Source organism: Gorilla gorilla, chromosome 12 (genome assembly GCF_029281585.2).
Source record: "Gorilla gorilla gorilla isolate KB3781 chromosome 12, NHGRI_mGorGor1-v2.1_pri, whole genome shotgun sequence".
In the NCBI taxonomy this organism is placed as follows: Eukaryota; Metazoa; Chordata; class Mammalia; order Primates; family Hominidae; genus Gorilla; species Gorilla gorilla.
The window spans coordinates 42,662,320-42,724,509 of NC_073236.2; the positions used below are offsets into that span (position 1 = coordinate 42,662,320).

A 62,190-nucleotide genomic window follows, 5' to 3' on the forward strand; every position below is an offset into this window, starting at 1 on the left:
GGTAAGGCTTGCCTATGGATGACTATAGCAGAAACCCCAACAACAATGGCTTGACCAATAACATTTATTACAGGACATAAAAATATCTGATACAGTGATCAAAGACACAAGTAAGGAGCCAGGCTCTTTCCATCTTTCAATCAGGTCAACTGTGCCCTGACCGTTGCCTGCCTCGGGAGCAAGAAGGAGCTGGACCTGGAAGAGCAGCCATGATGGACTGTGGCCTGCAGCTCATGGGGTGTACTATTGTAGGCATCTGAGCACCCCAATTTGTAGGGCAGTTGGGAAAGGGAGCTTTTGGCTTTCCAGCCTCCACAGCAGGAGGCTAGTTAGAGTGGGGATATCTAAATGCCAGTTAGAATGGGGATTGCAGAGGGGATTGAGGGAGTCAACCCAAAGAATCTGTCACACTCAGGAGAAGACTCGTTTTCCGCATCGTTTCCCTCCCTGAAGCCCCGAGCATGCAGTGGCCAGTTGCTTGAATGAGGAAGATATGAAAAGAAATACTGAGTGGTAAAAAGGCAGATAATGCTCATACAATATTATCCCACCTCATGGGTTGAAGAACACTGTCTGGGTAGGCGGCCCAGAGAGAGCTCACAAACTGTGTGTGGGTCCACCACAGAACCGGACTGGGAGTAAGACACCAAGACCCCCAATTCCAACCCCTGCCACTCACTCATGGGCAGCATGACCTACACCAAGGGCCTGTATTTTTCCATTCCGACCCTGGCTTGGCCTAAGAGACCCAACAGGCACTTGGTGAATACATGCCAAGCTAATGAAGCTCCCATGTTTGTGAATGGAAGAGGCTGGGCCAGAACACTGCAGGGCCTTGCTTCCCTGACACAAATGACTCCAGGAGGCCTGGTCGCCGAGCAGAACCACAGAGGACCAGCCATTCTGTAAAAACTGTGTGCTACTCAGCTCCTTAAGGGGCTCCAGAAGGGTCAGTTCCAGGCTTGGTTCAACTGCAGAGATCCAAGGTGCCCTCCAACCCCTTGAGCTCCACGTTCATGCTGGCTGCTACCTGGTGTGGCAGAAAGTCTGACCTGCTAAGCCCATCTCTTTATGTGTAAAATGAAGACAATAATGCCTACCTCACAGGGCTGTGTGAAGATGAGAGATGATGGATGCCTGCCCAGCCAGGCCTTTTAAGCCTGCAGTATTGGCTCTTCTCACAGAAGACCCTGGGGACTTGGACTGGACCAAGAACAGAATCCAAATCAGTGCTGACTGCTAGAGATGTGAAAGGGAACATTCGTTCACACCTGGGTAAATCTACCTCCAGAAGCTTCTCCGGAAGTTGGTTTTTTATGGGGAAGGGTTGGTGGTAGGCAGGGTTGGCTGAGAATGCTCCCCAGGCTGGCATGGCTGATTGGTACCAAACTGTGGGAATCACCTACTGACCTCAATTCAGCCTAAAACTGTGGATGTTGATGTGCCCTGATGTGGGGTAGCATTTTCATCTTTTACCTACAATGATAGCATTTGCAAATAGATTGACCCTTTTAGGCTCTTTGAGTACATTTAAGACTATGTGCTTCTATATAGGCATCTATACCAAAGTATAAAAGAGCATTTTTAATCAACACTCAGCGTAGAGCAACTAAAAATGATGTGTTTGCCAAAAATAAATAAAATAAAATAAAGTCCATCTCTGGCAACATTCTTGAAGTCAAAGTCCTGTGTGTTTGAGCAGACCATACCTGAAGTTTTGGTGCATTCTGTGAGCTGCCTTGTAAGGTGAGAGGAAGGCAAACTACAGCTTGTCCAGAGGAGGGGGCTGGTGTGGCCACCAGCCACAAAAAGAAAACTCCTCCACAAAGCCAAGTTGAAAAAAATAGGACTGTTTTGCCTGGAAAAAAAAAAAACAGAAAAAGACAATCTTCAAATATTTGGAGAGAGCTTTCATGTATAAGAATGAGCCTTATTTTATGTACATCAAGAAGGAAAGCTACACCTGTAATCCCAGCACTATGGGAGGCCAAGGTGGGCAGATCACTTGAGGTCAGGAGTTCGTGACCAGCCTGGCAAACATGGTGAAACCCCGTCTCTACTAAAAATACAAAAATTAGCTGGTCATGGTGGTGTGCGCCTGTAATCCCAGCTACTAGGGAGGCTAAGGCTGGAGAATCACTTGAGCCTGGGAAGCGGAGGTTGCAGTGAGCTGAGATCACATCACTGCACTCCAGCCTGGGCAACAGAGCAAGACTCTATCTCAAAAAAAAAAAAAAAAAAAGAAGGAAAACTAGTGCCAATCATAGAGCTACAAGAAGACAGGTTTTTACTCCAGTGGGAGACGGAAGTGCAGCCCTGAGGGGAAGCAGGATCCACAAGCTAGCAGTATTCACGACTTTAGGATGAGAGCCTGTTGAAGATATCATATCCCACTGCCTTGTGGAGTTGTGGTGCCAACTAAGGAGACCATTGTCTCAGACCCCTCTGCCAGCTACCTCTCAGGTGCCAACTCAGCCACACTGCTCAGGGTCATTGACTAATTGTTCACCAGAGCTGCCTTGCAATAGACTGTAGAGCACAAGATCCAGCGGAGCCTCTCCTTGGGTACCTTGCCTGGCTTCTCTTCTCCCACCCTGGGGCTTCTCTGTTGCCCCTGAAGCATGAGATATCCCAGCAAAATTCAGTGCACAACCATGCTCAGCCCAGAGGTAAGAGGAGGAAATAAAGGAGGATTAATAACCCATGGCAAAAGCCACTTACCAATCAATCAGAGGCTGAAGCTGGCAAACAAATTCTTTTCCCTTCCTCACTCTCCCTCCACCCAATCAGTCTGTCCTGAGACTTAGTCACTCATGCTCTGGGAGGATGGTCCCTGTATTAGTTTCCTGTAGCTGCTGTAACAAATTACCACTAACTTGGTGGTTAAAAACAATAGAAATGTATTACCTTATGGTTCTGGAGGCTAGAAGTGTGAAATCAGTATCACTGGGCTCACAGCAAGGCATTGGCAAGGGGTGTGCTCCCTCCAGAGGCTCTAGGGGAGAATTCCTTCCTTGCCTACTCTGGCCTCTGGTGGCTGTGGCTTGGCTTATGACCACATCACTCAGATCTCTGTCTCCTTGATCACACTACCCTCTCCTCTTCTGTGTATGAAACCTGCCTTTGCGTCCTTCTTGCAAGGACATTTGTGTTGGGCTGCACCATTCACCCAGAAAACTCAGGGTAATTTTGCATCTCAAGATCCTAAATGGCATCTGCAAAGTCTTTGCCATATAAGGTAACATTCACAGGTTCCAGGGATTAGGATGTGGATATTTCTTTGGGAGCCAATGTTTAGCTTACCACAGCCCCAGGTGATGGAGCAGTCAGCTACGTGTCATTTGATGACAGCTACGTGTCATCAAATACATCAATAACACACCCTTGTATTTGCTCCTTGCATTTCAGCCACACTACCCTTTCTTCCAAACTCCTACTACTCTGGGATGGAACTCTCCATGAAAGAGGCAGCACGTGAGATTTTCCTCAAGCTCTACTTTCTGGGAAACCCAGGGTAAAATACTTAAGCCATTAAGAACACTGCACACAGTAATGATAGTCACAGTAATAGTGGTAATACAGTATAGTTTTCAAAGAGGTTTAACTTTCTTCCACAGTATTGCTTAATCATTAAAAAACAGACTTACACACAGAGAGAATGGAGCCCTTCTATTGCAGTGGAATTTAACACTTTGTTGAAAAATCTATTTCCCCTCTACAAAACATTGCCAACGTGGTGACAATTTTTTCAGTAGAATACCTGCTAAATGAATAGAATTAGAAAAAGAAGTGTATTCCACAGCAAATGGAAGAAAATTCACTCTTTTAGAGGAAAGTTAAATAAATTAATGTTGACAACTTCCTTACTGACAAAATGTCTTATCTGTAGCAACATTAAGTCCTTCTATGAATATGCCTTTTGTATGATGAAACAAATTATATTTCTTACAACAGCAGTGTCCTGGGTCCTAGGAATATCTGAGAAGTAGCATACTTCATGGATGAATCACAGAATTGATACTATCACCTCCAAATTCAGTCAGCAAGGCTGTGACTGCCTTTTGTGGGGGAAACGAGGAGAGTAAAGCAGAACTTTCTACTGCACCTCTCAGAGGTCTTTGCAGGTGACAACTGTATAATGGAAGATTCTGGAAGGTTTTTTTTCATTAGGCAGCTTCACTGGCACCTTTGTTTTAGAGAATCATATGACTTTAAGGTTCACCAATAAATCTGATGAGAACAAGTGATATGGTTTAGCTATGTCCCCACCATAGCCCATTGTAGTTCCCATAATCCCCACGTTTCCTAGGAGAGACACATGGTGGGAGGCAACTCAATCATGGGAGCAGTTACTCTCATGCTGTTCTCATGATAGTGAGTGAGTTCTCATGAGATCTGATGGTTTTATAAGGGGCTTTTCCAGCCTTTGCTTAGCACTTGTCTCTCCTGCCACCATGTGAAGAAGGACATGCCTGCTTCACTTTCCACCATGATTGTGAGTTTCCTGAGGTCTCCCCAGCCATGCAGAACTGTGAGTCAATTAAAACTCTTTTCTTTATAAATTACCAAGTCTCGAGTATCTCTTCATAGCAGCGTAAGAACGAACTCATACAACAAGTATCCAGTGACACTGAATGAAAGGAAAATATTGGCAAACTTCCCCTACTAAAAGGGCAAATATCAAAATCAGAAACTTTTAAGTACTTCTCTTACTATGACAAGGCAAATCCAATATTTTGGCGGAAGCTGCTTCCTCTAGGCATCATCTCATCTCAAAAATTACAAGACACATAATTGAATAACTATAATCTGAATGAAGAGCTGTATTGAACAGCATGGTAAAATAAGCCTATATCTGGCACACCCATGTTTAATATATGTCACTTAGCTGGGTAATTCATATTTGAAATTTCTTTGATATGGATTCACTTGGACTTTATGTACAAAATCTTAGCTTTCGCATCTCCCAAGCCTGGATCATTTTCATCTTTTAGTTGCTAGTACAATCTGCTATCAACATTTCAGTATCGCTCATTCTCTTTCCTTTCATGGTATGTGCACTCAAGAGACATGCATATGCACACAATGTAAAACAAGATGTCAGGCAACATTTTGTAGAACAATAGGATTACTCTCCCTCTCCAAGTTCATATACTTTCTCTTTCTCCATAGCACAAATAAAAGCCAACTCCTTGGACAGCACAGAATAAAACAGAAGAAGAATCTATGGACTTTTGGCGGATTCCAGCCACAGGAGTCTAAGAACAAAACAACTGAAGAGTTACAACTCATCTTTAAACAGTCATCACTCCCTGGAAAATTTCAGCTCTTTTTCTAGCTCATACAGGGCTCTTAAATTATGTTAAATAGCAGATGAATGAGTGAACCAATGAACTAAAGGACTGAACATTTCCAAAACTATAGAAAGACACATGATGTAAAGAAGCATTATGGTATACCGGAAAGAGTAGTGACTTAAAGCCAGGAGAAGTAACTGCCAGCTGTTCTACTGGCTTACTATATGATCTTGGGCATGCTACCTAAATCTCATTTCCTCGCATGCCAAATAGGGATGATAATTTATTCTAAAGTTTTATAGATAGCATCTATACCACAAATATAGTACCTATATGGTTTAGAAAACAATTGGATTCACATTCTCTCACTTGATCCTCCCAACCACCAAATGGTGGGAAAGGATGTTCATCATTTGTCCTGGAAGCAGAAGTCCACAATGTTGACCATAATGCCTTGATGTAGTTAATAAAGGTGCACTCCAAGCTAGGAGTTCCAGCTATGTGTACACCTTCTTCTCCAGAGAGCAGGCAGAGAAAAAGATGGCTATAATCAGTGATTTACCCCTGAGACAATGGCAGAATCTTATCTCTAACCATGACTTCTTACCTTAAATCATTCTTGCTGCTTGCCATCCATATACCTGCTCTGAATACTCATAAAATTAACTCACAGCCAAAGGCCCAGAGCATTTCTTCAAATGAGTACTACATAAAAATACCTACAAATTTATGTATCAGTATGGAGTAGGTATTGAGTAAATGAACAATGAACTGGATGGAGAACATCAGGAATTGGCAAACTTTTCCTGTCAAGAGCCAGAGAGTAAATATCTTAGGCTTTGTCGGCCATATGGTCTCTTCCACAACTGCTCCATGTTGTGGCGCGAAAGCAGCCATGGATAATACAGAAACAAATGAGTGTGTCTGTGAGCCAATAAAACTTTATTTACAAAAGCAGGCGACAAGTCAGACCTAGCCTGATTGGGCCTTGTTTTCCAACCCTTAGACTGCATCCACTTTGAGAAAAGTCTTGTCAAAAGCATCATTTTAGCACTTTCTTTTAGAGGCAGGGTCCTGACAACTCTTGATTAACACACACATCCAGTCACTTTGTCTCTCTTCCTCCGTTGTCCTTTGATAAACACCAACTGGCAGAGGGGACATGGAGCATTTTTCCTTCAATTGCAGTGATTCTGAAAGACAAAGCCGGGGCAGAGATTAAAACCAGACCCGAGGTCTTTGTGCCATGCTCGGCATATCAAGTGCCCCTCTTCAAATTGTACTGAGCTAGCGGTATACCTTAATAAAGAAAATAGAACTATTCTTTCACTTAATAGTCTTTTAGTGAGGGTATGGGGGCCAGGTTTACGAAAGCCCTTATAAAATACTGGCTGAAAGGAAATAATGCTCCTTGGCACCACAGAATCTTTTTCATGTGAAGCTACATGATCACTTTTCATTTTGTTTCTCAAGCACTCCATGGCACCCATCCATGTATTAGGCTAATAACTGCATGAATCTAGTTAAAAGGAGCCAAGCAATTATTTTAATTAGAAGAGAACAAAAATAATGTTCCTGGCTTCTGTTTTAAGGGGCAAGAAGGAAGTTGTCAGGGTTCAAAAAGATCCCACAAAATATTTTTGTGAAAGGAAAAATAATTAAGGCCAAATTTAGAATGTACTTGCAATAAATGGGCCAAATAAAATGAATGGCATCACTGTGCAGCTAGAACCCATTCATAGATAAGAGCCCCAGAAAGTCCGTTTCTACGTGATACCATTTTGAGGGTATAGCCAATTTTACAAAGTGAAAGTGAATGTCTAGCAGAGATTTAATGATCCTTGTGAAACTCTCACATGATTTCCTAAAGAGAGTCTGTGTGAACTCTTTTATTAATAAGAGACGGGGGAAGGATATTGGTCAATTTGCTTTTTGGGCAGGATTTTTTTTTTCATTTACATTCTTAAATTGCTCAAATTTGTTTCTCTGGAAAAATCTATCTTCACAGCAAATCCTTGTTGCTAATCCATTCTATAAAAAGCGGATTCCACCATAAGAGGATTTTAATCAGCTAGACTGAACTCAGTTGTACAGGAAGAGATTGTATCTACAGATCTTCCTGAGCCTTTGCCTTCCTGCCTCCTTCCTGCCTCCCTTCTGGTCATGGCATTTTGACCATTTTATTCCATCTCAGGCTTCCATAAAGAAATGAAATGAAACTCAAAATAGTCAACTAGTCACCATTCTTCCTTCTGTTTGGATCTATCATTGTTTATTGTGCACCTGTTATCTACCAGCAAACAGGAAGTTATGGTTGTACATAGGTGACTAAAGCCCAGACCTTGCCTGCAAAGAGCTTACGGTCCAGTCTGACAGACAGACACATGGGCAGAAAGGAGAGCCAAGCAGCCCAGCTGGGTGGAGGGCAAGGTTACCTAGCCTGAGCTGGCTGTTAAAGAATGGATTATCCAGAAGGATATGGATAGTCTATTCCAGGGAGAAAGGTCAGCACAGGCAAAGGCACAGGCACAGAGAACCACAGGGAGCACACATAGTTGCAACCAGAAGATAGAGCTGCAGGAATGTAAAGCCAAAGACTAGAGTGAGACAGGAGAGCAGACTGAAGAGGTGAGCAAGAGCCAGGTGCTACGGTCTGAATGCTGGTATCCTTCCAAAACTCACGCTGGAACCAAATACCTGACGGGATCGTATTAAGAGGTAGGGCCTTTGGGAGGTGATTCAGTCATGGGGGCTCCACCATAATGAGTAGGACTGGTGCCCTTATAAAAGAAGATCCAGGGGGCTTCCTTGCCCCTTCCACCATGTAAGAATGCAGCAACAAGGTGCCATCTATGAAGCCCTACCAGACACCAAATCTGCTGATGCCTGGATCTTGGACTCCCCATCCTCCAGAACTACCAGTGATATATTTCTATTGTTTATAAATTACTCAGTCTAAGATATTTTGTTAAGCAACCTGAATGGACTAAGACACCAGATCATGCAAGAACCTGCACCACATTGATAAACCTGGACTTCATCTTGCAGAGCAATACAGAAATCACCTGGTTTTCAGCAAAGGACTAATGTGGTTAACTTTCTATTTCAGAGTCAGCATCTGCATGGCTGAGAAGAAGATAAATGGAGAATAGTATCCCATAGACGCCATTGCCCAGGCAAGAGGTGACAAGGCCTTGAACTGGGACAATACTAAGTAGGAAAGGAGAGCTGGGATGAGGAATGATATGCATGCTACTAAAGGATATTTTAAAAATAAAAATTAAAAAGTCTTTGGAGCAGTGACAGATAAGGTCAAAAGTCAGAGATTAAATTGGCCTAGAAGATTCTTGGCAGGGATCAGATATTTTATCTGAACACTTGTCATATGTCCAAAAAGGTTTCTCAACTGATGAGCCTTGATTATGGGTTCCAGGATTGAGATGCAGTAACAAATTTCAGCCTTGGGCACATGAACATACTGCTGAGTGCCATATGGAAACTCCTAGAAGATAGTCTAATTCCTATTTACTTTCCCATGCAAAACTCACACAAAACCAGCTTCCTGCTAAAAATCTAAGTTAAAATACACAGAAACATAGAAAGACAGAAAACTGTAGTGAGTCCTTCTCAGGATAAACTACATATATGTTTAATTACTATGTGATATTAGACTCATTTATGTTTTAATTTCTAAAAGACTATATACTTCTCAACTTGTTTTATGAGCCAGTGGAACGTTGATAACACATTTGAGAAAGACATTACAATAAAAGAAAGTTACAGGTAAATTTCATTCATAAACATTTCTATAAAAATTATTTTTGAAAATATGACCCAAGTACATGCAGCAATATGTAAGACAAATATTACATCACACCCAAGTTGAGTTTAATCCAGAAATGCAAGATTGGTTTAACATTCGAAAACCCATTGAATAACTCACCATGCTAACAGAATAACGGAAAAAAGTAATATGATCATTCTATAAAGTGGGTGCTTAATTTATGACAAAAGTGTCCCTGCAGAGCATTGGAGAAAGGAAGTCTTTTCCATTCATCATGAAGGGTAAGTAGATATCATGGAGTAAAGAATCAAACTTGATCCCAACCTCACACCACATACAAAAATCAATGCCATGTGGATTGTAGGTCCAATTGTGAAAGGTGAAACAACACAACTTACAAAAGATAATATGAAAGGATATTATTATGGCCTTGAAATAAGCAAAGTTCTCCTAAATAGGACACAGAAAGCATTAACCACAAAGGAAAATAGACTATATTAACATTAACATTAAAATCAGCTGGGCACAGTGACTCATGCTTGTAATCCTAGCACTTTGGGAGGCTGAGTTAGGAGGATCACTTGAGTCCAGGAGCTCAAAACCAGCCTGGGCAAGATGGCAAAACCCTGTATCTACAACAACAACAACAAAAATACAAAAATTAGATAGGCATGGTGGCACATGCCTGTAGTCCCAGCTACTAAGGAGGCTGAGGTGAGAGAATCACTTGAGCCCTGGGGGTTGAGGCTGCAATGAGCCATGATCAAGCCACTGCACTCCAGCCTGAGCAACAGTGCAAGACTCCTATCTCAAAAAGCAAAACAAAACAAAAGAAAAAGTTAATATTTTCTATTCATCCAAAGACACCACAAAGAGAATGAAAAGTCAAGCTCAGGGTGGTACATATTTTTAACATATATAACCAAAAAGCTATATGCAGAATATATATCTCCTACAAATCAATAAGATGAAAAGTCCAATAGAAAAATGGACTTAATATGACCACTTACAAAAGAGAATATCCAAATAGCCACTACACATGAAAAAGATGCTCAGTGTACTAATAATCCAAGGAAATGGAATTAAAACCACAATGAGACTCTATACATACCACCAGAATGACCAAAATCAAGAAGACTGAGAATGCCAAGTGCTAGCAGGGATGCAGAGCATCACCCACTGCTGGTAAGAGTGGAAACTGACACAATCTCTTTGGAAAACTGTTTGGCATTATTTATTAAAGTTGAGCATAGTCATGTTCTACAATTTGGTAACTTCCCCTTTAGTCTATATATAGACTAAACATAATGCATATACACAAGCATCGAAGACATGCACAAGAAACTTTCCAGCTGCACTCTCTGAAAATAGCCTAAAACTCAAAACAATTCAAATGTTCATCAAGGGTAAAATGGATAAACTACCGGGCATGGTGGTGCACTCCTGTAATCCTAGCACTTTGGGAGGCCAAAGCAGGCAGATCACTTGAGTCCAGGAGTTTGAAACCAGCCTGGGCAACATGGCGAAACCCTGTCTCTACAAAATGAAAAAAAAAATACAAAAATACAAAAATTAGCCGGGCATGGTGGCATGGGCCTGTAGTCCCAGCTACTCTGGGTCCGAGGATCACTTGAGCCTAGGAGGTCAAGGCTACAGTGAGCCAAGATCATGCCACTGCACTCCAGCCTAGGTGACACAGGGAGACCCTGTCTCAAAAAAAAAATGATAAATTGTGCTATATTACTGATACAAGGATACAAGGGAAGAAAATATAACAAAGAAAACATACTATTAGTATACCCAACTACATAGACACAAAAATAATGTTGAGAGAATGAAGACAGACAAAAGAACACCTATCCATGTTTAATGTTCTTATCACAATAAAGATGAAATTTAAAAAAGAATACCTACCATATGATTCCATTTACATGAAGTTCAAAAAAGCAAAACAAATGTATGGTGTCAGAAGTCAGGCCAGTGGTTACCTTTGAGGGAAAGGGGCCTTCAGGAGCATTGTTCGCATTCTCCTTCTTGTCCTGGGAGGCAGTTAGAGGATGTGGTCACTCCAGAATAATTTATTGAGTCACATATTTCTGCTATTTGCAGTTTTCCATATGTGGAACCCCAATAAAGCTTCCATTTAAAAGTTTCAAATGTTGATTTCCATTTTCCTTGAAATAAATAAAGGGAACAAGAAAATATTATAGAATATCTTCATTAAAATCAATCAATTTTAATTTGCTAACCAAGCTGGCTCTTACCTGTGTTCACGTTGCTCCCCTGATGTCAGCTACAGAGCAGGAAACAGGAAAAACCACGCATATGATTTTCAGGCAGCTGGAGGAAGAGGAAGAGAATGGGCCTTCCCTGTGAGGAAGAATGAATGAAACTGGGACCCTCTGCAATTTAGCTAAGAGGTGAGTAATGCATAGAGAGGAAAAAGAAAAAAAGAGAGATAGAGAGCTGAAGGTCCAATGTATGAAATAATGACAAAAATAACAGGCCTGCTGGAGGCTCATATATTTCTAGCCTTATATAAAATGGGATTAAAACATAACAAATTTAGACTGGCTACGAGAAATGCTTTTTTATGAAATGTATAATTAACCTGTAGCCAATGGTTTAGTAAAATCCAACTCCTCCCATCCTCCAAAAAAAATAGCTATTTATAGCAGCCAAACCAACAACATTGACAAGTATTGTATTACAAAGACTCCCCTGCTTCCAGGCAAAAACTGATCACCAGCTGGGGTCAGGAAGAAAATTTTCCCTTTGGTGTAGTATTTCATGGCTCTGTTATCTAATATTGAACAACTCTCCCGGGCTGAGTAGCATTTGCACCTCCATTCACGGCACCTGGCTCTGGGATCCAGGATGGAATATTGAAATAGGCTATTGTTTTAATCCCCGGATGGCAACACCTGTATGCCTGTATTTAGGCAACACTTTGTGTTTCCAAAAAGTAAACACAATGAATATAATCAAAATTGTTCCTAACACTACTGTTTTTATATCAACAATCTATAAATATATGGAAGAACTCAATATATGTGAGAAATAAACAGAAGGCATGCCTACATTGAGGTAATTCAAAAGATGGTTCTATAATTTACCAGCTTGAATTTCAATTGTTGCATTTTTAGGTATGAAACATTATGAAAAAAAGAGATATTATTCATCAAAGTGATTGTCCTGTGCACTTGTATACCTTATATAATTTATTTTTTTCGGGGCTTTTTACTTGAAAGAAATCACTAGCTAATGACATTTCAGACTTTAGAAATTTTTTCTGATAGCACATTGGAATTCCCCCAGGGACAGAATTGTGAATAAGTGGATTTTTTTAAAGATCATTAACAGATATTACAAACCAATTCAAACTGAGCATTTTCTTTGCAAATTACCTTTAACTTTTAAAGCCAATGGGGGGGGGGGAAAAAAAAGACAGTGAGTGATTTAATTTACTTAACCTGTCTACAAATTGCAGCTTTGCACTCCATCGGCGATTGCATTTTCAACCAAACAAGAAAAAAAGAAAAAAGGTCTCTAACTATCTCTAATAGAGATATTTTTCTAAATTATCATACCCGATGAGTGATACTTCAAAAGAAAGTAATGTTTATTATTTTTTTTCATTTAGCAAGTTGCCCTGGAATTGAGAATGTTTATTCTATTGCTATGTTTAAAGTAAAAACACAGCCCTACAGTGTCTATATCTGTTGCTTAATTAAAACTCTCCAGCAATTAGCAGGTTTATCATCTCCAGAGCAAATGGATGGTGGTGGTGGAGCTTTGGTGGTGGATTGTGAGTTTTTTGAGGGGAGGGGAGTGCTCTTTTATTTAATGATCAAACCACAGTTTCTGGGCTAAAGAGCTAATATTTGGGGTGAGAATCACCTTTATTCCTTGCATACATCAGGCCTGATTCTTATTGGCATCAACACCCCGTTGTGTATGTTTTCCATTCAGAGAGTTTCCATGGACTTCAAAGGGAGTTGCCTGCAAAGATGGGATATGTGGGAGTCCTGACAGGCCCCAGAACAGGCCCAGAGCTGGAAGAAACCATGCCAAGAGTACCTCACATTGGAGCCCCCCCAAAAACCATGTCACAAAATTAAAGGGTCTCCCCTGCCTATGCCATCCCACAGCACATGTGGGAAACATCCTCAGGCTTGCCAAGCACAGCTCTGACTCTGCAGGGTACTAACATATACATATTTGATGAGTAGAGCTCCATTTATAAGAAAGTATGTTAATAAGAATATTCTTTGAGAATGGTGTCCAGTGCAGACTTCAAAAGGGTCATTGTTTGAGGTACCAGAGGTTTCCTTTTTCCCCTTTTAAAGTGCGAAGTCAACTTACTATACACCAAACAAAATAATTGCACATCCCTTTGGATGTCCCATCAACAACAAATGGGTAGGAGTCTATTCTGAAGAATGTTCTATTTTTGGAGTGATTAATTGAATTATTAAGAGTAAAGGGGCAGAGAAACTAATATTTCTTGAGTGTTTCTTATGTGCCAGGTATTTTAATTCCTCTCTTTTAATCCTCACCAATATATTATGATGTAGATGGTATTATCCCCCATTTAAAAGGTGATAAAAATGGGCTTTAGTGAGATCATGAAAACTATCCACTCCAAAGTCCCATGACAGCAAGTGGAAAGCATGTGGAACCCAGCCCTCCCCATCTCCAAATCCCATGTTTGTCTCTTTACATCACACTAACTCCTCATTGTCTGCTGATTTCAAATGCCAAGTTCACATCTTACGGCAACTGCCATTTTTCTAAATGGCTGGAACTCACAGACTGTGGGTTCTTTCCATTCAAGCTCAGACAAGAGTTACTGTATTCCAAATGCTGATGATTAAGTTGCAAAAGCATCGTTTTGCTCCAAAGAATTACCAGTGGAATCCTGTCAGGAAACATAGAATGGAAGCTGGTTGAAGATCTACACTAGCTATTCTGAATGTCACACGTGTGCCCAAATGCTGACACGCCTAAATGAGTCTCACATGATAAGCGGTGATCCTAGTGATCACAGTAGACTCCCTTGGAAACAGGTCTAAGGAGGAGGCTGGGCCAGGGCTTCAGGATGGCAGAGGACCAAGATGCTCATTGGTAGAAAGGTAGCATATCCAGAATCATTACAACCACAAATATTTAAGTGTAGGGACGGGGGAGACAGCCAGAACTTCCATTGATCTTTTTGGTCCCTGCCCCAACCGCAGGACTTCAGAGTCCTAATGAAGTTTAGGATGTGGACACCCAGTGGGCACAGAGTGGGATTAGAGAGGTGGAGTCTCCCATTCACCTGATGAGCAGACACCAACCAAGGGCTTGACCTGTGTGGAAGTGGTAAGAGGAGTGGGGATGGTCTGTCAGGGCCACCCCTAAGCTCCTTCCTGCTCACCACAGACTCCTCCAGCAAAGGCCTCTGAGGCCACAGGTAGAAGCCCAAGCAATTCTGAATGTGGCCACCATTTGCCTTGGGCTCACGGAAAGCTCACCAGAACACAGGCACACGTTCCAGAGACCTTGCCAAGTCTTTTCCATTCTCCCAGGCTCCGCATCCTTATTTTCAAAGTGGAGACAACATGAATACCTGCTCAGTCTAGTGTGTCTGGTGATGACAAAGGGGACGGATTGGTTCGTGAAAGCACTTCATGAGGTCCAGGCAGTGGGAGGGCATCTCAAGCTGCTTCCCTCTAGCTGCAGGCACGTGGCTAAACACCAGACCCCATTCTCCCCACTGTAGCTTGGTCTTGCAGCGAAAACAAATCTAAATGGAAGTGACTTTTTATATAATAGAAATCGAAACCAAAGTTTAAAAATAAAATAAAATGGAATGTCTCTGAGCATGCAACATCCATCTACTGTATTTGTTTTTTGCTCATTCAGCACATTTCTATTAGGCGCTGAGTGGAGGCAGAGGCGCTCCATCACTGGATTTCTGAGCACACTACTTAGCCTTTGCACTTGGGAGAAAGTCCAACTCCTGAACAGGAAGCCATCCTCTCACACCCCACCCTGACCCAGCAGCCCAGCTCATGGCTCTGCAGATGAACAGGACACGCGCCAGGCCCACCTCCTGGGCCTCCTTCATCCCGCTATTCACTGTCAGCCTCTCTGCTTCATCCTCGACTTGCCTGAAATGTCCTCTGCTCAGAAAGACCTGTCAGAGAGCACCTCTGGTCCAAAGCGGTCCTAGCCCTGATCTTCACCCTCATGCCTAGTGGGTTTCCTGCGGAGCCATCATTGCCACGTGTGGCGATACTCTGTTGGTCTGGGATCTCCTGTACCATCTGTCTCCCCAGCTTGACTGTGACCTTCAGAAGAGCAGAGGTCACCTCAGCCTTGTTTCTGCACTTCAAGCCCCGGCACAGTGCCTGGCCCATGAAGGACACAGGAAACAGGGTTTTGCCTCAAAGCAGCTCACCTAATATAAAGCAACACAAAACCCCACGCAGTCAGGGCTTTGTTTCACCTGCTGCAATGGCAGCCCTTGAACTGAAGGAGAAGAAAAGTTTTTCTCTCCTCTACCAAGCTCAAATTCTTTTTTTTTTTTTTTTTTTTTTTTTTGAGACAGAGTCTCAATCTGTCACCCAGACTGAAGTGCAGTGGCGCGATCTTGGCTCATTGCAACCTCTGCCTCCTGGGTTCAAATGATTCTCCTGCCTCAGCCTCCAAAGGAGCTGGGATTACATGCACAAACCGCCAAGCTCAGCTGATTTTTGTATTTTTAGTAGAGGTAGGGTTTCGCCATGTTGGCCAGCCTGGTCTCAAACTCCTGACCTCAGGTGATCCATCGGCCTCAGCCTCCCAAAGTGCTGGGATTACAGGCGTGAGCCACTGCTCCTGGTCCCAAGCTCAAATTATTTCCCCTGCACTTAGTCTGTGCCTCCTCCCTGCGAGGTGGCCACCCTCACCTGATCTGGCAAGAAGAACTGTGTTTGCTCCCAGCCCACAGAAATGTCCCACCTGTTGGTCAGGGTCCTTCCTGTCAAGGAGGTACGGCTTCCCCTTGTCACCTAAGTGTCCCCTTATCTAAATGTAAGATGGTGATAAGCCTGGTGCCCTGAGAGGTGACTGTCAGGTGGTCCCCCTAGGACTCCCCTGCCAGAGTTAGCCTGGGCTCCAGTGACGGCCCAGAAATTTAGCTCCCTTTCCCTCGTGAATTCCCCACCCTGTGTGCTGCAGAGTGGATGATGGCAAGCAACACTCACAGCATAGTTTATATTCGTTTGAATTTTTCTTTATTTTCAAACTAGAGAATATGTACTTACTGTAACAAGCAAAACAATACTTAAAAAGGTGAATAAAAGCAAATATAATTATTTCTTCCTATCCCACTTCATTACCACTATCTCAAGAATACCAAGGGCATGCATGCATATGCCTATATCCATGTATAATACATAAAGAATAAGCCAGGCACGGTGGCTCATGCCTGCAATCCCAGCACTTTGGGAGGCCAAGGCGGGCGGATCACCTGAAGTCAGGAGTTTGAGACCAGCCTGGCCAACATGGTGAAACCCCGTCTCTACTAAAAATATAAAAATTAGCCGGGCGTGGTGGTGCGCGTGCCTGTAATCCCAGCTACTCCGGAGGCTGAGGAGGAAAATCGCTTGAATCTGGGAGGCAGAGGTTGCAGTGAGTTGAGATCATGCCCTTGCACTCCAGCCGGGGTGACAGAGCGAGACTCCACCTCAAAAAAATAAAAAAGTAAAATAAAATATATCTCTAATATATAGCATATATATTATATATACTACACATACCTTATATATCATTTTACATAAGTGGGATCATATACATGCTGGGGGAATTTTAGTGCCGTATTTTGTCTTTATTTAATTATCTATTTTGCATGCGTTTTGCAGGTGTGGTTCCTCCAGGGACTCATTGGAAAGCGCGGACGTCCTGTGGCCATGGGACCACACTTGTCTTCAGTGGCACTGTTTCCCTGTTTGTTCTTGAACACGCCTGCTGCCTTGGTTACACTGGCCTACTGGTGAGTCTTCAGAGAAGTAGCACTGCTGTTTTTTTCTTTTCTCCGTTGGTGGTTTTGGGACATCTGAGATGTCTCCTACTCCCACTCAGTCTCTTTTATTTTCTGCAGTTCCTCTGGCTTGTCTTGTTCCCTGCTCTTTCTAATTGGCTCTCATTTCCAGCTGCCAGCCCCTGCATTGCTTCTGACCTTGTCTATTTCCAGAGACCTTCCCAAAGTCACAAATCTCTTGACAAAAGGCTCCTTTCCCTTTCTGTATAGGTGCCTCTCCCTATCCCTCCTCAAACAAATCTTACCCAAGCCTTCACCCAGTACTCAGCTCATTTGTCAGTAGAGACCATTCTTCCTGACCCTTCCCCTACCAGGTCACACATTTGATCAATACATTTGTGTATTGCTTTGTAGATTTCAAACACATTCAAATAGATTACTTCAACAAATTCTTACAACAGCCCTATGAAACAGAAAGGGGTAAGTATATTGCCTCCCAAAATATATAGGTCTTAAAGGACATTAACTGACAATTTGCAAAGAAGACATTAAAATGACCAGACTTTTTAAAAACTCAGTTTCACTATTAGTGAAAGAAATACAAAGTATAAGAACACTGATATACTTTTTGCCTATGAAATTAGCAAATATTTAAAAAAATGATAATACTCACTGTTCGGCAAAGGAGGATAGTGGTGGTACACTAGATTTTTGCAAATAGGAGTGAAAATTGGTGGCACCTCTTTGATTAATACCTTAACAATATATATTAAATTAGAAAACCATGGAGTCAGGCAATTCCTCTTACAGAAATTTATCCCAAGGAAATAAACAAAGCTATGTAGAACATTTTAGCTACAAGTATATTTTAATATGCAACTGATTAAGTTGAAGTCCAGTCATGCAATGAAATGCTCTAAAAAATGTTTTAATGATAACGTGGAAGAATATATAATATGTAAAGTATTTTGATATAATGAATAAAAACATTATACAATGATACATACTGTCAAGAGTTCCATATATATATGACAGATATATATATATATATATATATATATATATATATATATATATATATATATGGGTATCTATATTAAGCACTCCAAAACAGCAAGGAAGGTTATCTCTAAGAGATGGTGTTACAGGTGATTTTTATTTTCTAAATTTTGTTCTTCTCTACTTTCTAAATTATTTTCAATAATCACGTATGCTTTTGTAAAAAGAAAAACAAGAAAATTATAACATTAAAAAAATTATCCTTGTTTAAATGGAACCAGTTCTACATTTGAGTGAGTGGAATGAATCCACTCACTCATTCATTCAACAAATATTTTTTTAACTCCTACTATACACAAAGCACTCTGCTAGATGAAAGGGATATAGTAATCAAAATTTAAAAAAAATTTTACAAAAAGAACTGGTGTCTGCCCTGGAGAAGGGGTTCTTGGTAACTGGGAGAAAGCCAGTGGAGCTCATTAGACATTACTGTTCCCTAAATCCAAGAAACGGCCTCAGAGGATATCAGTGCATCCAGTCATGCTTGAGTGAGACTTGGCATTGGAACTGGACCTGAAAAAGTGGTTTCTGAGAGAGGGCTGGGAGTGGAAAATGGAGAGAATACATGAGAACGAGAATCACCCTCACTCTGAATGCTCCCAGCTACTGGGTCTCCTGGCGGCTTGAGACAAATGGTTGGAGTGGCCCGGCAATGGCAGAAATGGTCCCACGGGTTGCATAACTTCAGATGTTAATCAGAAAGCCCAAAATGATTCCTATTTTAAATAAGTGACTAGCGAAAATTCAACAAAATTCTACTAAAGTGTCCCTCTGAGTCTGCATTTTGAATAAGCATTCAGCCTCCTACTGTTATTAGTTGGCACTCCCCTTTAACTGGTAGGATTGGAACCTCCCACACACGTCAATCAATTTTCCCAGCAAGGAAGCCACCCCCAGGAAGTGTGGCACTTGGCACAGTCTGCAAGAAGTCCTTACAGCCTCTAGGGTACCATTTTGTTACCCCATAGGATCGTTGTCATATTCCAAATTAACTCAAGTCATCTGCTTTGAGTTGTTTTTCCCATAAATGGTGAAAAATTTTGTTGATTCTTTCCCAAAAGGCCATTTGTGACCAGTGGCCATTTGGAGACCTGACTGGGGCTTGGAGGGGGACCACAATGAATGAAGCAGCCCTCTTGGGGACTGAACCCATGACCTCATTAGCACAAGGTTCTAATCAACAGAGCCACCAGGCACATACCTCATTTAAGACACTGAGGCAGTAATTTGCTAAATGTTAATTCTTAGATTAACTACAGATGAGTAGAGTTCCTAGGGGGAAAAATGAGAGAGATTTGTTCATTCTTGAAAGGAAATTTAGGTCATCAGTTTTTGATCCCTTTGGTTAGTTTTATGGTACAGTTCCAGAATCCTAAGATGATGTCCATCAGGGTCTATGCCCCATGATTTTTTTTAAATCAATATCTTGGTCAGGAGACTTTCAAAGAAAATGCAAATCGTGTCACTTCTGCACTCTTAAAACACCACACGATGATTTTCGATAGATACCTCTACAGTTTCTATTTCTCATGCACAACACAGGTGGCAAAATAAAGAAATGAGATTCATATCTGAGTCAGAGATGGTCCTCCCAGAGCAGGAAGGGCTGGACCCCATTACCACCACCCCTCAAAATCCTAAGTCCTGTGGATGAAAGGTCCCCCTCCATGGGGAAGGGGAGCCCCAACCTCCAGACCTTTCTCAAGGCATGCAGGAACCCAACCCACTCGCCTTCTTACCTTATCCCCCAGGCAGTCCCTGAGGAGCCAGTTTTACAAACAGCAAATATGGTTTGGAACAAAGTTTTGACACTGACTTGGTATCCTGTGCTCATATTACGTTTGTATGAATATTCCACCGACTTTTCAACTCCAAAGAAAAGTTTCCGCTCCAAGGTTACATTCAACATTCAGACTATTTCAACTTCAGTTGCTCCCACCCCGACAGCGATCTTTGAAACTGATATGGCCCTGAAAGAAGCTAGAATAACTTTGTAAAAATGTTAATAATAATGGGCTAGGTTCCCAGTCTTTGTAATCTTGTGGAAGAACCTCTGTGAGAAAGCACCCTGGGAATTGAATTGAGTGTGTGCCCACACTAGCTTGTCCATGGAAAGCCTGCTTGAAATGCAGGGTTGTTTTGCAGGAGCATTTCTACCAAGTGGAGCAGAATGGGAATGTAGCCTTGCATTTGTCACCTTTCATCCCAGGAGCTTTAAGACCACAATGAAATACCCAGGCTGCTGCCTGTTGATGGAGAGGTCCCCTACATTTGGTGGCAAGACCCAGCCACACATGTCAGGAGTATACCATTCTGCCACTGCCAGTTAGGGTCCTGTGGAAAAGCTAGGTATCCTCTCTGAGCTGTCAATTTCCTCACCTGCAAAATGATGGTAATTGTAGTTACTACAAAATAGGGTTGCTGTCTCCACACAAAATAATGGACATGAAATCCTTTAGCTTATTGCCTGGAACATAGCACTTACAAAGCACTCATTAAAACTATTTCTGTTGCTACTTTCTGCCTCCTGAGAAAAACATAGCCATCTCAGTGTAATGGGTGGCATTCCAAATATCCCTTTCTTTATAAATCCAAAATGAAAATTAAATAGGTACCACAAAGAATTTTCTAACCGTAAGCTGAACACAAGCAAGCTTTAATAGTATGCGCTGATAGGAGTAGCTAAGAGGGAGCAACCTAAAATGAAAATAGATAGCTAGCCCTCATTTCTAAATAATGCCTCTAAAAATGTTTTCTTATGAAATGCATTGTAAAATGGCATAAGGAACTTTCCAAACTCGCATGACCAAAATATATGATCTTAAAATCACAATGCTCTACAACACAACAAATTTTTAGCCAACCTAGATTCGCAGGAATTTCAAATTCTGAATGGATTAAAAAAAAATCTCCACTAATTCAAATAATCAAACCAAGTACATTTTTATCTAAAAATACAATCTGAGGCAACTCCATTTTATAACCAAGAAACACTCATAGCATTTAGTAAGCTACAATGTTGCAACTTCTATTCAAGTTGAAGTTGACAGTTAGGAGCTAGATAAATAGAAACTAAACTTCTGAATAGTTACCTATCTTGTAGTTACGGGCTCAATTACTACTTCAATCTCCAGCGGGGACAGCTATTAGTTCGATAAAATAAATACTTTTAATTTCCTCTATGCATTTCCTCAAACCATGCCAATGCACTTATCTATGGCTCACTTAAAGAGTTTGGTTAAGCAGCCTCCACTTACTTAAAAGACAATGTTTGATTTTCCTATGAAATGGAGAAATGGACGTGAGTGCTCGTTGTTTTAATGCACTGAGCCCCTAATCAATTCCAGTTCTGATTCATCAGAAAAGTTGTCCTCTTGAGGGTTTGGGGGGCTTTTTTGGTCACTAAATATTGTCTTTCATTTTGAGATATTTATTCCTTGCCAGAAAATGATACTGTATTTTCCCCTAATGATGAAGGATGAAAGATGGAGCAAATTCCATTTGGTGATTATTGAACCACAGAGAAGTAAACTGACTCAGAAAACAAATCCCCAAAAGAAAAATAAATGTATTATGTGAGGTAGGAGCATGGGATTCTTGGCAAATATTCAATTGGAGCCAGGATTGGTAATTTAATAGCATCCTTGTCTCATTAATATTTGAAGGGGGAAGGGTAAAGCTCTCGGGCTTTTAGCCATGAGCCAGAATCTCCCTATTCTTCACCTCTCCACCGCTACCCCAGCCTGCATGGATGTTAAAGATGCAAATGCCTGGGATGCCTTGCTAAGAGTTGTTAAAAATGCACAGACCATAAGCAGGGGTCCAAGATGCCATCGCTCTTCACATAAACCAAAGGAAATAACACAACCTTAACTTCTGCAGCTCAATGGGCAACGCAAATAACCTACAAGCCTACTCTGAACACTGTTCCCAGAGGCCTGGAGCATCAGACCCAAATCAGAGCAGACAGAGGAGTTCATGAAGTGACATCTCCCAAAGATGATTCTGCCAAATCATGCCAATTTGGTAAATGCGTCACTCTACTTTCAACTGGTCCTTCTAGCTTCCCCTTGCTGATTGGCAGAGTTTGGCAGGAAAAAAAAAAAAAAAAAAAAAAAAAAAAAAAAAAAAAAGCCCTTCCTTTGGAAATCCTGGCCACATCTGTGCACTACAAAGGGACACCCCCAAGTGGTATAGATAGGAAAGGGCTTAGAAGTCAGCGCTGTAGTAACACACAGCCCCTTTCTAGGACTGCATGTTATGAAGTGTAGCATTTTTGAGCTTTGGTTCTCTTTCAAGTTAAAAGAGGAGAGAAGGATACTGAAAAACGAAAAAGACGCTGGGCGCGGTGGCTCACGCCTGTAATCCCTGCACTTTGGGAGGCTGAGGTGGGCGGATCATGAGGTCAGGAGTTCTAGAGCAGCCTATCCAATATGGTGAAACCCTGTCTCTACTAAAAATACAAAAAAAAAAAAAAAAAAAAAAAATTAGCCGGGTGTGGTAGCACGAGCCTGTAGTCCCAGCTACTCGGGAGGCTGAGGCAGAAGAATCACTTGAACCTGGGAGGTGGAGGTTGCAGTGAGATGAGATCATGCCACTGCAGTCCAGCCTGGGCAACACAGCAAGACTCCGTCTCAAAAAAAAAACAAAGATGAAAAAGACAAAGAAGGAGAAAGACAAGTTTAGTCCAAACCCAGTCCCCAAGACAGCTCCAAATTGCCAATTTTCTGCCATAAACCTTTTTAATTCTTGGATTATGAAATGTGTAGAAAAAACAAATTTAATTGCTAACAATCTTACCTAATTTTATGGTCTCCATGGGTGTCTGAAAAGAAACATTATATGGGTCACACAACTGTGTGATAGATGGTGGTATTAGTGGTGATGGTGATGGTGGCAGTAGTGGGGGTAGCAGTGACAGCGGTGATATGCTGGTAGTGGTGGTGATTGTGGTGGTGGTGCTGGTGGTGGTGGTGGTGGTGGTGGTGGTGATGGTGGTGCTGATGGTGATGGTGGTGGTGATGATGGTGGTGGTGATGGTGGTGACGGTGGTGGTGGTGATGGTGGTGACGGTGGTGGTGGTGGTGGTGGTGACGGTGGTGGTGGTGGTGATGGTGGTGGTGGTGGTGATGGTGGTGGTGGTGGTGATGGTGGTAGTGGTGGTGGTGGTGATGGTGGTGGTGGTGATGGTGGTAGTGGTGGTAGTGATGATGGTGGTGGTGGTGGTGATGGTGGTAGTGGTGGTGGTGGTGGTGATGGTGGTAGTGGTGGTGGTGGTGGTGGTGGTGATGGTGGTAGTGATGGTGGTGGTGGTGGTGATGGTGGTGGTGGTGGTGATGGTGGTGATGGTGGTGGTGATGGTGGTGGTGGTGGGGGTGATGGTGGTGATGGTGGTGGTGATGGTGGTGGTGGTGGTGGTGATGGTGGTGGTGGTGGTGGTGGTGGTGGTGATGGTGATGGTGGTGATGGTGGTGGTGGTGGTGATGGTGGTGATGGTGGTGGTGGTGGTGGTGGTGGTGATGGTGGTGATGGTGGTGATGGTGATGGTGGTGATGGTGGTGATGGTGGTGATGGTGGTGATGGTGGTGGTGGTGGTGATGGTGGTGGTGGTGGTGGTGGTGATGGTGGTGGTGGTGGGGGTGATGGTGGTGGTGGTGGTGGTGATGGTGGTGGTGATGGTGGTGGTGGTGGTGGTGCTGGTGATGGTGGTGATGGGGGTGGTGATGGTGGTGGTGGTGATGGTGGTGGTGATGGTGGTGGTGATGGTGGTGACGGTAGTGGTGGTGGTGGTGGTGGTGGTGGTGATGGTGGTGATGGTAGTGGTGGTGGTGGTGATGGTGGTGGTGACGGTGGTGATGGTGATGGTGGTGGTGATGGTGGTGGTGATGGTGTTGGTGATGGTGGTGGTGGTGATGGTGGTGGTGGTGCTGGTGGTGGTGGTGGTGATGATGGTGCTGGTGGTGGTGATGGTGGTGATGGTGGTGGTGGTGATGGGGGTGGTGATGGTGGTGATGGTGGTGGTGATGGTGGTGGTGGTGATGGTGGTGGTGGTGCTGGTGGTGGTGGTGGTGGTGATGGTGGTGGTGGTGGTGATGGTGGTGATGGTGGTGGTGGTGATGGGGGTGGTGATGGTGGTGATGGGGTGGTGATGGTGGTGATGGGGTGGTGATGGTGGTGCTGGTGATGGTGGTGGTGACGGTGGTGGTGATGATGGTGATGATGGTGATGGTGGTGATGACAGTGGTGGTGACAGTGATGATGATAGTGGTGATAATGGTAGTGGTGATGATGGTGGTGGTGGGGATAATGGTGGTGATGGTCATGATGGTGACAGTGGTGGTGACGGTGGTGGTGGTGAAGGTGGCAGTGATGGTGGTGGTTATGGTGGTGGTGGTGATGGTGGTGGTGACAGTGATGATGACAGTGATAATGGTAGTGATGATGGTGGTGGTGACAGTGATGATGACAGTGATAACGGTAGTGGTGATGATGGTGGTGGTGGGGATAATGGTGGTAATGGCAGTCATGGTGGTGATGGTCATGATGGTGACAGTGGTGGCGATGGTGGTGATGGTGGTGGTGGTGACGGTGGTGGTGGTGATCATGGTGGTGACACTGACAATGATGGTGGTGGCAATGGTAGTGGTGATGGTGGTGGTGATGGGGATAATGGTGGTGATGGCAATCATGGTGGTGATGGTTGTGATGGTGACAGTGGTGGTGATGGTGAAGGTGATGATGATGTTGGTGGTGGTGATGTTGGTAATGATGGTGATGGTAATGGCGATTGCACTCAAATCCCAAAATATGAATTAAAGACTTTAACTGGTATGTTAGATACTTGAGAAATATACTCTACCTGTCTTCTCTAAGTCTTAATTCCTATCCCTCAAATGTTGATTAATCTGATTACAATAATATTGTTCTTTGATTAAAACCTGAAAGCACATTTGAAAGAAAGTAAAAGAAGTGAAGTTAAAGCAACTGCTTGAGGGATGGATGTATTTCTCTCCATGGGTGAGTTTTTAATTCTTTATTATTATTTTCATCACAGTCCTTGTCACAGAAAGGATTTCAAAGTATCAATAGTCCTTTAGGCTGCTGTATTATAAAATTCCAAGGATATAGGAATTTCAATTCATGGAGACTACTGTGAATCTAGATGACAACACTTTTTTCTACCAATGTAGAAATGTCTGGGGCAGAAAAATTCACACTTGCAGCATTAATTATTATAAACACAGAGAAACCCCTTCCCTGTGCAGTTATGTCTAACAGATGATGGGACATAGGACAGCTTCCCAACTGCTTTGCATTAGGCATGGTCAAGTGACTTTCTTTGGCCAATAAAATGTGAGTAGAAGGGACAGGTGTCACTGCTGGACAGAGGCTTTAGGAGCCAGGGTGAGCCTCACCATGTTGCCTTCCTCCTGTTATGATGAATGTGGAAGCAGGTGGAGAGGGGGCCTCTATCACCCTGGGTTTCTAAGTGTCTATGACAGGCAAACCCCCTCCCAACCCATAATGGACATGCAGTGAGAGCAAAAAATAAACTCCTGTTGTTTTAAGTCACTGCGATTTGGGTGGTTCTTTTCTACCACATCATAACCTACCCTATCCTAATAGATACAGATGGCAAAGAGCCAAAACAAGGAAGTTTGAAGTCAACTGTGGTCACACTGGGGAAAAAGGAATCTACATATCTCCCCTAATAAACCAAACCCTCAAGGCTTCTTGTTACCCAATCACAAATTCCAAGACATTTAATCGTTCTGCAGTGAAGGTCAATTCTGGACAAAAAGTGCCTAGGAAAAAGGTATTCCATGACCTGCAAGGAACTGAAAGTCACTCACCCACACAAGCTCTGCAATGATTTGGAGATCTCTTGGCCAAGTTCTATTTCAGACAATAAACCACCTTCTTACCATTATCCAGGCAGACAGCACAGATCTCCTTATCATTTTCAGAACTGTTCATTTCAAAGCTGCACTGCTGAAGGTATAAGCCTCCTTAAAGAACTCTACTTTTAAGAAAACCAAATCTCATAAAAGTTAGTATATTTCCACATTCAAAGTGGGGCAGCAAATGTGAAAAGCCCATCTGTGCCCACCCTCCCCTCCACCCCACAAACTCTACCACCACCCAGAGCTGTAGCTGGGCATGAAAAATCTAACACATGCAAAGTACAGAGGCTCTTTGAAAATTTGGCCCAGTGTGTCTTATATGTGAGTTGCAGCCTTACAGAGTCTTGCCAAAAACAACAAAGAGGAAAGAAAAGGAAAGGTTTTCTTTTCTCCGGACTTGGGAATGAAACATAAAACTCCTCTTTTCTGCAAGGCTGAATGGCTCCAATTTTCCACACTCAGGATGAGCTCTTACTGGCCATTACCTTCATAATATCCCAGTGGCTTTTTAGTGGGCATTTCTGTCCTCCCAAATGAATGGCGTGGCAGCAGTGGCCCAAAGAGACGCCCCAGCTCCCTACTGAGAAGCTGTGGCCCTCACACATCCTCAGGGTTGTTGTGAAGATAAAATGAAATGGATGATATGAGTGTGCTTTAAGTGTTACGTTCATGGTATTATTTCTACCATTCCTAGCTTCTGCTGCATCTACTGTGTCTATTGGGTCTAACTTGTACAGTTTTAGCTTTTCTGGGGTCTCTACCCAGGTAAGAACATAGAGGATTAACAGTCACTGGCTCTAAGTGCAAAATTCCGCAAAACCCTATGAGGTGAGCACTAGTGAGTCCAGGAATGCAGAGAGGTGCAGATAATTAAGTGGTTTACCCAGGGTGACACAAACAGTGGTAAGTGGAGAGCCCCTGTTTGATCACTGTCTGAGTGCCCAGAGACACACACGATGCCAACACAGATGATGCCAACCTCCCATCTAAGCAGTCTTACTGCTCCCAGACATGTGTGTTCCAAAAAGAATGGCTGTGAAGGTGCCACCTATTTGGTTGCTGAGAATGTACTAAGCTCCCAGGTTCAGTTGGTGAGGCAGGACTCTCAAGCTAGATTTTCTTAGATGTGACCAAATCCTACCTTACAAAGAAAGAGCAAAATAAGCAAGTGAGGAAGAACAGATGACCTCTGCTTAGGAAGACAAGGCAAGACTGAGCAACTGTGGAAGAGAAATTCAGGATCAACTCCAATCAGTAAGATAATGAAAACTGTATAAAAAAAAGTGTTGTTCATCAACATTGGTTCGAAATTTCCAGTAGCTTCCTATAGAAATCTCTATAGGAAGAGCACAAAGTACGACAGTTACAGAAGCAAAGAGAACAGGGAGACACTAGGGCGACATGGACAAAGGACAATCAGTAGAAACTTACGAAATAGGGAGAAGGGGACCGGGAGTGGTGGCTCACACCTGTAATCCTAGCACTTTGGGAGGCCAAGGAGGGCAGATCACAAGGCCAGGAGTTCGAGATCAGCCTGGCCAACATGGTGAAACCCTGTCTCTACTAAAAATAATTAATTAATTTTAAAAAATTAGCTGGGCATGGGGCATGTGCCTTTAATCCCAGCTACTCTGAAGGCTAAGGCAGGAGAATTGCTTGAACCTGGGAAGTGGAGGTTTCAGTGAGCCAAGATCGTGCCACTGCACTCCAGCCTGGGCGACAGAGCAAGACTCTGACTCGAAAAACATAAAGAAAGAAAGAAAGATGGAGAAGGAAAGTAGATGTGACGTCGAGAAGAAATTCCAGCAGTATCACTGGAAGGAAGGGAATCAAAGAGTGAAGCAAAGAAGAAAAAGCATGGAAATGGGGGATGAGTTTTAAATGCAAAGAGGGAAAAAGGACAAAAGGGAAGAAAATCCAAGGAGCAAAAAGCAATAAACCAAAACTGAGAGACTGGAAGGAGGCAACATTATTTCTGCAAAAAGTAAATAAATACTATATCCTTAGAAAACAAGTTGAAATTGGCATCAGAGGCACCAGAAGAACCATCAAGGACCAGCTCATCTGACTCAGGTTACGAATGCTGATAAATTTATTAGCTACTTAAAAAAGTGTAACCAAAATAAAAGAAAGGAAAGCCTTTCATTATTCAAAACACATGTAGGTTTCTAAAACATATTTTTGTTGTAAGCCTCCAGATTTTTACTGAAGTTTTTTTCTCCATTTATTTTCCTACTTTATATTCCAAAAAAAGTTACATATTCATCTCAAATAATTACAAAAGATGTTCTGTGACATCTTTGCAAATGGCCTCACAAGAAATTCTTCATTTCGGGGGCTACGTCCATATTCCTTTACAGCAATCTTTGATTTTGATCTATCTACTCGAACGATCCAATTCATTTTTTAAAATTTAGAACTACTTAATTCGTTTACTGAGTTAACTGGTTCACCAACTTAACTGGAATTTATAGCTGAATATATCATTCATTTCAGTCCAAATGGGCCAGCCATTTAAGCATACAGACACATAATGTGCTTTCTTCAATATTAATTAATTTGCACTGCTTCCTCACAGCGGATTATTGGCAAAATGGCTTTTCTTAAGATCTGGATCTACAATATGAACATTCATTATTGCACTCACCAACCCATAAATTCCCAAAGTTAGAGGGATAATTTTGTAGCTCATGTATTTTCTTATGGAGAATTATACCTTTAAGAGAACATTTCCTGATCTCCTTCAGTAATTATTTCCATCAGCAAAATCTTCCTATTGATAATATGATGAAAACAGGAAATTTGAGACAGTGTATAGTACCCCTAGAAAAACTAGTGAAAAAAAAGGAATTCTTCCTACAATTTAACATAACATTTTCCAGCCCCAAACAAAAATGCAGTTTACTGAAACTGTATTGGCTCATTTTTGTAATGTTGTGGGTCATATTTTCTAAATAGCATCTGTAGAAGAATCATTTAGAGTTCTAATCTCAGAGATTTTGCTAGAGAGGAGTAAGGTGACAGAACATTTAATTTTTTTTTTCATTCAGACCGGATGTTTCATATTTACTTCATATGTAGCAAAACTGCCCTGGAATTCACATAAATAATGAATTAATGAAATAACTCTCAAAGTTCATGAGACATAAGAAAGTATTCTCTGGGCATATCCCAGAGTAGAAATCTGAGTTTATGGCTCTCAATTCTCACCTATGCAAATACATAACCTCTCCAAAGTAAAGTTCCATCCCCAGTTCTGAATCATAATATTCAACCAAAAAAAAAATCACGATACACAAATGGTATTTCCAAATTAAAATAATTTAGTTGTGGCCGGGCACGGTGGCTCACACCTGTAATCCCAGCACTTTGGGAGGCTGAGGCGGGTGGATCACGAGGTCAGGAGATCGAGACCATCCTGGCTAACACAGTGAAACACCGTCTCTACTAAAAATACAAAAAAAATTAGCCAAGCATGGTGGCGGGCGCCTGTAGTCCCAGCTACTCGGGAGGCTGAGGCAGGAGAATGGCGTGAACCCAGGAGGCGGAGCTTGCAGGGAGCTGAGATCACGCCACTGCACTCCAGCCTGGGCGACAGAGCAAGACTCTGTCTCAAAAGATAAATAAATAAACAAAACAAAATAAAATAAAATAAAATAAAATAAAATAAAATAAAATAAAATAAAATAAAATAAAATAATTTAGTGCAGCAGGGAATACCAGGGCCTTAGCAAAGGGACTTGGAAAATTTGAATAAGGTGCGTGGCAAAAGAGTGTGTCTGAGATCTTCTTTTGTTTATTTCTATATCACCTTCCATTTCATGGGATGTCTTATGATCTCCAGCTGTGGCACAGCAACACTGAGTCACTGTGAAAGTAACAATAGTTTTGACTTATAAAGCAGTTTTTTCTAAGGAGCTTTTGATAAACTTATTTCATTTCTTCTCCCAAAGTCTTTATGCTGCTGAAGTCAAATGGTATTACCCTCGTTATATATGCATGTGGATAAAGAGATATATTGTTGACTGACGGGGTCATGGTTAAACCTAAGCCAGCTAACATTATTGATGGCATGCCATTCCACTTTATTATGGATGCTTTATCAATGATATGCTCAAAAAGCTTCCCAACCAAAGAACATTCCTAGGTAGAAAGCCAGAGTGTAGTTTACCCAACAACAGATGAGCTGCACACGTGTTGACTGCCAAACAGGAGAAACTCTGCTGGGGTGGCTGGAGAGAAACAAAGAGGAACAGGACCTAGAGCTCTCACGGGACAGGTCATTTCACATCTCTCCTAATGGAGACAAAATGGCATCAAAAGTCAGCATTCTTTTATTGCCTCTCCTACCAAAGATGAAAACACAGTATCATTAGCCAAATTTACTCTGAACTTCCACCTCCTCAGGTTGAGTCAATGTATCTTTCCATCAAGGTCAATAATGTAAGAGGCAGATTGGGAACTGAATTGCTTAAGGAAAAATTCAGGGCAGGATGTATTTCTGGTTTTGACAAGGCTTTGGATCATTAGAAATGCGGTCCTTTAGGGAAAAGAAGGTACATACTGGCTGGGTGCGATGGCTCACGCCTGTAATCCCAGCACTTTGGGAGGCCGAGGCGGGTGGATCACAAGGTCAAGAGATTGAGGCCATCCTGGCTAACATGGTGAAACCCTGTCTCTACTAAAAATACAAAAATTAGCTGCACGTGGAGGCGTTCTCCTGCAGTCCCGGGAGGCTGAGGCAAGAGAATCCCTTGAACCTGGGAGGCGTAGGTTGCAGTCAGCTGAGATCGTGCCACTGCACTCCAGCCTGGTGACAGAGACAGACTCCATCTCAAAAAAAAAAAAAAAAAAAAGAAAAGAAATAAAAAGAAAAAGGTACATATAAGCTCTGGGGTTTTTTTGTTTTGTTTTTTGTGACAGTCTCACTCTGTCACCCAGTCTGGAGTACACTGGCACAATCTCATCTCACTGCCATCTCCGCCTCCCAGGTTCAAGTGATTCTCCTGATTCAGCCTCCTGAGTAGCTGGGACTACAGGCGCGTGCCACCACCCCAAGCTAATTTTTGTATTTTTAGTAGAGATCGGGTTTCACTATGTTGGCCAGGCTGGTCTTGAACTCCTGACCTCAGGTGATCCACTCGCCTTGGCCTCCCAAAGTGCTGGGATTACAGGCATGAGCCACCACACCCAGCCTCATATTAGCTCTTTATTCTGTTTCCTTCCTCACTGAAATTTGATTTGGGATATTCCAATCCTTAGTCATATTTTTTATCATTGCAATTGGTCATGAAGTTTTGTCGTGTTAGAAATATGAGTTGGTAATAAATAAATAGATTAATAATTTAAAAACTCAGCATCCCCAGGCTCCCAAGGTTCATCAGTATAAATTATAAAATATGTGATTTTAGTTGGACTTCATAGAAAGTTCACGACTGCAAACATCTTAGCCCTATGGGACCCTTTCAGACCTTTCTTTCTGAAAAATAGTCTCTCTGGGGGTTTGAACTCAAAACGGTACCACCCCTTGTTATACTGAAAGAGTTTTGATAAATCTGCAATATAATTAGATATCTGGGGAAAGGGAAAAGGACAGAAAGGTGGGGTGGAAGCCTGCCTCTGAAGTTAGAATCGAGTTTGTAGCATGCATGTGAAGTTAGTCCACACACACAACTACCACACAGACATGAAGGATTGTAAGGGTGAGAATCTTTTCAATTAATATCTCTCAAGTTAAGAATTTTTGCACAATAGATCATATCAGCATTGGAGGTTGGGTCTATATGGCACCCTAATAACTAAGGTGAAAAGCTTAGAAAGCCTTCCAGATGTTGGAGCTACATCATGTCAAATATATGACAATGTAGAAGTATCTCATAGCCTGAGGCCTGCAGGGCCCACCAGAACAATATTCTACTTGTTAAAGGTAGATGCCTCCTGGCTGGCCACATTACCAAAGCCTGTTGAGGTGCTGACATTCCCAGTAGGATAACTGGAGATTCCCTGGCCACCTTTGCTATTCTTCATTTGCCCCTCTGAGGAATTCTCTCTAACCTCTGGGGTTGAAATATCAAGCTGAACCTTTTGGAATGTATCGTAAGCCTGATATCTGTGCTCAGCAGTAGAGCCTCTGAATTCAAAACAGGACTGTTTCCTGGCTCAGAACTCCAGCTCCAAATTCCTCAGGCTCAGAACTGATGGGAAAACAGATCTTCAGCATTCTTCTGATTTAGAAATCATTCAGATAAGAAATTGACAGATAAGAAATTGACAAGGAGGTACAAAATCCTTAATTTACATAGCTGTCTCTTTTTTTCTTCTCCATGGTAAAGAACAGAGCATCCTTAACCTTGATTTTCTCACTTCTCTCAGTTTAAAGCACAGCCCATAACATTAATTAAAGTGTGTGTGAGCTGGAGGGTAGAAGTTATATTTCATATGGCGTACCACATTGCATTCTAGAAGAGCTGTATAATTTTTAGGTGTGCTTTTTTTCCCAACTTGATACATACGTAGTCCTACAACTATTCGGCATAACATCTCCCATACTCCACCCAGGACCTCCACAATAACAATTTTAAAATAAATGCAGTCCCAAAGAACAAATGCTGAGGGCACTGGTGGGTTAAGGATTTAGGTAGATGAAGGTAAATTTCTGACTCAGAGCTCCAGAATACTAAAGCTGGGAATCACACTGAGATGGTCAGTTTTTAATACTGGTAATCCACTGAAGTTTAGAGATGAGGCTTACAGAAGGTAGGTGGCTTATGTACTTCAGGGTGAAACAACACATCAGGAGTAACCCCAGGTATTTCTTATAACTCCAAGTTTTAGGGCCATAAACCACTTTGAGATACTGATGTAAGTTAGATATTTTCCAGGAAAAAAAAGTCATATACACATATACATACAATGCTAGCATATAAACTCAGGGGGCTCATAGAACCCCTTAAACACCTTTGGATGTTTAAGGAGTCTCTGATCTCCAGGTTAAGAACTCTTGCACCTGAATAAGCAGCTTTTCTAAATATGAAGTGCTACTTTTAATCCCTTTGAAAACTTACCACCTTTAGCATATAAACTTAGATTTAATGAAGTAATCTATAAAATTCAAAGGAAAAGCAATTCCCACAACTCAAATAGATGATTTAATCCCTAATCAATATTTCCATATTTTTAACGTGTCAAGGAAAAAAATGTGCAAGAGAAATTTAAACCTACGTGTATTTTATCACCAATTTCACATATGGACATGGAATATCTTTTCTCCTAATATGGAGATGGCTCAGCAGTATTTAAATGATTCCTTATTCCAAGTCATATAAATATGCACCAGATGTATCTTTTGTAAATGTTATGTTTTTCAACTTCTCAGCATTTGCAAGTAGTTGAAAGCCATGTCAAGCATGCTTTAATGGGGCATAAAAGTGTATTGTATTCAAAGAGATGGCACAGCTCTGTAATAGGTGAAAATACAAATGTTGTCAATGGATACATTTTCATTTTATTGATTTACACTGCATAATGGAATGCCCTGTATTCTTCTTTACATGCAAGTTCTATAACAATTGAAATATAACTAGATATAAAAAATCATGCTTACATTAATAGATTCTCTAGATGACAGAAAATTCAAAACACAGAATTTTATGACCAGAAGGCAACTTAAAGATCAACTAAATCCCACACCCTTATTTTACAGATGAGAAAACTGAAACCAAGAGGGTTATGGGAGGCCACCAAGTCACTAGGCTGGTTGTGGCAGAGGACACATGAATTTTTATACCCCTAAATATAAGGAACCTTTCTGAGATCTTCATATTATCTGCCTCTTGACTACCTAAACAAAAAATAGAGGAGGCAGTAAAACATATATCATTTATTGATTTCCTGGGATTTACTGGAAAGAAGCAGAACATGACCTATATTTTGCAAAGTATCAAAGTAAGTATAGAAAGTAAAATGCCAATTGCTAGCATTAAAGGTTGTCAAAGAATATCATAAAGCCCTTTCTCCAATGTAAAATTCCAACAGACTACAAGATTGGCTTTTTTATTGTGAATACAAAAGATGTAGCAAATTCCCCTATGAACATTTTTCTTTGGGGTTAAAGATATCAAAGATGTTTAGGAAATATTTTCAAGTAACATGTAATTGATAGTCCACCTTGAAAACAGTGTCTTTTTTCTTTTTTTAGATAGAAGTTAACATAGATTAATCGCTTATTGTTAAGCTTTTTTAAATTTTTTCTTTCTTCTTTTTATTTTTATTTTTATTTTTTTGGAGTAAACAACACTTGATCTCATGTCATTTTCTGTGGCTTTGGAACATCTCTAAGCACTTAGGCCCTTACGGACATACAGTAATGGATGCTCACTTTACGCTGGCTCCCTTTTCCCAACTTCATTTCTTACCGACGTGCATTTTTATAAACTGCCTCACATTCTTCCTTGGAATGAGGCAGAATATTAATTAATTAATTAGGTGAAAGTCATTTTCTAGAAGCCAAGTAACTTTTTCACTTCAACCTTTACGAATAACATATTTGCCCTTTGGGGTCCGGCGGCAGCAATGAAGATTTCATTTAAAATAAAATCATTATTGAAGTTTTTTCAAATTTTATGTCACTGTTGCCATGAGTCGAGTACCCGTGTCTCAGAGTTCCCTAGCTGATTATATGTCCTCCTAGGCCCAAAGCAAAAGCACAAATTTTTTCTCTTGCCAAGAACCAGCGTTCACATGTTCTGCTTGCTTTCTGGTCAACGTGCAGAGCAGCAGTCACCAGAGTCCCAGATCTCCCTCAAGGGGCAGGGCCTGGCTCAGAGTCCGGCCTCCCTGATTGATGCTTGGTGTGCCTGAAACAGCTTCATTGTTTCTCCAACAATGCCAACGCCAATGAGAACGTTTGGATGGTGGCCCTGCCTGTGTTCAGTGAGGCGTCCACACGGTCCCCTTCTAAGGTGTGTGTGAGCTGAACACAGTGACGAGCAAAAAACCAAACCAGCCTTCTGGGCTTTTCCCTCAGCACTGACTGGGTGTCCCTCACAGCCTTGAAACAGGGATAAGTTCCCGAGTCAATAGTCAACGTCGTGATTAAAACATTGCTTCCAATTAATAGCTGTTTTCTTCCCCAGGGTGTTCATATACAGAGAAACAGACATACTCCTATACGTATATTTAGCATGAGAGAGTTTAAAGATACACACACATGCATGTTCTGAGTCCCCTCTCATAACACACCGTGCTTCATTGTAAATGGAGCATCCAGACCAAATTGTAATCATCATTTCACGTTACTATGTCCAGCCTTATTCTGTTCTCATCCTCATGAAGGGCTGGGAGATGTGGCAAAGAGTGCAGTCATGGGATGTGAAGAGGCCTTAGGAGCCTTGGCCATCTTTGTTTTCACCAGAGACGGGGTTGGGGAGAGGGCGGGGGATGCATTCACCAAATGTCACAGAACTGCTCTGCAAGCTAGCCCGGACTAGGCCCTAAAGGGGCAATGTTTGGGGGATTCCCAGTAAGGTAGAAAGCAGCAGGTCCAGAGTTTAAGAGACAAGACTCAAGTTCAAAACCTGGTGCCACCATCATGTGACCTTGGGCAGGTGACTCAGCCCCACAGGCCTCAGCAGGCTCATCAACCTAGATAGAAATGATCCTTCAGAGGGCTTTCAGGAGCTTAAATAGGGTAATATAAAACCTGAGGGGCATGTTTGAAGACCTGGTACATGGTAAGTCTTTAGTACAATTTTATCATTATTATTACTTTTGCCATCATCATTGTTGTTATGGAAATTCTCCTTTGAGTTATTACGCTTGGAAATGAGAAAAGATTTGCTTAGAAGAACTCACTTTTTCTCTTCTCCCTACGCTCACAGAGTGAGCACATGCTGCTGAATTCAGGTGGGCAATTCCCCCTCCATCGCATTCAGGGAAGTTCAAAATGGAAAACAGGAGAGAGTGCCGAGGGCCCAAGCTCTAACCCATTTGGAGTCCAGCCACCTGGGCCCCTCCATGAGTTTGGCGCCCTGCTGACAAATCTAGGCAGGGTGTGGGGGAGGTGGGGGGTATCAACAACATTTTCACAGGGAGCTGAGTGAAAATCTCCTGTGAAAATGCTCCCTCTGGTTCCCCTCCTGGTTTATTGTGAAGATAGCGGAATCACTTATGTTTCAGTTCCTGCTAAAGTGATGATAAAGAGTTTTCTGGTGGGGAAAGGGGTAGAATCAGTCCAATCTCATTCCTCTCCAGGGGGTAGCTTCGCATTCCACCCCTATTCTCCACAAAGAACACACCCATGCTGAAACTGATGGCCAGTGACCATGGTTAGTAATGCGGTTGTTTCTTTGAAATATCACCACCAACCCCACCAACTCAGTCCTTGTCTTCGCTAAGTTTTTCCAATGCCTGAAACCCGTTCCTTGCTTTCTCAACCCCCGTTGTACAAAACTGTAACATCCTTAAAGCATAAGGCTTGGCTCAGGAAATTTAAAAATAGAAAACAAATTTATCTTCAATGGTTAATGCACCTATCCCTTAAGAAAACAGATACAAAACTTTCTTTTTTCTCCTCTCCACAAAAACCAATTTGGCTGTTACCCAATGCCATTGACCTTCCTAAGACAGCAAGCTAAAATCAGTTCATTGGCACACTGGCCCTGCGCCCAGAGTGCAAGCAAATGTGCTACCAGGGGCCTGTGTGGAGCTCTCTCTGAGTAAGGAACTTTCCTTAACTTGCACAGCGGCTTCCCCCCTCCCACATAAGGAGCTGGAGCTGGGCCTGGTGGGCTGGTTATGTTTAATGTGCTTAACCGAGGAGGGAGCTCTGTAGGGACTGGGAAAAGGGAAAAAGATGGAGACCTGGTCACACCCAAGCTCTCTGAAGGGGTTTTCATGTAGCTGCAACTTATTTCTCCTTGTCCACTGATTTTACTACAAAAGTGTCCCATCACACCGGGTCTAAGAGCCTCACAAGTGGGACCTTTGCTTCTGACTAACGCATGGTTGTTCATGTGCCCAACTCACCAAAGTCAGTATTGGAAAACAGCATTATTTTCAAGATGCTTTTATATTTATAATAAAGGGTATTTCTTAAGATCATATCACAACTGCTTTGGATGTCTTGTGTTTTTTTGTCTTGTTTTTTTTTTTTTTTTTTTCTTTAAAGACTCTGAGTTTTGAGCTAAGGGCAGTTAATAGTAGCCAGTCCTGATTGGCCAACATCTGTTTCTTTAGAGGAACCTTACTTGCCAAGTAGCTGGACAGCAATACTCATTTGGTATTCATGGGAAGTACTTGCCGAACAATAATGACAATAATTGCCTCTGATTCTTGTGTTTACAACACTGCCAAAGTATCATTAGGGCCTTATTTATAGATAATAATGCTTATTAATCACAAGTATTTGAATTTTGGAATGTATTAGATTAATATTCTTTTGTACCTCAGTTCTGTACTAATGCTGTGAAAAGACATTTACTGAATGCAACTCATTGGGAATGCTTATTTTGAGCTGCAAAATAATGTGTGTAATTTGCAGGTGAAAGATAAAGAAATTACATGGCTACCTCTCAACAGCCGCCATCAAGATCAACGGCCAACATGGAGAATTAGACCCTACCTCTAAAACGAGAAAGGAAAAAAGCAAAATAAATATCCCTATAGGCTTTTTTTTTTTTTTTTTAGAAAATCTTGTAAATACTTATGCCAAGAGAAATTCCTGATAATAAGTCTATTATTCTGTTTTGCCTTAAATCTTCCATGGATGGCATCGCTTTATTGAAAAGGGTCTGGGATGAAGAATAATTAGTGATTCTGGAACAATTTCACACTGTATAAGTTTTTTAAGGCTCAATGAAAAAAAATGGTACAGGATGACTAATAGTCGTAACCAGCAAAATACAATCTTAGGCCTAAATGCCTAGTTGTTTAACATTCTTTATTCACTTACTCACTAATATCTTTGTATATGTTTAATTTCTGTACAAACATTAAAGCTATTAAGTAATTTTCTATTTTTATGTGCATCTAGAAATAGGAATCATTAAAAATTTCAAATAATTAGCACACTTTTTCTAAGGTTAATCTGGAAATACAATTTCTGTTAATATAATAAAACAACTTTTTAAATAAATAAAAACTATTACTAACCCATAGGTTTCACTTAGCTACTCTCTCTAGAAATTATAGCAAAAATGAAATCAGCAACTTTTTTTAATCTAGCACACATTTTTACTTATTCTTGGAATACTCATGCTTTACGTGTTAGAACGATACTTCAGATTATTTAATTAGATGAATATAAAATGAAGTGACATTATTTTCCAGAGATTTTCAAGAAAAGAAGAAAGTTTATTAATATAAAGTCTAGGTGCTCTTTTGAAAGTCATATTTGCAACTAGGTATATTTTTAAATGGCCTGTAATTATTGTTTACTATTGTCCTTTAGATTAAATCTAAATGATGTTCAATCTTATCTTGCTCTACCAAAAACTACTTTAAAATAGTCAACGGGCCTAATTACCACCTACAATTTTTAACCTTGTCCTTTCTTATTCTCTTTTGCCCGCCACAGAAAGTAAAGAGACTGCACCTTTCAAGCCACCAAATTACACTGAGAAAATTGTCCTCCCTAAAAAACTCTTGGAGATTTGTTCAGCAAATGTTTCCAAGTCAGAGCACACAAAGAGAATAAGATCCTAATTCAATAAATGTATAATGCTAACATTTTAATCCATTGCTAAATGTAAATAAACTTTAGTGATCCCAGTTGGACTATTTAACATTAATTGAAAGTATTTTATAATATAGCATTGTCTCCTCTCCTGGGGCAAAGTAGAAAGGTGAAAAATTACCTAATAACTTCTATCAATGTACTCAACAAAACCTGGCAAGTCATGCCCCTCAACTCCCTTTATTTAGATTTGGGGTAAATGTCTTAACCCATATAACGACCTCCACTGGAGGCCCATTCAGGTGTGCGCATCCATCTTTGTTAACACCGGTAGAATGAAAAGTCAAGCAACAGCTTATAGAATTAGTTGATATCTTACAAATTTAATCACAGATAGATAGCCAGTCCAAATTGTTCAAATTTCACTTTTTTTTTTTTTTTTTTTTTTTTTTTTTTTTTTTTTTTAGCAGCTAGAAGGGAGAGCAACAATGCCTGGATTATCCAAGTGATTAATTCAATTCTCTATTTTGCCTTCAGTAGACATCGTCTGCCTCTCTTTTTAAAAGATGCTGGTAGTTGCATGAGGAAAGGAAATAAATGTGTTTTAAGAGAGCACCAATATACCTCAGTACACTCGATGTGTGTCATTGATAATCTCTAACCACTGAGGCTGAGGACCTTCAATCCCCCTAGGGTGTCTCTCCAAGCCTTTCTAAATAGCCTTATCCAACTGCTTACAGACTTGGAGATGGGGGGAAGGAAAGAAAGAGGGGAAGGAGGGAGGGAGAGACATGGAGAGAAAGAAAGAACGAGAGAAAGAGAAAGAAAGAGAGAAAGAAAAAGAAAATGGTTAGTCATGAAACTGGAGTTTAAATTTGAGGGTATTGAAAAAAATAATTAACTACGAAAAATGGTTTGACAGAATAACTTATACTCCACCAATATCCCAGCAGTTTTCTAAGAGCCTAGTTGGATATGAAACTTGAGATCTGTCAACATTTTATAGTTGCCCTGATTTAATAAGCATTTTTCCTTCTTTTCTCTAACTGCCAAATTTTTTAATGAAATTGAATCTTGGATGCCTACATTCTGGGGAGTTTTATTTGCTATATTATAGTTCTGTCTGCTTTTAGGCCACAGAATGCCAAAGTATTTATTCTTACAAATCTTTCTACATATGTAATTTGAGTCTACTAAAATAGTCCTTTACCCACTTCATTAATTAAGTTGACAGAAAAGATTATTTTACAATTTTGTAGCAAATGACTCTTCATCCAAATTTTTGAATCAACGTTGTGCATTTTTATGTTATTTTATAGCCTATGCCTCCTCAAATCACTTCACGCCATCAGATATAAAACTTTCTAACATAAAAGACTAACTTTTGCAGTTGATCTGAAACCTCAACTAGAGTAGAATATTTTTACCTTTTTCCAAGTAATAGTTCTTGGGTTTTGTTTTGTTTTTTTAATTTTCACTTGCGGTATTTCTATCAATTTAACCTCAAACTTTTTAGGAGATTAAGAAACAAACCTCAGAAAGTAGTTAGGCTAAGCTGATTTCTATTTTCACAAGTTCATCACTAATATTTAGACACCACCAATGAGTCACTAGTCTTTTAAATACTCTGAAATCAACAAGCAATAAATCAAATGTAGGAATAAATGTCATCATAAACATCATATATGTTTTTTGTAAAGAAATATACATTTACATAAACGTGAATAAACAAACAAAATATTTTATAATTCAGTACAAATAATTCTCATTACATGAGAGAGCTCCTTTTATCATGGTCTTGCATAAAACTTCAAAATTTCATCATTTTGATTCCTTTATCAACTAGGACAAATAACACTTAAAGTATAAAATTCTGGTAGATCATTTCTTTCCATTTTCTTAACACAAATGAGCATCTGGACTCTTGCCAATGAATGCCAATGTATTCATTTTAACTGTAGTTCTTATTTTAACCAGAAAAGGCCTCTGAAAATCCAAAGATTCAAAATACCATTTCAAGGAAGCAAATAAGTAACATGGCATCCCATATTATACAAATCAAATATAATATATGCCTCAAATTCGCTTTTACATTTTGAATTATTACTAGATTACTGAATGTCTTTTAATGCATATAGAGGACCATACGATCAACTAGTTAAAAATGTTTTCTTTACAATAGAGTAGAAAATAAAACTACTGATCTCTTTCATTGCCTCTAAAATTTAATTTTTGTTCTAAGACAACAGTATGTAATGTGTGAAAAAAAAAGACAAAAAATAGGTACTCAGCTTTAGATGGAATGTTTATATTTTAAATATGCTGTCCATTTTATGTAAAACGAGTTATTTAAGTTCATATTTTAGAGGGGGTGTGTATAAAATATTAATACTACGAACCTATTATTTACTGATTTCTGTGGTGCCATCTACAGTTAGCACAATTCAGATTTCAAAACAAATTTTGAATTTTTTTCAATATGAATAAAATTCACTCACTTCTTATTTTAAGACTATCTGTTATAGAACGTATTGTTAATCATAGAAGTTTGCTATATTACACATGGGCATGTTATATGCAAATGTATTCAGTTGGGGTATGTATATATTTTGTTATGTTATGTACATAAACATCTACCCTTGTGCATATGTATATTTACATCATGTATAAATATGTGTAGTATATTACCAAACTGTACTATACTTAAGGAGGAGGAGGAGCTTCCAAGGATTGCCATACAATATTTTAGTTAACTGAGTACTGTTTCCTGTGAAAGTAATTAGGTTGTTTTTTGTTTTTTGCTTTTCACAGTCCCAAAGGTGGGTGTTTACAGACCTGGTTTAGTAATTCGCTGTTTTCCAAAAGGCTAGTTTTAAAATTTTATGTCAACATATGCTTTAAATAAATAAAAGTGATCCCTTCCTCTTCACCTTTCCCTTCTTTTAGGAAGGCCTATGGGCAAACAGCTTGATAAATAATTCAAAGAAAAGCTAAACCTTGATTCTAAAAACAAAAGCTCATCGAGTTAAACACTCACATTTTACCATTAACATTCTTTGTTAAAATTTACCTGCCTATAAATTATCTTTTGAAAAACAGTGATTGAAATTGTGTCAAGACACTAGCTGGGGAGGGCCTTTGGCAGAAGCTAGTGAGTGTGTCTAAATGTTACTTAGAACCTTTCTCTAGGACAACAGGTCCTATAAAGAATTATTCCTAACAGTAAAACCATCTAATATTAATAAATCCAAGACAGAAAAAATATATATCACAGGTATTTCCAAATTCGTGAAAATCATTAGATGCAAACAGTAGGGTAACAAGGGGACAACTAAAAGCATGTGCTCCTTTTCTTCTTAGAATCCCTCTGAATCTCAGGTTATCAAAAATACATTTTGGCAACTGGGTTCATGGTCTCAGTGAAGGAGAGGAATGTTTAACCTTTTTCTGAATTTTTCTGTCCTGTTTCCCCTTGAGAGTAGAACAAACTTGGTGGGACCAGGGAGGGAGGGAGGCCCTGGTTAATGTTTTAAGAAGGAGGAATTTAATTTGGCCCAAGTTTTCTTCTGCTAGTTGCCTTTTCTCTTATAAAGAGATCCTTGACAGCCCTTGTTTTGTATGAAATTATGGAAATCACAGACTGGGAAAGGGGAGTCATTATTTCAGAATTGAAAAGGTATGAGTGTCTTTACTCGAACCCCCTCCCCCCAAATTTCCCATCATTGGAAAGAAGCCAGTAAGTTGGAAAGGTGCCTAGGAGGGCTACAACTGGTCAGGTAAATGAAGAGAAGCCCTAAAAGTGATTTGCAATTGGTTCCTACCTCCCTCCTATCCCTCCAAAACTAAAAACAGCCTCTGCGCAGCAATTTTTAAGGCCAAGACAGAGAGAAAGCAGATACCCAAGTCCCCAAACGCGGCTTCCTGGTGCGTGAAATCCAGCCTAACGAGCAGGCTGGATGATGGACATGCCCTCGGCTAACACTGTCCCTTTCAGCCTGGCTCACGTGGGTCAGGGTGTCCATGAAAATCCCCGGACCACAAGGGGGATCTCTTTGGGAATCAGATTGGAAAGACTCAGGCGAAAGAGGAAGATGCCTGTGTAGAGAACCGAGGAGGGGGGCTGGGGTAGAATAATCAGCTCTAAGGTTGCAGATTTAGATCTCAAGGCTGAAAAGGATATGCTTCCACCAGAGCATCCTGTAGCGCCTCCTGTCCTGCCCTGCCCTGCCCTGCCCTGCGCGCGCACCGCACTCACACGTACACCCGGTCCTCGCACGCGCACACACGCACACTGTTCCCCGCCGCTCTACCCTCTAGACTGCAAGGGAAACAGCTCCTCTGGGGCGCGCTCACCGGAGGTGAGGCGACCCAGCCCGGCCCAGGCCAGCCTGGTACCCAGCGCTGGTCGCTGTCCCTGTGGGGAGGCAGCGCGGCCTTCGGGGCTTCGGAGCGCGCGGGCCCGGAACGAGGCGCGCGGCCGCTGGCACATGCGGGGACTGCCCAGCGCGGACTGGAGAAGGGGAGCGAAGGGGTGGGGAGGGGGTGACGCCGGCTGCCCACCCAGCTCCGCGCCTCCCTCTGTGGCCCTCTCTCCCTTCTTCCCCTCCCACCCTGCCGCTCCCCGCCGCGTATGGAACTCGCGTTTGGAAAAGGCACGGAGCAGGCGGGCAGCTGTGCGTGTGCGCGCCGGTGGCCTCGGACGCAGCCAGCGCGAGGACCTCGGCGCGGCGGTAGCGCCCCGGAGGGCCCTACAAGTGCCGGCCTGCAGGGGGCGCCGGCGCGCTCGCGCCCCGCGGGTTCGCCGCCGCCCCGCCTTCGCCCACCGAGGAAGGGTCGGAGGGAGGACCCGGACGGGAGCAGGTTCCCTTCGCGCCTCTCTGGAGGGTCGGCGGGGCCCTCAGGCTGGTGCTCACCCGTAGGACCGGGACGGTGTTGTCACACTTGTCACCAACGACGGCCGGCGTGGCGTCGCAAGTCCGCTTTCCAGTCTTAGCGGCTGGAGGAGGCCTCGGGGCGGCAGGGGGAGTTTGCCTCCCGGCTGGCTGGCTTCGCTAGACTCAGTCATTACTAAGGGGTTGGGAGGGGGAGCTTGTCTCTTCTCTCCTGGCAGAGCCGCGGGAGGCGTCGGAAAGTTTCCTACCACTTGAGGGACGAAGGTGGATGGATCGAGAGCCTTGTTTCCCTGCTGGGATGGCCGAATGTACCAGAAGTCTCGCTGGCGAGCAGCGCCCTCGGCTTCCCCGGCAATCATCCCAAACGCACACCCTTCCCCTGGCCGAAGGAACCCCAGGTTGCCTAGGAAACGGCCCCGCGGACCTGGTGGGCCCTAGGGTGGAGACCCGGGCGGGGTTGGGGGGTACTCGCGAATCTGCTGCGGGCGCAGCGTTGTGGTGTCTGGTCCCTGCCCAGCCGGTAGGCCGCGTCCGCCTTCCCACTCAGTGGGGCTTTGCGCCCCCACCCATGGGAGTTGCCCGTTCCGCAGCAGAGTTCGAAGGGGAAAGTGGGGGCCGCGTTCCCAGAGGAACAGAGTTCCAGACCTCTCAGGGCACTGATGGGGACTCCGTCGGACCCACGGGTTCCGCAAATACTCCAGAGGGGTTCCCAGGGCCGAAGATGCCTCCTGAGCAGACCTGAGCTTGTGAAACTCCGAATGGGTGCCCAGCTTCCTTTCTCACTTCAGAAGTTCAACTGAGCTTCGTGTAGTGTCTGTCCCCCACCCTGACCTGGACCCACCAGCCAAGCCGAGGCCAGAGGTGTGCGGATTTTTTTTAAGACCCACATCTTGTAAATGTGAGATTTTTATCAGGCAGCACAGATTACTTAAAGCGTTCCATTTCTCCGCGATCCAATTTTATTAGGATTTACTCTCATTTGTGCTCCGCTTCTCTGGGGAAATAATGCTCTGATTAATGTAATCCTGGCCCGGGATCCGCCACATGCCCCTCGACCCTCTCCCAAGAGAAGGACCCTATTTGACAAACAATAACAGAGCAGTAACTCTTGCAATCTGCCCACACCTTTGCGGGTGGCTGGGGAGAGGGTGATACACGTTCACACACCGCTTGCTAAATGCAGTGGCGAGAGGAGGGAGCAGCGTCTACATGAAGCGAACTTTTCAAGCGCAGAGCCCTGACTCCCAGGCGCGGGGGCTCACCGGGAGGGGCCCCGGCGAGAGAGCGCGTGGGTGCGTGAGTGCCTGTGTGCGCCCGCCCTTTGCTTGCTCGGGGTGTCCGCCTTTGTCCCCCGCCGCGGGCCTCCACGGTGGGATCTGCGCGCGGCCGGTGGGCAGCCCTCGACCCGGGGCGCGTCCACAGCGCCCACCCGCGGCCCCCAAACACCTCGAGAGCAGATCTTAGGGGTTAACCAGGCACCGACCTGAGGCGCCCTGCAGCTGCCGAAAGCTCGACCGGAAACCTAGAACATGGGACCCAATTCATCGGTTTTCCTCGTCCATACATGCATCCATCCATCCCTGCATGCGTACATGCATGCAATACAAATCCCGGGACGCCGGCACGGAGAGCTGCGCCTCGCCCTTGCTGCGGGCTGAGAGCGGGTACCCCCCTTCCAGCTCTTCCTCCTCCCGCGCAGCCCCGGCCCCCTCCCCGAAGGAAGAACAGCTCAATTACGAACAGGAGCCAAGGAACGAAATCCCAGGCTCAGAGGCGCCCGCCGTTGCTCCTCTGTTCCCGGTCCCTGTAGTGCAGTCCCCACCCCCACCGTCCCCAGCTCGGGGAGGGCGGGGACGCGGCGGTGCGAGGGGTCCTGCCCTGCTCCGCCGGAACAAAGCCCGCCGCAGGAGCCCGCGGCCGCGCACCGAATCAGTGACAAAGGCAAGCGGGCGGCGCCGAGCTCCAAGCCGGCGCTCCTACGGCTTGGCGGGAAGGAGGCCCAGAAGATGGGGTGCGATTTGCACCCGGATTTTCCTGGGCTGCGGCATCTCGCTCCTGTGTACCCAATGACCTGTTAGGGTGACTCAGCGTTTATCTCTTCGCCTCCCTGCTGCCCCATCTCCTCTCTTGTCCTCTTCTGTCCCCAGTCTCCTTCACCGCTCCCTGCATTTTTTAATCCACCTCACTCCTTGTACCTTACCGGCTTCTCACTTTGCCCTATTTACCTCTTTCCCTTTTTCTTTCCCATAGAAAAGCAATGCTAATTCGACTTCTGAAGGCCGCTCTAGATGTTCAAATAACAGTCTGAAAGACCTTGCTGGGCAGTGCTCAGAGAGAAAAGGGGAGTAATGGGATCCTTTTAATTTTATTATGCAAACTGTGCCCTAAATAAAATAAAACGCCGTTAGAATGGGATCTAAGGAAGCCGAGCTTAGCCCTGGGGCCCCCAAAATCGCCGGAGATTCGGGAGAAGTCGCTTCTCGTGCCCACAAATCACAGGAATGGCGGGGGCGGGGGTGAGAGGAGGACCCCGCCGCTGTGGAATGGGGACCTCAGCGCTGGAGACTCCAAAGCAAACCTTTCTGGGAAAAGTTCTCATCTTACTTTCTAACCCAGAAAAGAAATTGCTTGCCAGACCCCTCCAATATAATCATAGTATTTTCGAATTTAGGATACTTTAACAGTTAGTGTTTTTCCAAGTGAAGTTTTACTTGTTTGTTTTTGTGATGTGAATTAAAAAGTGAAGGGAACGCAGCCATTTGAACAATATATGCCTGGACTTCTAGAGGCTCTTTGCACCCTGATTTAATACTAAATTAACATTTGACGTGTATTAAATGGCACTGTAAGCCTGAGCTCCTTCCCTTGGGCTTCATTGAGTAACCAGGCTCCCTACCGAAATTTTGGGGAGAGAGGTGAGCGTTCAAAGCAACATCAGACAAGTAACTTTTAACTTGAGACTAACAAACTCCAAGCTGCCTGAAGCTACAGTGAGCAAGGTCACTTAGCTCCACCACTAAAGTGTCTGACCAGATATGTTTGTGCTGAAAGTGTATCACTGCAAACCATGGTATTTGTAGTATCAAATATCAACGAATACATTCGGCACCGTATTTTTAAAGTGAACAACAATAAACACACTTTCTTGAAAACACCCCTGAGGCTGGCCATCCAGGGCAGGCACTGGGGTGTCTTAGGGCGGACGGGGGGAAGGAGCGATATAGTGAACTGGGTGTTTCAGCATTCACTGGAGAGAAGAGACCACAGAAGCACAGTTTGAGGGGAATGCCGAAAAGAGCAGCCGTCAGCCTGACGTGCTGCATCTGCACCCAGCTTCTCAGACAATAGCTAAGTTCAAATGTCAAAAAAAAATCTAATAATAATAATAATAATAACAGAGGCGCCAAACTGCAAGAATTGTTTTCTGGGATGTATGCCGCATGAATCTCTTTTCCACCTCCAGACTACCCTGTTCCGACCCAGAAAGGCGATGCTGTATAATAATGTATGAGGAATGTTTGGCGTAAGGAGTGTCCTCAAGACTGAGAGAGCTGTTTGTTCAGTTCTGTTAGGACCACCACAACCTCAAAGAATCAAACCGTTTTTCTGATAAAGCTGAATTAATATTTCTGGGCGTTGTTTTTACACACATACAAATACACACAAAACCCACCAAGCTGACCTTGGAATATTTTTCTAGCTAAGAAATGACCAAATTTTGTTAATGAATCATCATCATCATCATCATCATCATCTCTGGTCAATCAGCCTGGCTCTATGTTACCTAGCCCTGTGAATTTAAATTTGAAGAAGAGCATTGCACTCAGTGGGGAGGCAGGGAGGGTGGTGAGGGGGCAGGCAGGAACAGTCCATCACACTGTGTCAGCTCCAGCTTCCCTGGCAATTGGTAGCTTTCATTACCAGACTTGTCAGGTGCACGCCTGCATGCAGCTCGAATGGGCAAACTGTTGGAAATGGGTTGTTTCAAAAGCATTCACTGGATTACCAACTTACTGTGCTTTCTTAGTTTATTTCCCATAATCTGAAATGCCCTGTAGTTTAAAGCTGTCCTATAAGTATCAGAAAGAAAGCTTCTTGCTTTCGGGTGAGAAATCATAATGTCTTTGAATGTATTACTCTTTGAAACCATCTAAAAACCTATGTACTTGCTCCTTTCCTGCAGATCAGACAAATCAGTTATCAAAATGATACAAAGAATTAGGGGAAGAAACACTTCAAAAAACTTAGGAAGACCAAGAAACAACTCATCCACTGCCAAGACGACAAATACTTTTTTCCACCCAAAAGCTACCGTGGAAGAGCTGTCCCCTTTGTATATAACACAGAGTATGGGTTGAGAGTATGCTTAACATTTTAATTTGTAAATGCTAATGGCAAATGTGCTTCTGAACTGCAGCGATACCAGAGCACCTTATCATTCTCAAATGGAAACAAATGAGTAAATACCCACTTTGTGTTTTGTACTTTTGACCCAGGTAATGTTCTTCATTCTCTCATTTGGCAAAAGCAATTTTGCCATCCCCAACAATTAAAAGTCTGTAGCTTTGCCCAGCACTTTGAATCTTAATTCATACCCAGCTTGATCGCTTCCACCCCCAAATCATTATAAAATGCTAAAGCCATCTCTATAATATGTCAGTTCTTGTCAAATTAACTTGTTGCTCTACCCAGATTTCTTATTTTCTGTTTCCTTTACATTAAGGAACCTAGGACTATAGATATCGTGAGGGGCAAGCATTTTATCTTTTCTGTTTATTGTTTAATTACATTTTCAAAAAAAGAAAAGTAAGTAGCAGCAAGACAGTAACAATCACAGATCTTATGAAAAGTGGCACACAAAAATTATGCTCTAAATATATATAATGATTGCCTCACCAGTGTTTTTTGCAGAATGTCAGGCTGATTTGAAAAGTTTCCTTTCTCCTTAATAATTTTTAAATGCATTCAGCAGCCCTGGGCATGCAAAGTAAGCTAGAGCTTTAAGACATTTGCCCACTTCATGTGGATCTGCCCCAGAAGTCTTTTGTCTGAAATGTCCCAAAAGCCAAAGAGAAAGCAATGTTTGGGCTCAAGTTACAATTTTCTCAATTCTCCCTGTTTTATTAGTGCGAACCTGAGAGTACCTTTCCTGACTCTAAATGTGAGAGCTTGGGGTGAAAATCACAGATTAAAATGTGTTTGAGTGTGCCCCTTTTGCTTACACTGTTCCCAGAATCTCTTGACCCTCCTAGAAAACACACCACTTAAATCCAAACTCTGACTTACTAAAGTTAGTGTCAAAGAAAAACTTCTTCCTCATTGGAACCTGGTTGACTTGGAGCTGGGTTAGAAAGAATAAGGTGTCTTTTCCTCTCTTGCATAGGAACATGAGAGCGATCACGTAATGTGGCCCTTACTAACAGGCTCTGTGACACATTCACAGGTGTGTTCGGCTACTGAACCGTGGAAGCCAGCTTCTCACTTCCAGTCACTCCGGGCTTCCCTTTCCTAGTCACGCTCTCTGAATCTCCTTGGGAAAATTCTTAATGACAAACTGACTAATTCTGAACCAGTCAGGATCTACCCTTCACTGCTTTAGGAAGTTTTCCACTATCTTTTTCGTCCTTTACCACAATAAAGTTTAGTCTTCATTGGCAGTATGTAAATATCTTTGAGGCAGAAACCTTGTGGCTCTATTGAAACTTTTCTTCAACTGGGTTAAGTAATGCACTAAAAAGTTTCAAGCCCACAGTTATCTCTAACCCGTGGCTATTTTGTATTTTCTTTTCTCTGCCAAGCCTTTCAAGGATAAATCCAAAATCTTTCTAAAACCATAAGTGGTAACAAGAATGAAAGTAGCCACTAAATATCAAATGGAGTAAAAGTGATCCTGGGCCAGCGGACTAAATCTCTAGGACCCAGAGATGCATTTAGAAGTCAAAGCATGTATCAGGTTGAAGAACTTTCATTATTTAAACAGATCATACCCTAGGATGCATTTCATTTTCTTGACTGTTAAAACAACAACAACAAAAAACCCTGAAAGGTAGCTTCTTAAGTAGCCTATTAAATCCCCTTAGTAATAATTTTCAAAAACTATTCTTGCTTTCACATCTCATTTCTGTTTTCCAGCCCAGAATACACTTCACTGAAATGGAGGAATAGTTTTTGAACTATATTTCTTTCTGGGCCATTTCACAGACATGGGCGGGTGGGGGATGGGGAAGTCATTGTCTTCATATTTTAAAATCCTGTGTTATGCAATGAATTCACTCCTCATTGTGAATATGCATGGAAAGGTAGCGGTATTTGTTCCTTTGGCAAGTTTGGAAGAGCAGATTTGCTTTTGAAACAGCTACATTTTACTCAGCACTCGCTAAGACGAGTCAGTGCGCCCCCTGCTGACAAGTCAATAGTGCTACTCCTGAGCAAAGTTTATTTTGTTCAGTAAACCGTGTCATATAAAATTAACAACAGCCAATAAAATTAGCTTATATGTTTCAACTGTAAAAGTCCAAAACAAAATAAAGCTAGTTTTAGTGGCACTAGAAATCTCTAGTTTGGCTTCTTCTCTTTGGCTGAACCAAGGTCCTTTTATCTAAAGCCCAGTGCACAAACATATAGCTTAATGTGACTAGTGTTCTTCCTTTTATTTCTTTCTCTATGGCAACCAATATGCTCTGCTCAGAAATGTTCCCCATCAAGGAAACAAATGATCTTCAGGGAGCAGCTCTATATGGCATCTGGTCCAATGGAGCACACAGAGTTAACCCCAGTCAAAAGCAACGCTGCCAAGCACGTAAACAAGGAGTGGAAAACTGGCGATCCTGAGCCCCCTCCCCAACTGAAACCTCTTCCTCTCTCGTTACAAACCGTTTCACTGATTTGGCATCAACTGTTTCCAAATAAATTACCAATTCTAAATTGCAAGGTGTTCTGTGTAAAAAAGTGCAATAAAATTCCAGCCATTGGATTCTCCCCCCTCACCATCACAGACGCAGCTTCCCTTAAAAGAACAAAACCAAGAAGCTTTTAAAATTTTCTCCGGCCTATTTCACTAAGGTAAGGCACTCAAATGGGCCTGGACTTGGCCTAGCTATGTCCTCCGGCCATGTTTATCTAATTAACTGCACCTAGCAATAACTGCACCCTCAATTTTTACAAAACCCAGGAACAGTAGCAAGGAGGGGACAAGTGAGGCTGTCAAAAATAGAAAACAAAGTGAAATCCAGTCTGCGATGCTAAAGCTCCAGCTTCCTTTGGGAATGAAGTGTAGGGATGTCCTGGTTAGTTTTGATTGATCACCCTCTTTCTGATGGGCTTTCACTACCGAGCTGGGAGGCTGCAGCTCCCCGCCTGCTCCCCAGACACAGCATTAACCAGGGGTGCCCTGACTTCCTGCCTCGCTTCCTCCTCCTCCAGCTCTCCGCCTTCCCTTTGCCAAGTCCCCCTCCTCACTCCATCCTCCTGCTCCCAGCATGCGTCCCCCCACCCCAATCCAGGCAGGCACACACAATTCAGGACATCACCACTGGCTACAGAAATAGGGTTTCTTCCCCTCTAGTCCTGATTCTCTGGCAAAAATAAAAAATCCCAATCAAGAAATATTTATATACTGCATGCTTAATAATCACTTCTTTTCCAGGGCTTCTTCCCCCTCCTCCCACCCCACCTTCACGATCAACAATTACAATGAATAGCATTTTCCCCCCACCCCTCCAGAGTAAAGTGGCTTTTGCTGTGTGGGGCTTTGGACTGAGTCCATCTTTTTATGTAATATTTTAGCAGGGTTGGATTTTTTTAACTCCCCCCCAACACATCTTCCCTTCCTTCCTTCCTTCAAACAGTTGCTCTGTGAACCCTCTCTTGTCCCAAGCAATGAAAATAAGCTCCCAAACCTACAAGAACATAAATAAATAAGCCAAAAAGGAGGGGAAAAAGAAGAGGAAAGCAGGGAAAGAAAATGAAAAAACACTTACCGAGCAAACTTCCAGGGTTAGGTTTTTAAATAAAAGGTGTTTTTTAATTTTTTTTCAAATAAGGTGACTGGGTTGGGGGTGGAGGGGAAGGCATATTCTCAACTCTCCAGCACCGATGCGTCCTTAGCCTTCCCTTCACACTGACGCCTCGAAGCCCAGCTCTCCACTAGTCTATTATTTTCACCAAAATATATGAAAATGTATGCAAATGAAAATCAGCACTAACTGTTCTCCCCTTGTTATATACTTTGGATTTTTTTTTTCCAGACAAAACAATCACACTCGCAAAGGGAGGGGGCGGATGGGGTGGGGCAGCGTGGAGGGGGGAGAGAGGCCGGGGAGCGATTCGAGAATTAAGTACGACGAAAGGGGGGGAGGAAGAAGGGGACAGACCTCTGAACAGAAGTGTATTTCTGTTATCGAGGAGCACAACGTTTTGGGGGGCTTCCCATACGCGCACACACACCCTCTTGAAAAGAAAGAAAGTGGATCTGTTTGCAGAGGCGCTATCACGTTTCATCAGGCCACCTGAGACTGCTTTTGAAAGCGTGTACTGTGAAATTCATAGCAGTAATTTAGACAAAATCCTCACTGTATATTAATGAAAGGCGGCCCCATGGCTCTGTTCCTATCCTCCCCATTCAGTGTAAACAAAACCACGAGACTCTCTCGGTTTTTGAGCCGGATCCAAGCAAAATCGGCAGGAAAGGAAAACACGGGGTGCTGGCACCGACTATTCAAACGTCTGCACCTGGAGATCTCAGATTTATTCAATGAAATCTGTGTTCCATCTTTTATATATATACATATACGCACACGTAAATATAAAAAGCAACCTTTGGGGGCCGCAGAGGAAAAAAATCCGTTCTTTTGGGGTTTGGTTACCACCGCCTTTGGTATCTATACCTTGGCAATAATGGCTTTGCTAAAACCTACCTACGATGGTATCTCACCCGGCAAGCAGGAGCTGGACAAGAGCCTACATAAATTCTACGCGTCTAGTGTTAATCTTGAGATCACACGGGGGCTGCCTGGCTGCGGCTGGGCAGGAGAACTCCTGCTTTCACTGAGTTCACTTAACTGCGCTCGGCAGAGGCACGATACAGCGGGAGAGAAAGGCAGGCCCGTTCACATTTTAATCGGAGCGCACCGGCGACCGCTCCTCGGCTGCGTCCTGGGCTGCCGCTCGGGCTCGGGACTGCCAGATGCAGGCTCTGGCTGGGGGCGGCGGGCGCAAGGCGGGCGCACCCACAGCTAGGGGTGCGGGGTGCACGCACACGCACGCTCATTAAGAGCCATGTATTTATTGAATGTCCGAGTTGGGTTAGTTCATTGGAAATCCCCGAGGAGGGCTCAATTTGCCCTTGTTTTCGTTGCCACTTTCTCTTTTTTCTTGGTTCGCTGAGGTTCCTCTGTGCAGCGTTTCCGCTTGGCCGCGTCCCCCCACCCCACCCCACCCCACCCCCGCTTCTCTCGCCTACCGGGTGCACTCCCCCTCCCATCCCCCTTAACTCTTTCAGCTGGGTTAGAGCTGAGAAAGCATTTGTCGCCGCCAGCCCCATCCACCACGCAAATCCATCTGAGACAGAAAGGAAAGAAAAAAAAGCACCACCATGCCTAAGAATAGAGAGCGAGCAAACCCCCCCACCGCTAATAACACACACACACACACACACACACACACACACACACACACGAGGAAGCGGTGGAGCAGAGAAGGGCGCGGCTAGCCGATCCCGGTTCTTTCGCCCGGCTCCTGCTGCCACGGGAATTCCTAAAGCCATTGGGGTCGAATACACTTACGATGAATCTATGGGGGAAGGTCGGACTGATTGCTTTTCAAATACATCGCACGGCTCCGCTGACCGGCACCCTCCAAACTCACAAGGGCACGCACGCTACTTGCACGAATCCCAGAGGAGGGAGGAGGGAGGAAGGGAGGGAGAGCGAAGGAGGGAGAGAGGGGGTGGAGGAGCCAGGGAGCGGCGGCAGCGAGCGGTCCGTCTCGCACGCGCGGGCACCGCGCTGGTCCTGGGCTGCAGGTTTCCCAGATGATGGCATCCGAGAACTTAAACAAAGGGGGCTGCCGCCGGCGCGCAGCGGCTGCGGAAAGTTGCGGTGGCGGATTTTCAAGGAGCGTGGCCACGACCAGAGCTCTTGGCGATGCGAGCCCCCGCTTCCCACCCCCGCCGATCAGAGAAGGGGGCCGGCTGGTGAAGGGAAGAGGAAACTTTGAAACCACTGGGGACACATCTGTCTATAGGTATTAGCTTGAATGGTACATCCGTGCCGCGCGCTTTACAAATCTCTGGCGGGGCGGGGGTAAGGGGGTGAGCAACCCGACGCGTACTAGGTGGGGTGGGCAGGTTGCTATTTTTCATGTTTCCCCCTTCGTTTTCCTTCTGATTCTCTTCCCCCCTCTCGTCCCTCCCTCCCTTTTATCTCCCCTTTCTTCCCCCCGCCCAGACCTATTGCGAACGCACAGAGCCGCCGAGGGAACGCCAACGTCTGGGCCGGACACTAAGAGTTAAGATGTGGCGGAGGGGGCGGCGGGGGAGGGGCGGGGAGGGGAAAGTGGTGAGGGGGAGGGAGGCTGGGGGACGACAGATTTCCAGCTTCTACGACGCTCTGCCTAAATTAAAAAGCAACCAATCGGAACGGCCGGAAGGGGGGCCTCGCGTCCTGAGCCAGTCATTCCGAGCCTGCCAATCACCCAGCGGGTAGCCAATCAGCGGGGGCCCTGGTGCTCGACTTCCTTGTATTTGGGAAAGTGTGGTGGTGGGTGCGCGCTCGCGGCGGAGGGTAAACATTCGACAGTCCCCGCTCTGAGAGGGAGGGACAGAGAGCGAACTGTCAGATCGGAGCGAGAGCGGGCGCCCGAGAGAGGGAGAGAGAGCGAGGGAGGGAGAGGAAAAGTGAGAGAGGGAAAGAGAGCGCGAACGAGGGCGCAGAGCGAGCTCCTGCTGCAACTCTGCTCCAGCACGGCCAGCGCCAGCGCCCGCCGTCGGTGCACTCTACGAGCCGTGCAGCGTGCCCACTGGAGTTGTTGTGTATCAAGGATCGATCCCCTATATGCACACACACACCTCCACCTCCACCAATGCACTCTTCTTCCTCCTCCTTCTCCAGACAACTGCTGGGAAAAAAATAAAACACCAACCCCAACCGTCAGCAACAAGGTAACAGAGCGATTCGACATCATTTTTTTTCCTGTTCAATTTTTTCCTTGTTATATTTGTTTCCTAATTTCTGCCCAAAAGGAAAGATGTCGCATCAGACTGTGACTGTTGCGAGGAGAATGAAAAAGGACTCTTGTTTCAGAGGCAACCAAGAGCTCCGGCAATAGCAACTTCAGAGAAATGCACCATCGCAAGAAGTTTTCCTAGGACAGAACAAAACTTGAAACGAGAGGACCAGAGGGGGAGAGCAGGAGCCAGCCTCCCCTCTCCGCACTCGCGAGCAGCCAGCAGCACCACGCCTTCAAGGACGAAAAAGTTTTACTACTCTAAGGGAAAACGAGTGAAATGTGTTCCTGAGGAGGAGAGGAGAGGAGAGGAGAGAGCGGACAAGAGAAGGAGCGGGCCAGTTGCTGGTCATCCGTAATTTGGCTAAGGAAGAAAGGAGCAGCTTATTTCTTTGTTATCTCCCGTGAAACCTTCACTTAGCAGGTGGACGGAGCCCCGCGACCGGGCAGAGTCCGGGCTCGCCCGAGGACAGGAGGAGGAGCGGGAGCCCGCGCGTCCCGGGAGAGCGCCCCGAGTGCAGGTCCCCGCCCCGCCCGGCGAGCCCCGCTGGAGCGAGCCCAGCGCGCCGGGGCTGGGGGGCGGCCACGACCCCCCCTGAAGGGGGTGGCCACGGAGCGCACCCCGAGAAGCGAGCCCCCCTCCCCAGAGCGCTGCTCCTGCGGCTGCTGCTGCTGCTGGTGACCAAGGCCGGCCGGCGACCCCCGCGCCCTGCCGAGCGGCCTTGCAGCTGCAGCCGGGGGCCGCGGCGGCGGCGGCGGCGGCGGGGGCGGAGGCGGCGGCGGAGGAGGAGGCGGCGAAGGCGGCGGGGCCGGCGGGGGCCCGGGGCGGGGGCGGGGAAGGAGGGGGGGAGGAGGCGGGAGGCGGGGGGCGCGGCGGCGGCGGCGGCGGCGGCGGCCGCGGCTGCTGCTGCGGCGGCGGCGGTGGTGGCGGCGGTGGGGTGGCGGGAGCGGAGCGGCATGGCCACGGCGGCTTCTAACCCCTACCTGCCGGGGAACAGCCTGCTCGCGGCCGGCTCTATTGTGCACTCGGACGCGGCAGGGGCCGGCGGCGGCGGGGGTGGCGGCGGCGGCGGCGGCGGGGGCGGCGCAGGGGGCGGGGGCGGCGGCATGCAGCCGGGCAGCGCCGCCGTGACCTCGGGCGCCTACCGTGGGGACCCGTCCTCTGTCAAGATGGTCCAGAGCGACTTCATGCAGGGGGCCATGGCCGCCAGCAACGGCGGCCATATGCTGAGCCACGCGCACCAGTGGGTCACAGCCCTGCCCCACGCCGCCGCCGCCGCCGCCGCTGCCGCCGCCGCCGCCGTGGAGGCGAGCTCGCCGTGGTCGGGCAGCGCCGTGGGCATGGCTGGCAGCCCCCAGCAGCCACCGCAGCCGCCGCCGCCACCGCCGCAGGGCCCCGACGTGAAGGGCGGCGCCGGGCGCGACGACCTGCACGCGGGCACAGCGCTGCACCACCGCGGGCCGCCGCACCTCGGACCCCCGCCGCCGCCCCCACACCAGGGCCACCCTGGGGGCTGGGGGGCGGCCGCCGCTGCCGCAGCCGCAGCCGCAGCCGCCGCCGCCGCCGCGCACCTCCCGTCCATGGCCGGGGGCCAGCAGCCGCCGCCGCAGAGTCTGCTCTACTCGCAGCCCGGAGGCTTCACGGTGAACGGCATGCTGAGCGCGCCACCGGGGCCCGGCGGCGGCGGCGGCGGCGCGGGCGGTGGAGCCCAGAGCTTGGTGCACCCGGGGCTGGTGCGCGGGGACACGCCAGAGCTGGCCGAGCACCATCACCACCACCACCACCACGCGCACCCTCACCCGCCGCACCCGCACCACGCGCAGGGACCCCCGCACCACGGCGGCGGCGGCGGCGGCGCGGGGCCTGGACTCAACAGCCACGACCCGCACTCGGACGAGGACACGCCGACGTCGGACGACCTGGAGCAGTTCGCCAAGCAATTCAAGCAGCGGCGCATCAAGCTGGGCTTCACGCAGGCCGACGTGGGGTTGGCGCTGGGCACACTCTACGGCAATGTGTTCTCGCAGACCACCATCTGCCGCTTCGAGGCCCTGCAGCTGAGCTTCAAGAACATGTGCAAGCTCAAGCCGCTGCTGAACAAGTGGCTGGAGGAGGCGGACTCAAGCACCGGCAGCCCCACAAGCATCGACAAGATCGCGGCGCAGGGCCGCAAGCGCAAGAAGCGGACCTCTATCGAGGTGAGCGTCAAGGGCGCGCTGGAGAGCCACTTCCTCAAGTGCCCCAAGCCCTCCGCGCAGGAGATCACCAACCTGGCCGACAGCCTGCAGCTCGAGAAGGAGGTGGTGCGGGTCTGGTTCTGCAATCGGCGCCAAAAGGAGAAGCGCATGACGCCGCCCGGGATCCAACAGCAGACGCCCGACGACGTCTACTCGCAGGTGGGCACCGTGAGCGCCGACACGCCGCCGCCTCACCACGGGCTGCAGACGAGCGTTCAGTGAAGCCAGGGCGCAGAGCGAAGAGGGCCGCCGCCGCCGCCGCCTCCGCAGCCGCCGTCAGCACCGCCGCCGCCCCCGCCGCCGCCGCCGCCGCCGCCGCCGCCGCCGCCGCGCCGACCCTGCACCTGGGCCGCTCCGGGCTCCAGCCCAGGCCCATCCGCCGCCCTCCCCTCCACCCAGAGACAGGCATGCCCGCCCTTGGAGGAGAAAACGCGGGAGAAACGGACCAAGGAGGCATTTTTGCAGTCCAAGGAAGGAGGGGCCAAAAAATAAAAAGCATAATAAACACCCAGACTGTTTTGTATACATATATAACAAACAAAACCGGAAGAGAAAAAGGGGGCGATCATGAGATCTCGTTTATACTGTGGTGGTGTTTCGTTTTTGTTTTTGTTTTTAAAGAAGGGTGAAGATGCCTGACGCACGAAAACTGCACTCGTGAGGTTTTTCCACCCTGAGATGACCTACGCGGCAGCGGTGGACAGCACCTGCCTCGTCTTCTCCTCTTTGAAAAAAAGAGAGAGAGAGAGTCCCCTTTCCTTTCACTTTCTCCCTCCAAAACAGCTGCCTAAAGAGATCCACGGAAACTTTATTTCCTGGGAGCGACCTGAGAGAAAACAGAGGCACCAGGTTCCATCAGGGGACGACACCGTGCTCTGGGACCCTGTTTTTCTTGGCCATATTAAAGTCATTTGGAAACAAATCAACTCTGAAATGGGAAGGAGGGGGGAAAAACAGTCTCCAAGAAAAAAATAATTATATTGACAGCTTCTGAAACTAACAGACTGAATAGCAAAGCCAAAAGAAAAGTATCCTCAAAGTAACCTTGGAAATAAAAGCATCGGGAAGGAGCAGAGGGAGAGGGGGAACGTCCGCTGAGGAGTGGCGAGAGGCCCCGGCCGAGTCGGGTCGCGGGCGGGCGGGCGAACTGGGAGCAGAGCGGGAGCCCAGCCAGCGAGGCCGCCGAGCCAGGCCCGGCCGCGTACCCAGGCTTTGACGGCTGCCATTCAGGGTGGACGATGCCTAAAGATTCCACCGCTAATATTTTTTTTATTAATATTTTTTATTTTTTATTTCTGGACTGACTCAGATAAAGGAATTTAGAAAGACTGAGCACCAGCCGCTGCACTTCTCTGGACTTCTCTCCTCAATCCGTTGCCAACTTTGATTGAATGGGTGCTGTGGATGTGATTATATAATACTGCCATTTCCAAGCAGTGTTTTTGGTAGGTTTTAATAAACAGACTTTTCAAAAGACGGCAATATAGAATTGTTAGATCCGTTGTTGATCTAAAAATATTTGCTTTATATTTTCATTAAATGACTTCTTTTAATATTTTATTCAGAATACTTATGAACTGCTGCAAAACGGTAATTTATTTTTCCCCAGATCTTGTATTACGTGTTTTTTTCAGACGAGCACAAATCAAAATGAAATGAAAATATGGACAGTTGTTAGGTAATAAGGGTATCTTTTGATGTGATCATTTGATTGTAATTTAATTTGAGTAGTGATTCCGTAAGAGCTGATCGAGAAAATAAATTTGTTAGAATGAAATAGTCTGTGTCTGATGCGTAAACACTGTGTGGGAAGAAAAGAGTTCTTTAAGAAATATTTTTTTACTAATGAAAATCCCTAAGTAATAGCGTTGAGGAAGTAGAGCCTGCTCCACTTAAGGTACTTTTGGAAATCTAGAGTAAAGCATAGGCATTGCTGAGACAGCTAGTATTTTAACATAGTAGTCACTCCTCGATAATCCATAAATTCACAATATTTTTCTCTCCCTTAATTTTAGTGGATGTCTTTAGTGTTTTCAAGTGAGATTGCCTAAATATTAACCCTTTTCTTGGCGATACCTGTGTTTCTTATCGAAAGATTGAACGATATCACCAGTAAAAATGAGCCAACTGGTTATTAATGGTTAATACAGCCCCTCCCCCCAAGTTCAGCTTCTTTTTTCTTCTCCTGTCCTCCTCCCAACATGTTCCTGTCTCTTTTCTCTTTTTCTCAAGACTATAGTTGTTAAGAGTCGCTTATAAGTCTTATAAAATATTTTGATATCAATTACTTCCCATCAATAACTATGTAATTAAATTTAAATTATTAAGTTTTTGGGTTTTTTCCTCCCTGTAATAAAAGAATATAGTTCTAAAATCCTGATTATGGTCCACACTGCATACCATCTGTGCAATTACCAACTCAGACTTAAGGTTCTATATTTCTGTGTTTTTGTCTCTCCCCAGTATGATTCTATATCTTCTTTACTGGTGCTGGGGGTTTTAGGTCACCTTTTACATAAACCCTTCAGAGTGGTCACATTGATCAAGTTAATGTTTCAATATTTACAATGTGGGAAAATGAAAGTGTAATGCCTCAGGTTGTGAGTACTTAAGACGCTAAAGGCTCAGCTTAGTTGAGTCCCTATATATTGTACTTAAAAGTATTTAGCAGTGGTAGAGCAACGATTTTATAGACAAATTCCCCCCAATCTCACTTAGCTGTCACTCACTTTTTTCCTCCTTCTCTCATCTTCACTCCCTCTCCCTGTGATATCAATGCAGGGGTTAAAAAACCCGGAAAACTGTGAGAGCAACAAGGAACAGTTATTTCTCCCAGACAGGCCCTGTGTCACTTTCATAAATCAAACCCAGCCAGATGGCCATGTATTGGGTTGCATTATTTTAAACACCAAATCGTACTAAAAATCACAATCATTTTGATTTGTGAAATCTGAAAAAGGCCCCATGTATTAAACAGAGAGAAGAAAAAAATGAAGACAAGAAACCACAATTTACTTTTCCTTGCCTTCTTGTTCCCTATTTCTCTTGCTGCTGTAATCCCTATGCCCAGCAAATTTACAACCTGGAGTGGGGGTGGGGGAGAAGTTCACCGTTTTGGGGGTGTCTAGAGAGGCAAGCAAAGAAGTCCTCACTGGAAAGCTGAGGACTGGTCAGGTTGTTTTTGTGTGGTGGATACTACTGGCACGTGAGATGGAATCTTGTTTTTCCTATGGGAATGGTGGTGGTTGGTTAGACAAGTAATGGGTCTATTAAAAAAATTTTAGGAGGTATCTACTTAGTTGATTTAGCTGACAACAAAAGAGCTAACATTAGATTTCACACTGTTTTCTATTAAAAAGCAAACTTTGCTGATTACTTTGGAAGAATCCCTGATTTGGGGGTAGCAGAGTAACTTTTAATTGGAGAAGCTGGGAAAGCAAACCCATTTTGTTTCATTATTTGCATTTTATAAAGTGAGCGAATGCTTGCACTCCATTTTTTTTAATCAACCCTTTGAATGTAATTACAAAATGAAATTCATGGTTGAAAAACAAAAGAGGGCAGATACAACTGAGAGGTTTTGTGCTAAGGCTTATATTGTTACACATGTAAATAATGAAAATATTGTTATATATCACCAGATCTTTTTAATGAATTTGGTCATTGTGTTCCTTTGCAGCGCAAGTGTCTTGTGCTTCGTAAAGTGCCCATTTGTTTCCTCCATTTCAATCCAACCCCCCCCCCTTCCAACCCAAAGGAAAGTGACAAAGTTCTGTTCCATCAGCCTTGCTAATCCCAAGCTAGGCCCACTTACAGTTTACAGTCTCCTGTGGCTCTTGATCAGTTGTCCAAGCCTCCGTCGCTCCCACAACCATCTTCCCCTGGCAAGTCTGTGCGATAAATCATTCAAGGTGTGTTGAAAATAGTCACTTTGCTATTGTTGCTCTGCCTTTTTTTTTTTTTTTTTTTTTAGTACTTAGCCAAGGACTACTTCTTTGTTCCGAAGAGAACTGTTCGTTATTGATCTTAGCGATTCCCTTTGCTGCCCTGTAGCCTCCAGTGTTTGCTCATGACCATGCTCATAATCTGTTTTGTATGAATGGTTTTGAACATTCAGAGAATAATTGGTTCTAATATTAAATGCAGTATATACTATTGATAGTTTTATCGATAAGTGTAATATTTTAAATAATTTTAACAATTAAATTTGTTTTTTAAATTATATATTTGTAAAGTATTTATCCTGTTGAAAGCAACAATATATTGTTGTATTTATTCGTTTATTTTTGTAATAAATGATCAACCTCTTCAAGCTAAATCAAAAATGATACTTTTATATATTTATACAAAAATGTACTTTAAGAGACGGGCATATTTGCACTAATTTGTATGTAAATTGAGTAAAATCCATTAATAACTTGTAGCTTTCAGTACTAAATTGAAGGAAGAAACATTCTCTCCACATGGAGTTTAGTTTGCCCAAGTTCCAGGGTAATTAATCAACTCTAAAATGGATGCAACAAGTATTGGCACTGGATGCAGACTTGAAATTAATTATTTAAAAGGTGGACCTGATTGTTTTTTTAAGGCAGAAAGACAGAAATTAAAGAATTTTCTTCTTTCATGAAATGCACGTGGCTGGCTGCAACGATTAGAGCAGATGCTATGTTTCAGTGATAACCTAATACCTGACTGTGCTCAGACATCTACGTTGGGAAAGGGAGTTGTAATAAGAGTTGGGAGTTTGAGGTTATCAGTGACCCAGAAACAAGGTGATGTGAAAAAAAGAAGAGTTGTGCTAGACTGAAGAAAAAAATTAGATGATCTATAAAATGACTGTGAGTGGAGAAGCCCCTTTGTCCTAGTCCAGCTACTAACAGCATAAGCAATCAGCACAGGTGTTGTTGTCGTTGTTGTTGCTGCTGCTGCTGTTGTTGTTGTTGAGTGATGCATGTGAGAAGTGTGGGGCAACCTCTCAGGCTCTCCAAGTTCTGTAGGTCGGTTGGTCATCTCAGCTCCTCAGGGCTGCTGGTCTGAGGGCCTGAAGTTCACCCATGTGACCTTCTGGGTGCAGGATCCCCACGGTAGGCTTGACGTTGATTTCAATAAGGA

The 62,190-nt window shown here is 44.1% G+C and overlaps 1 protein-coding gene and 1 long non-coding RNA gene across 6 annotated transcripts; one reads left to right on the forward strand and one right to left on the reverse strand.

The window, feature by feature from the left end:
• Window positions 1-6,218: 6,218 nt before the first annotated feature.
• LOC134756767 (uncharacterized) lies at window positions 6,219-53,537 on the reverse strand. Of its 3 annotated transcripts, none has more exons than XR_010129880.1 (4): window positions 53,400-53,537; window positions 11,346-11,494; window positions 11,070-11,255; window positions 6,219-6,490 (listed from the first exon to the last, which is right to left on the reverse strand). It is a non-coding gene; the product is annotated as an uncharacterized lncRNA (long non-coding RNA). The 3 variants fall into 3 exon arrangements; XR_010129878.1 differs by having other exon boundaries at window positions 11,346-11,421; window positions 53,400-53,520; XR_010129879.1 differs by lacking the exon at window positions 53,400-53,537 and adding an exon at window positions 51,597-53,019 and having other exon boundaries at window positions 11,346-11,421.
• Window positions 53,538-53,557: 20 nt separating this feature from the next.
• Window positions 53,558-58,855, forward strand: POU3F3 (POU class 3 homeobox 3). 3 transcript variants are annotated; one of them, XM_055378965.2, is made up of 3 exons: window positions 53,558-53,859; window positions 54,063-54,775; window positions 54,857-57,389. In XM_055378965.2, exon 3 carries the CDS (start codon window positions 55,798-55,800, stop codon window positions 57,298-57,300), a length of 1,503 nt encoding a protein of 500 aa, XP_055234940.1. In that variant the 5' UTR covers window positions 53,558-53,859; window positions 54,063-54,775; window positions 54,857-55,797; the 3' UTR covers window positions 57,301-57,389. The 3 variants fall into 3 exon arrangements, with proteins under 3 accessions (XP_055234940.1, XP_055234941.1, XP_030864179.1); XM_055378966.2 differs by having other exon boundaries at window positions 54,918-57,389; XM_031008319.3 differs by having other exon boundaries at window positions 54,063-58,855.
• The last annotated feature ends 3,335 nt before the right edge of the window (window positions 58,856-62,190 follow it).

Excerpts from the sequence above, each read along its gene's own strand:
- POU3F3 (XM_031008319.3), top strand. The coding sequence starts at position 55,798 with ATGGCCACGGCGGCTTCTAACCCCTACCTGCCGGGGAACAGCCTGCTC.